General features: G+C 36.1%; 1 protein-coding gene and 1 pseudogene across 1 annotated transcript; one reads left to right on the top strand and one right to left on the bottom strand.

Annotated features, from left to right (window-relative positions):
* Window positions 1-2,374: 2,374 nt before the first annotated feature.
* Cwf19l2 (CWF19 like cell cycle control factor 2) lies at window positions 2,375-60,569 on the bottom strand. Its single transcript, XM_032908694.1, has 18 exons — window positions 60,438-60,569; window positions 55,570-55,680; window positions 53,952-54,074; window positions 50,213-50,326; window positions 49,478-49,597; window positions 48,221-48,311; window positions 43,478-43,593; window positions 41,439-42,085; window positions 32,207-32,297; window positions 30,443-30,535; window positions 23,359-23,475; window positions 21,374-21,511; window positions 16,109-16,321; window positions 13,169-13,285; window positions 10,897-11,052; window positions 9,884-9,964; window positions 6,629-6,730; window positions 2,375-4,412 (listed from the first exon to the last, which is right to left on the bottom strand). The coding sequence occupies exons 1-18, from the start codon at window positions 60,528-60,530 to the stop codon at window positions 4,269-4,271; spliced, it is 2,667 nt and encodes an 888-aa protein (XP_032764585.1). The 5' UTR covers window positions 60,531-60,569; the 3' UTR covers window positions 2,375-4,268.
* On the top strand, window positions 20,815-21,207 carry LOC116905725 (annotated as a pseudogene).
* Window positions 60,570-60,948: the final 379 nt, after the last annotated feature.

Raw genomic sequence — 60,948 nt, forward strand, 5'->3', positions numbered from 1 at the left:
AAAATGTTTACTGTGCTTCCCATAAATGCCATTCATGGCAATACTGTCTCTTCTCTCATAGCAATCTTCAAGGGAGCATGCTCAGTCTACTGTTTCCTACACTAGCATTACCTCTTTGGTTGATCTCATGCAGGCTGTCAGTTCAACAAGTTTGCTCTCAAGGCCAGGTACTTCCTCTGATTTCCAAATAGCTATTGGAATTATCTGCCTCAATATTTTAGGGATCTCAAAGTACAAAATACTTAAAACTATTTTTCCTCCTTATGTTCTTTCCATCCACCCAAAGTTATCATTAGTAATCATTTCATCGTTGTCGTCGTCGTCATCATCATCATCATTATTATTATTGCCAGGTTTGTTTTATTGTAGGTCTTTGGGCCATCCAGTCTGTGGTTTTGGGTCCTCCAGGCAGTAATGGCAGTAGGCTCCCTCACATGGCATGTATCTCAAGATGGACCAGTCATTGGTTGGCTACTCCCATAATTTCTGCGCAACTTTTACCTCAGCACATCATGCTGGCAGGACAAAATGTAGGTTGAAGGTTTTGCAGTTGAGTTATGTCATCTTCTTTATTGGCTTTTTCAACTATATTTTTCTCTCAATCTTAAGGTCTTCTCTACAAATTATATTTATGTATTTTAACTTACAAATGACTGTATTTAAATTACTAACACTTCAAAGAATAGAACATCAATCTAACAGTTCACACTTCTATTCCTTTAAGTATCTTCACTACTATTTGTGATTTTATTTTTGGATACTATAAATTCCTCATTGTTTTATAAACAGTACTGTACTTTTAAGAAAAAAAAAACAAACAAAATAGTTACCTGCCCAAGCAGTAGCCAGTTTGGTGCTTTGCATGGCTGTTTTTGATTGGACTTTAGAAATTTCAACATGTTCTATTGAAAATATTTTTTATTCTTAGATTTTTGAGCTTTGCTTTAGACTGCAGTTAAGTTCTTAGAAACAGTTTGATATCTTTGCCTATTTTGGATCTGTTTCTCAAAACTAGGTCACACTTGATCAAAACAAGATTACACCTGAAGGAATAAGCTACAGAGGCTATTCTACCCTATGCCCCGTCTCCCCATTCCCAGTCGATTATGAAATTTTACGTTCTAACAAATAAAAAATGTTAACTCTCTGAATTAGGATAATCTTTAGCCAAAGAAAGTCTCCACTTACATATGCTAAAAGATGGCTCCCTGTAGATCTCTGTTCAGCAAACTCTCCTTTAGAAACTGCCTTGTGGTTTAGATCTTTCTATTCACAAAACTAGTTTTCTTCAAATAATGCAATAGGTTTTTCCTGTATTCCCTACCTGGGAATATTCAAAGTGGTAGGACAGGACTTAAGAGTCATCATCACACCTGTTTGCTGTTTTTCGGGTATCACTTAACTTTGTTTTATGATCTGACTCTCCTGAAAATCAAGAAATATGTCACCTGGTGGGGGTTTTGAGGCAAGAGCACAATGTAGTCCCTCTATCTTGTCTTCAGGCATAATTCTTGTGCAAAAGGAAGCCTAAATTAAAAGTACCAAAAAGACAAGAAAGAGCTAGACTCTTCTCAAGAACAGACTGAGGCTCTACTACAGAAAACAGTAACATAAGACCAACTTAATTTTAGACTCACTAAACTGATACATTTCTTCTGACCATCTTCATTCCTCTTCAACGACTGTGCCTACTGAATTAAAATATGCTTCTCTCACTGCTGTAGGTTCAATGGTCTATCTACTGGGAAGAGAACAGATAATTTGTGTCTTAAGTATACAGGCCTTCAAATTGAACAAAAAAACACCTCAATGACTCTTTACCTTCATTTTGCTTTAGAAGAGACCCTGACCTATATATAAATCTAAGCCTAAAGCCTTACTACAATGGGGCTTTTTTTTTTGAGAATTTCAATATACTTCATATATATATATATATATATATATATATATATATATATATATATATATGAGAAGTGTAAATGTGTAAGCAGAGAATAAACTGCAACAATTCAAAAATGGCCACACATTTTTTCACATTTCTCCTATCGAAGGCAAGACTATGACTTTAGCTTTTGTTGTTGTTGTTTTGGGTTTCTGTTTTTGCTTTGTTTTGTTTTTTTAAGACTGGGTCTCTATGCAGTCCTGGCTATCCTGGAACTGACTATGTAGAGTAGACTGACCTTGAATTCAAGGAACATTGCCTTCTAATTGCTGGGATTAAAGGCTTCCACTACCATGTTTGGCCCTACAACTCTTCTTAAATTTAGGTAGGTTATAAGTCAAGTTTGACAAGCATAATATGGAAATGTCACGTTGCATCACCATCTCAGTTCTGCTGGCTCAACCCACTTCTTAGAGCTTTGATTTGGAATAGTTGCTCTGGGGAAGTTTTAAGGAAGAGAGGAAATCCGACTATTCTGAAGCTATCATATAAAGAGAAAATGATACCAGAAGATCCCCACCTGTTCCCCAGCCTAGACACTGGACATGTAAGTGACAAACCTACACAGAATATTCCAGAGTCAACATTTGCAGCATAAAGAACAGAAGTCCTCAACAAACAACTCCAATCATCTCTTGATATTTAAGCCACATTAGCCAAGGACCTAAATATCATAAAGTCAAATCAACAAAAGCCCCAGCCAATCCCTAAAGCTGGTCCCTGTATGTGGCATATACTTTTCTAGCTGGGCTGCTTTATCTGACCTCAGTGAGAAAAGAAGTACCTAGCCTCAAAGAGACTTGAAGTGTTGAGGGTTGGAGGGAGTATATCCAGGGGGAACATTATCTGCTCAGAGGAAAAAGGGACAGGAGGATAAGGGAAGGATTGTGGAAGGGAGCAGGATGTAAAGTGACTAAGTTAAAAAAAATTAATTTAATTAAAAAAAAAAAGGCCAGCCATAAAATACAAAATAATAGCTACTATTAAAAATCACAGAGATTTTGAGAAAATTGATTGCACATCAAGAAGTAACTGGAGCCAGGGCAAAAGCAGTTCAGGTAGGACACAAACGCTACAGATTCAGTAGACTCTGAGGCAGGAGTATTTATATTTTTTGAACTATCAACATAACATAGCACTCTATAATCAAATGTTTTAATTCGCTGATTATAAAAATGAATGTAAGACTTATGGCAAAGCCAATAGTTGAAAAGACTATAATAGCCATCATATCTGCTTAATATATATACATCCACATTTAGATGTAATTTTTAAGTATTGAAGGTTAAAACTATTAAGCTTCAACACATTTGTGAAACTTGAAAAGAAAAAAAGTTGCCTTTTTTACATACAAATAATATATGTGGAAACAGTGACAACCTGACATTAAACATGTAATGAGTTACTCTGAAGCACACTTTACACTGATACACTGATTCTAGGCATTCAGAGTTTGGTTTTTTAAAGGCATGCTAAAACATACTTACTACAATTCATATTTTATAAATCCAAGGCTTTCTCAAGATCAAATGTTAAGAACAATAAAACTTAAGTACCTTTAATCAAGTAGGAACAAGAGAGTATTCCCTGGACACTTATGTTATTATTATTTAGCACCTGAGATAACATTACAACCCTAATACAGTGATTTGTCAACAGACTTTAGAGTTACATGAACTACAAAGAACTGAAAATTGTGTTATTTAGAAAATTCCTTTTATGATTACCACAATTCAGACTATTTCAAGTCCAGAACAAATAAGCTTATATTTATGAATATTTTCACTATCATTTAATCCTTTAATCTTTTTCTTTAACTAAGACAATACACATAGTAATACTATATGCTACTAGAAAAAAAGAAACTCTTCCGTAAAACTAAGAAAATAAATTTCAATTAGTACTGAATACATCCAGTCTTGTTTAAAAAGCATAGAAGAAGCTAGGTGGCAGAATCTACCTGGAAGCAGACCCACTTTCCCCTGCAGCCTTAGTAGACCTCTGGAAACAGTCCCTTTCTAGAGAAAATGAGTAATTTGGAACGTGGAGAAGTAGACACAGAAAGAAATGTGAGCTGATAATCTTGATGCATTTCCTCTTACTCCACAGTCACCCAACCAAGTCTCCAGGAGCCATGAGGAAGAAAACAACTTGATCTAACATGGATGTCAGTGACTAGAGTAGCCTCCTGCTACTGTTGCTGCTGCTGCTGCTGCTGCTGTTGTTGTTGTTGCTGCTGCTGCTGCTTTCCCTAGAGCCCAAGGCACAGTTATTCATAGACATAAACTGAATGGGCTCAATATAGAAAAGGACACATAATGCCCACTTAAGTGCTTTTACTTTTAGTGACATCATATGGTTTCCACCACTGAGCAAACTGCAACACTTTCTTCCTCTGGTCCTCAAAGCTTTCTCGGATCCCCTTCCTCCACAGCCTGGGTTCTAGATCCAGCATACCACCAATGACTTCCTTTTAAAGAATAAGAAAGATATGAATACATACACATATATAAACAATGCAATAAAATGGACATACTCATTTATCATGCTATTAAATATAATATTAAGTAGTTCTTTGTGACAATGTAAAAATATTTCATATTAGTTTCAACAAAATAAACCTTATTTCCAATCTTAGCTGCAAACTCTATGAGTCTCCTGGGAAGCAATTTGTCAACTTGGCTGTTTACTACTATATCTATAAAATTAGTAGCAAAAGCAGGAGGAAAGTGAAATTTAATTTCTGTGATCATAGGGATAACTAATGTGTCAACAGCAAGCTCATAATAGAATGTAGTGAGAACCAGAGTAATTGTCATCTATACAGTGGGAAAAGGGAACTAGCAAAGCAGTTTATTAAGGCATTTAAAACCAACCAACCACATGATAAACAATAAACTACTAGATAGATTTATCCCAAAAGATAAATCAGAAAAGGGTACCACCTACTACTAAGAATGTATTCTGTAATTGTCCTCAGGAGAAACTGGACAAATGCAGATTTAGTGTAAGAGGTTCCTGGCATCAATCCATCTAAACAGTAGAGTCTGAGAAAGGGTAGTTCATGTGTTTATGTGAAAACATCTCTAAACCACTGCATGTGCAAGATGGGTTTTCACTGCTTATTTTGAAAGAGTCCATTTCTTAAATCTCCTCTTGTTGTCTAAGTCACTGACTGGGCAGCAGGTCAAAGAAAGATCCAAGTATTTCTTAAAAAGCATGCCCTGAGACACAGGGAAACCAATCATTCAATCTTAAAAATATATCATATAAACCACAATATATGAGTAATATTTGAAGAGGAGGTAATTCTCTCAATGAAAATTTAAAAACAAAACAATGGGTTAGTAATATCCTTTTCTCTGAAGCAGAAATTTAAAACTATAAATCCAAAGCTAAAGAACAGTTAGAAATCTCTAGTTAGTAACAGGATTTGTTCCAGAAGTGAAAAAAAAAAGTTTTTTGTTTTATTTTGTTTGCTACTCTAGAAAAAAAAACAAAAACAAGAACAACAAAAAGCGTTCTATAAACCTCTTAAATGAGGGCTGGGGACACAGCTTCATGGAGTGGTAAAGTGTGTGCCTGATGTGCATGAAGCTGTGGGTCTGACCTGCAAGGCTACATCAGAACAGGCCTGGTGGTGGACTCCTGAGACTCCGCACTCAGGATGTGAGAGCAGGTGATCGGGAGCTCCAAACATCTTCAGCTATGCAGTGAGTTCAAGAAAGACAAGGCAAACTGTATCATGTAAAGTAATAATACAAGATAAGTCAGGCGCCACTCATTTAAGATGTCGCACAGTTAAGTTCCTGGATCAAACCTTGAGTTGTGCTTCCCTCTCATCACATTCTATTCATTATGAAAGATGATTTCATGCACCAGATAATAGTAGAGGAAAGCGGATGGAGAGTTGTGAACCTCATAAAAGTTTATCAGCCCTCTCTAGAGGCACAGGCACAAAGCGGTAGTATGAGAGAGGGCCTGAATGAACTAGGCCCAGATTCATTTTGCCAATTTCAAATGGTAAGTTAATTTCATTCTAGTATCTGACATGAATTTACAGATAGGTAGTCAGAAGTTCTCTAATTTAAGGAATATAGTCTTAGGAGGGCAACTTTTTTGTTTTTCCTCCTTGAAAAAAAAATAATGGCAATCAAATGACTTGGACTTTCATATATATCCGGGACCTGACTGTGTGAAATTAGTCATTTTTTTTAAGATTGTAGTTTAACTATAAACAAAGAGCTGAAACTATTTTCTGCACTAACCATAACTTGTGGTATCTGCTTCTCTCACTCAGCACATAACCCTAGGCAAGTTATACGACCTCTCTGTAGTTCAGATTTTTCCTGTATTTATGTCAAAACCTAGAAAATAGAGTTATTGTACTAGATGACTGCGTAGGACAGTAGACAGCCTTAATAATGTTAGCAATTGTCATTGTTTTTTCAGGACAAAGGAAAATATTACAGTTACTGAGCATACTGCCAAAAATGTTTGGTTACACAAAGATGTCTCTGACTCTATCATAAATATTCTGTATCCTAGTATATTTTTATTGTTACTTCCTCATTCACCCCCCCTAACTTATATAGAGAAGAACTTATCAATTTCTTATTATCAAACTTTTAATTTTCTTTGACTCCAACGTTAAACTCCAAGGTTTTATCAAATTTGTGAGTATACCTTTCCAAAGTAATGAGGAAATTTGTACTGATCTTCAATGATGTGGGCAAATCCTCCCTGAAGTCCAAAGTCTACAGCAAAGTAAGGCAAGCCTCTGGGTACCTAAGTAAACAAACAGATCAGACCTGAAATGGGAGAGCTATGCTTAACTTCCAGCTCTGATTCTCTACCATGAAATAATCACCTGTCAGAATAACATACATGACAAAATTCCAATGACCTAACCTTCCAAGGAAAAGAATTCATTCTGATAGCCTTTCATCTAGCCAGACCTTCATCAAGTCAATTACTTCAAAATTAAAGCAAATACTTTCCTGTTCTTGGAGATAATAGGAAAAAAGTATTCAAATATTTTATACAGCTAAGGGATAATTTTTCTATGATTATAGAATAAATATTTTTCCATATTTTACTTAGGAAGAGGATGCTTGATTATATATTTATGACTGTACTTACAAATACATAAAATCTTTATGATAGAACTTATCAAATACAAGTAAGTTTATCTAACTGGTAAAATAAATATAACAATATTTAGCTGTCTAAGCTAATTTTACAATCTAGTATCCTTGTCTCCTTCTCTTTCTACACACACACACACACACACACACACACACACACACACACACAAACACACAAGTAAATACTCACATGCTCAGATATACCCATGCTCAGACATAGAGAAACACAGGGAGTAGAGGAGAGTTTTAATCTCCATACTGATTGAAAAGAGTTATAAATTTCTACCTTATTATTAAATACACTTTGTATCTTTATAAGTTTTTCTTCTAAGTTCTCAGTTTTATCATTAGAAATTATTCAGGCTGGTCAATATACAGTTAGATTTTGCCTCTAACAACAACCACATGATCAGCATTGACTCATCTGGAAACTGAACCACATATTCCTGACTACACATACTTGATTTTGAGTACTTAGGAAGGCACAACTTTAGAGTGTGCAGTACTGTATGGGAAGAACAGAGAAGTCATCTTGAATTACTATAAATCTTATATAAAATTAGAGCCAATAAAAAGTATGAGCTAAAAAAATCAGTCTAAAGATAGTATAAACATAAAAATGTTTCTTTATGCATTTATATTTACTATTTTAAAGAGAATAGTTATGCATGACCTTAACAATCAAGAAAAAAAAAAAAAGTAAAAACAAAGAACAGACAGACAAGGCTCTAAATTTCTAATTTTCATGAGTACAAAAAGACAGACAATTTCTAACACGTGAGTCTCAGGAGAAACACAAAGCATTCGGAGGTTTGCTAGAAACATCCAAGAGAATGATATTTATGGAAGCCCCCAGCTCAAATTTTACCTTATAGGAGACTGTTCCTTTCACATATGTCTTCTGTATAAAAGTGCTCTGTGCAAAGTGGTACAATGACAAAAGGAAAGAAGGTTCCATTGGACGCCATACCAACAAATTTGGTAACAAGGCATGCCACATTAAATACTTTGAGAAAAAAACTTGAAGAAATGCATGGTTGCATGCAGCACTCATTCTTTTTCCTTATATAGGCCCTGAATATGTCAAAGACCTGAATATGCTATCTTCTATGGCAAAAGGTGTGAACAAGAATGCCCTTGGGAGGGAATAGGGAGGCAAAGTTTAGAACAGAGGCTGAAGGAATGCCCATTCAGAGCCTGCCCCACATGTAGGCCATACATATACAGCCACCAAACTAGATAAGATGGATGAAGCAAAGAAGTGCAGGCTGATAGGAACTGGATGTGGATCTCTCCTGAGAGACACAGCTAGAATACGGCAAATACATAGGAGAATGCCAGCAGCAAACCACTGAACTGAGAATGGGAACTACGTTGAAGGAATCAGAGAAAGGACTGAAAGAGCTTGAAGGGGCTTGAGACCTCATATGAACAACAATGCCAAGCAACCAGAGCTTCCAGGGACTAAGCCACTACCCAAAGACTATACCTGGACTGACCCTGGGCTCCAACTGCATAGGTAGCAATGAATAGCCTAATAAGGGCACCAGTGGAAGGGGAAGCCCTTGGTCCTGCAAAGGCTGGACACCCAGTGAACGTGATTGTTGGGGATGGGTGGCAATGGGGGGGAGGATGGGGATGGAAACACCCATAGAGAAGGGAAGGGGTAGGGGTTAGGGGGATGTTGGCCTGGGAACCGGGAAAGGGAACAACAATTGAAATGTAAATAAGAAATACCAATTTAATAAAGATGGAGGAAAAAAAAAGAAAAAGGATGATCAATGAATTAATTCATGAATGTTGTATATGTTCTACCGTGTGTTTGTTGTAGATGAGACCAGAATAAACAATGGGTGACCTCTGGTTCAAAAAAAAAAAAAAAAAAACCTAATAAAAAAAATTGAAAAGCAATCTATATGCCTATTAAGTTTCTATTCAATTTAAATTCTATTCCTACAAGAGAATGGTCACTGTAAGTATTTATTATATTGCATCAAAAGTAGAGCTGTAAGTCAAAACTATATATCCTCAGCAAATCTCCAAAGAAGTAGTAAATACATAATCTAATCCAACTATTATGTTCTAAGTATATAGTAGGGAACTTCTATGGAAAAAAACAAAAATGGAAATGGCTCCGTGGGTTCTTGCCACACAAGTGAAAAGAGCTGAGTTAGGATCCCCAGAACCCAGTTCAGCTTAATCTCAGAATTCCTATCTCAAGATCGAATGCAGAGACAAGAAAAAGAAATCCCTGGAGTCTTGTATTAGCTTACAAGACACCCTGTCACAAACACAGTTGAAGGTAAGGACATGGACGGACGGACGGACGGACGGACTGACAGACAGACAGACAGACACACACACAGACACACTTTTCACTTTTCTTCTTAAATAGAGGGGGAAGAAAAGGAGGGGGTAACAGAAAAATGAAGAGGTGTCCCACACTTGAGATAAATCCCACACAAAATTGTTTCATTATAATACCAATGACAAAAATGCCCTTCTCCTAAGATATTCTCCTGGCAGAAAAGAGGAGCCACCACATCTGATTTAGGGATTAAAAAGGAAAGGTCTGAGGACCAGAAGAAAGATTTATTAATACAAATAAACTGCCCCTACAAATAAATAAGCATTTTATAAGCCAGACAGAATAAAAATACTTTCTTCTCAATGTGTACCTTAGTTGTTTTACCTTTACTTAGCGAAAAAGCCTAATTCTAAACCAAGAGATGGACGTTCTTAAAACTTTCCAAGACTACAGTAATTTCATATATTAATAAAACTTAATACTCACAGACTTTCTAATATCTTTTGAAGACAAATCAATCAACTTCTTATTCATAGACCATTCTTCATCAGATTCCATTATGGCTTTCTAAGAAACAACCATTTGAAAAATGAAAAAAAAAATCAATAGAGTAGCAAATACAAAGAAACTGGCTTTTGTTTTTGTTTCTTAGGTGAATGTTGGGTAGAGTGCATAGGATAGACTATTGTTATGAAAAGCCTTAATTAGAAGAGCTAAAGCTAGAACTACTTAACTTTTAAAAGCATGACTTTTAATCAGAGAAAATATTCTTTTACTCATTCTTAACTCTACAGCAACCAGTTCCACTTCATGTGACAAAATGTGGTCCTTGAGAAGACTAAGCAATTTAAGATAGAGCATGCTCTATGAATACAACATTTCAATAATTTTCTAATGTCAGAAATTTACTCAAATAAATTCACTTAATTTTACTGTTATTCTTCTATACATCAAACTTCTTCAGAACCTTCAACAAGGGAGTAAACATGTAAAGAAAAATTACTCTTGAAACTAAAGACTACTTTTAAAGACAAAGATAAAAATACATAGAAATGGAACTTTAATATTTTCTAAGTTAACTAGATAGGTAGTAGTTATAAAATAATCTTATTTTCTTTTGGCTACCACTAATGAAACATATTTTAAGGTGAAATTAACATTCAACTAAATCCAATTTAAATATATCATATATTCCCTATTTACAAATGCATGAGTTTACTTTTATATAGTGCTTATATAGTAAAACAATAATTTGATTAAAAATAATTAAAAAGAAACTATAAGTCACTATTTGATAGCTTATATATACTTCTAAGCAAACCCCCTTAAACAAATAGTTCAAAATTCCTCATACAGAAATGCACTTGATTTTATGCCTTACCTCACTTTTTAATATAAAATTTGGTATTGATATATAAAAAATACATTACTACTAATATATTCCCCAAAAACAAATGTAGAAAAAAAAATGAATGTATGGAAGAACTGCTTATAATTACCTTAAAATAGATGGGAGCCATATCACCCACTTCCTTTGGGAGAGGGATACACTCATAAACCATGTGATACTGTTTCTTCAATCCCATACTTGTCTCCAAAAAGATACATTTCAATTCTTTATCTTCAAACATTTTTACTAATGATTTCCGAAACATCTAGAGGAAGAGGGAAAGGACAACAGGCACATATTCAAGAACTTCTTTACATTTGCAAATATTTTTATCCTCAAAACTTCTGGTTACATGGAATAATTTGAAATGATCGACTCTAGTAAAGGCCAAGTTTTCTTCAAACAACATAAAAAAAGAATATTACATAATTTGAATCTTTCTCATTTACAATTAGTTGTTGTTCAATTATGTTTTGATCAAACTATCTGGACATTTTCTACCAAACTTATAAGATCCAAGGTTAAATCCAATGTTATTAGTAAGACTATATAAAAAGAAAATAACTGAAAAAGAGCTCCTGCATTTTCAAACAATATTTTGTGTGAAGTCAAATCAGTTTGAACCACTGAACTGAGAACAGTGTCCCCATTGGAAGAGTTAGGGAAAGGATTGAAGGAGCTGAAGGTGTTTGCAACCCCATAAGAACAATAATATCAACCAACCAGAGCTCCCAGGGACTAAACCACTACCCAAAGAGTACACATGGACAGACCCATGGCTCCAGCAGAGGATGGTCTTGTTGGACACCAATGGGAGAAGTCTTTGGTTCTGCCAAGGCTGGAACCCCCAGTGCAAGGGAATGTCAGGGAAGGGAGGTGGGAAAGGGTGGGTAGATGAGTCGGGGAACACCCTCAGAGAAGAAGGGGGAGGAGGGATAGAATAGGGGGTTTATGGATGGGAAATCGGGAAAGGTAATAACATTTGAAATGTAAGTAAAGAAAATATCCAAAAAAAAATGAATAAACCAATGTATAAACAGAGAAGTAGTCATCAGAGTATAATTAACTGGGAGTGTCACATACATTTGGAAGTAAAATCAGAACACTGCTTCTTTAACCCATGTGTAGCTATCTCAGCACTCTACTCTTTAATCATGTGTAATATCTAGTGATCTTCCTTTCACAATAAGAACTTTAATGCCACTATTTGCATACAATAATTTGGTTTTTCCCCCCTTCCTCAGCTTTTCACAATATCTCTGGCTTCCTGAAGTCTGCAGACAACAATGAAGTCTGTTATAGAAAATATTATACCTTTGGATACAATTAGTGATCTGCATTTCTCATCTTATCTGAAATGTCACATTCATGTGCTCACTATCTAATGGATTGTATACATGTTTTATCCACCTTGAAGTAGTTCTCCATGTATCAAAATTTCCCAGAGAAATATATAATATACAGATAAGATTCTTGAAATTAAATGCTTTTCACACTATATTTTATTCTGTCAAATCAGTTTTTCAAAAAAAAATTTAAGTGCATCTCAAAAAAGTCCTGCAATAATCCTAAAGATGAAATTTCCATCCTTTTTACTTTGTATCAAGAAACATTTTTTCATATCAAAAATAATTCGTCTGTTGTTAGAGTTGTGACTAATAAATGCTGGGAGTGCGAACTTTACAAAGCACTGAGATAGAATGCATTTTGTAAGATTCAGGCAAATATGTTCTCTAGACATCTTTATCTACATTCTGCAATACAGTCATCTCTTTTCAGGTCTTGAAATTCCACATTTTCTAACCTGGGTCCTCTATAACCTTTACTCAGTTCAGTTGAGACCACTTAAGAAAATAAGAATGCGCTTTCCTTCTTAATCATTGTGAGGCCTTGAAATAATTCAGTCTCTCAAAGAATCAGCCATCAAACTGTATAACTGACTCATATAAGAGAGTTCAAAGCCAGGACACACTATGAAGGGAACAGAGAAGAAACAGAGCTGGAATAATAGCACAATCACAATAGCAGTGAGGGCCAAAGGGCAAACAGGAACTGCTGCCTGTAAAACTGACTTCAAAGCTTCTCATTCTCTGAAACTTTCTTCTTGGCTACAATTTAGTAAGGATGATTATCTCAAGCTGCAAAGCATCAATTAGAAACCCAATTGACTTTTTAAAATAATTACTTTCTAAGTTCAGTTGTCAAAAAAAGATCTCAAAATAAGAAGTATGTGAGAAAAAATAAAGCAATGAGAGATGGAAACATGACAATATATAGACACCTACAAATTGTCAAAAAAAAGATATCAAATCTGTCTGAATTTATCATAATAATTTGCAGATCCTTCTCAGGAGCCTTAAAATGAGCCCTGCAGTACTGACCTGAATCTCCTCCCAGATATCTTCATCTAATACAGTGGCTGCTTGATGATGTTGTAGAGGGACTATCAGGCAGTGTCCTTCAGTAAGAGACCGGGAATTGGGTAAACATAAATAAACCTAGGAGCAAATTCCAATGGTAATGTTTTATTTGGTTATTTGTAACAGATGAGAATACAGTAGTGAGATCATAGGACTTACCAGGGTAGTCTGGTTTGTAAGACTTATTTTATTTTTATCCTAATACTCTTAAAGATACTTTTTTATATTTAAAACATCATGGAAATGGCTTCTAAAAAACTAGAAATTCAGAATACAAATCTCAGTTTTCACTGAAAGACATCACAGACTAAGATTTCGCAAATAAAAATAAGAACAAGTGTCATTTGATCTTTTATCTGAGGGAAATATATATATATATATATGTATATATATATACACAAACACTAAAAACAATATAGGTCCAGATCCATGTTACCCTGAGGTAATCTTTAATCTCCTTAACAGCCAAGTATTGCCCTCCTCTGTGTGCAACACCCCTGTGACCAGTAGATAAATCTTTCAGGATATACAACAGAACACTAACTTCTACCAACCAAAATCTATGAATCCTCAGAATGATGAAGTTTCCTAGCTGTTCTATAACTTGCCTGCCTTTTTACTAATATATATAGGGTCTTGATGTGATTTTTTTTTCTTTTTCCTTATTCTGTTACAATAAAAATATTAGCAAATTGTTGTTGTAAAATATAAAAATAAAGAAGTAAGTTGTATTTTACCTCGCTAGGTCCGGCACCTCAGTGCCCCAAGGTATCTGCTAGATATCTTGGAGGAAACACATCCCAGCAGCACACTTTCCTACACTCAAACACTCACATAAAAGAACATACAACACAATAATCTTAGATCCAACTGATAAAATATAATTGCCCACTTAAACATACACAGCCCGGTACCATCCATCCCTTAGGAACATTGATAACAACCTGTAAATACACAGAGCAGACTCTTAACATCACCTGCCATGGCTGCTCTCTCTCTCCTCTCTCCTCTCTCTTCCTTTCTGTCCTAGTCTCCTCCTCTTCTTTCAAACTTCTCTTCCTTCTCCTCCAATGACAGGCCTCCTTCTATCCTGTACCTGCCCCTCACCTGTACTTTACAAATTCAATGGGGAGAAGGTTCTGGTGAAGTCACCTGATTCCTGAGTATGTGACTAGGGAGCTGTCCTTGAGGCAGTGGAATTAGCATCAAAATACAGATAACTCCAGGGCAAACCACAACAGAAAATTGTTACCACGTTGGAAAATGGAACTTGGATGAGCTAAATTGGTGTTCCTGGGCTGTGTTCATTCACAGTGGATCTAGAATAAAGCATCTGTTATTCCTTTTTAAGGATAGCTATTTTCTTTTATCGACAATATAAATTATGTGTTATCAGCCAGGCAATTTTTCTTATTATGGGACAAAAGTGAGTTAACCTAGCTAAGGGAAAGGAAACAAGTCCAAGATATCTTTACCAATCTGGCTAAAAAGTTTATTTACATATTTGATCACTTATAACCTGAAGCTATTTTTCTATTATACACAAGAAGGCATTCATAAGTATATGAATGGGGGGTTGGGGATTTAGCTCAGTGGCAGAGTGCTTGCCTAGCAAGCACAAGGCCCTGGGTTCGGTCCCCAGCTCTGAAAAAAAATAAAGAAAAAAAAAAAAGAAAAAGAAAAAAAAATAAGTATATGAATGTTGAGAAATATAAATGCTGGCATTCCTTCTAGGCTCTGCCCCACAGTTACCTAGCAACAGCAAGGTATGCTAGGCTCACTCTAAAAGGGGCTGTTTTCCCCCTCCTCAATCTCTTATCCTCTTACTCTCTGAACCTTCTTTCCCTGACACCTTTCTCCCTCTCTCTCCTTCCTGCCCATATCTTTATGTGTCCCTGGCCGGCCTCTTCGCTCTCTCTTCCCAATTCCCCTTCCCACATCCTAAATAAACTCTATTTCATATCACATCAGTCATATGGCTGGAACCCCACGGGGAAGGGATGCCACTCTAGCTTTCTTCTTTTTCTTCCATGCCAAGTCTTCTTATTCACTGGTACCTCATAGAAGACTTCTAGAAAACCTTTTTAAAATATGACCCCTCCATCATTTTATCCCTCATTTTATGACAATATGCTTCTAAATTGGAATGATGATTATCTGCTTAGTATATTTCGATAGAAGACAAACTTCAGAAGTATAACTGCCTACAGCACTTGCCTAGGTAGATGCCAAAATTCAAATTTCAGTAGTGCCCTCTAAAAAACCTTTAAATGAATTTTAAAATCGTCCTGCTTCTTTACTTTTCCATGACATTGAGAATTTGGCACCTACCCCATCTACAAACTAGTTTACACAAGGTGAGAAATAGTCACCAACACATATTTATTAAAATAAATGACTGATATTCTAAGATAAGATCCTTAGAATATCATGGTTAGCAAAGGTTATCTCTGCATTCATGAAGCTGAAAGTCTTGGGGAATGACCCAACTAACTAACAAGTCAAAGGAACTTCAATAAAGTGTTCAAACTGTGCCATAGTCTATGAGAAATCAAATGCATGTTATGAAGAATTAAGTAAAGAAAAGGAAGCTGGTTTGTATTAAGTTTCTAAGGGCAGATTTTAGTGCTGAAATCAATTCTATCATTAGGTCATAAAGTCTGACAACAGCAGAGCCAGAATTTGAGTCTTAACATAACAATATCACACACAACGTGGGCTGAGACATTGAAACACTGATACTTGGTATACCAAAATCCCTAAGAACCACGGTCACTTAGAGAAAAAAATATTTGAAAATTAAATAAGTAAAAATCTTTAAAATTTGTATAAAAATCGGAAGAAAGAATATATCTTGCTTGTACTAACTGACATTTACCTTGTCTGCATTTTATTTCTTACCTTCACACCGATTGCAACAATAAGATGCTTGGGGAACTGAGAGCTGTCAAGACAGTACAGACACTTTGCCATTTGTGCAGCAAGCACCTGGTGCTCAGCAATTGCTCTTCTCCTCTGGCTCTCTTCCTTCTTACCAGGATGTTCTTTCTCAGCTGCTTTAGAGACAAACATGTCATCCAGAGTATAATAGTCTCCATGTGATTTTCCCATAAACTGAAAAATCAAAATAATAATAGTAGGAGATAAAAGGTGATAGTTAATACTTTATAGAATAATGATATCCTAGAGTCTATCTATAAATACTATGATACAACCTACAATTTTTAAATGGTTAAAATTAATCTTGAGCTAAAAAAAAAAAAAAAAAATCAATCCATCTATCATTACTGAGGCCACCCTCAACTTCATCAACAGCAAAAGTCCCTGAATCTTTAATAAGTATAAATTTGTGACATCTAATTATTTTTCTAGTACTATAATATAGAAATTATTATTAAATAATTATTATTTAAGCTGAAAGGAAACCAAAATGCAGAGGTTAAGCTATTTGAAAACACAGCACATACAATATATAAAAAAAAGTAAATACTGTTCCATTTGATCTCTACAACTCTGACACTTTCCAACTTATGGATAAATACAAATTTTATGACCCTGATAAAAATCTGTCTCTCTATATTGTGTACAAGGCCAAATACAAACTCTGCTATACCCTAGAAAGAAAATGATAGAAGCAAATAGTTGGTATACAGGAAAGACTCATAATCAAAAGTGGCCACTCTCTTAATCTAGCATCAATGACTTGAGCATGTCTGGCCACACCTATACATTCTCTATGTTCTACAAAGCAAGTACTAACGTTTCTCAGGCACTGTCGCCTACCAGTTCCCACACAATCTCTGACCCATTCTTTACATGCTGCTATTCTTCTCATTCTTCAGCTGCAGCTTTAGTTGTCACTCTCAGGGAGAAATTTCCTCAATTACGCATGCCCCTCCAGAGTATTACCATCAGAAATGAAGACTACATTATGTTCAGTGTTCATGAGCTTGTTTCTCCTTTTTTACTACATTGTCTTCTCTTCAATCTTCTACCCTCAGATACTTAAAAAATCATCAAACACAAAGCAAATATAAGATACTTGTATCTTAGCAGACTTTTAAAACAATTTAAAGACAGAGTAGCTCTACTTAAATAAACAGATATTTCTTTTTTTCTTTTCTTTTTTTTAAAGATCCATAGATGGTAGTTTATTTACTATCTATTTTTCCACAGTTTTCTTTTTCACAGTGTGATATTTTTCATCCGACTTTTTCTCTTTTGCTTGCCATAGTTTGTTAGATACCGTTTCTTGTGGTTCTATGGTTTTACTTCTGTATTCTATTGATTTCTCTTTCATTATTATTTTTTATTAGATATATTTTTTTACTTACATTTCAAATGTTATTCCCTTTCCGGGTTTCCTGTCCATAAGCCCCCATCGTCCGTCTCCTCCCCCATATAGGTATTCCTCCCACTGCATCCCCCCTGCCCCCCCATATTCTCCTGCACGGGGGAATTCCCCAACCTTGGCAGGACCAAGGGCTTCCCCTTCCACTGGTGCCCCCAACAAGGCTATTCTCTGCTACATATGCAGCTGGAGCCCTGGGTCAGTCCATGTAAAGTCTTTGAGTAGTACTTTAGTCCCTGGAAGCTCTGGTTGGTTGGCATTGTTGTTCTTATGGGGTTGCAAGCTCCATCAGCTCTTTCAGTCCTTCCTCTAATTCCCCCCAAGGGGGTCCTGTTCTCAGTTCAGTGGTTTGCTGCTAGCACTGACCTCTGTGTCAGACATGCTCTGGATGTGTCTCCTCAGGAGAGATCTATATCAGGTCCCTTTCAGCATGTGTTTTTTAGCTTCATCCATCTTATCTAGTTTTGGTGTGGATATATATATATATATATATATATATATATATATATATATATACACACATACATACATACACACACACACATACACACACACACATTCATCTAAGTCACATGTGGGCAGGCTCTGAATAGCCATTCCTTCAGTCGCTGCTCTAAACTTTGCTTCCATATTCCCTCCTATGGATATTTTCCCCCCTTTTAGAAGGAGTGGAAGCATCTGCATTTTGTTCATCTAAAAGGATATTTCTAATCAAAGATTATGAAAGATAAAGAATGGTCATGATTTAATTCTGGCACATTGAAGGCAGAAACTAGTGGATCTATTTGAATTCAAGGTCATCATGGTCAAAATAGTGCGTTTCAAACTAGCAAGGGCTACATATTGAGGCCTTGTCTCTAAAAGAACTCTTTTTCAGGAAACTTAGTAAAAAAGCCCATAATTTAAATAGCTAGTATCCACACGGGGTAATAAACTATGGCTCACATGCCACATAGGCCCAGCCATGTCTTCTCTACCACCCCTTGTCCCAAATTACTGAAATTTAGCCACACATTTATTCATATGCAGCATATGGTTGCCTCTGTGGCATAACAAAAAGTTGAACATAAAACAGAAAGTCAAAAGATGTTTTCCGTCTGGTCCTTTATAGAAAAGTTTGGTAAATCCTGTCCTTTGCAGTCTCTTCATGAAAATACATAGCACCACCAGTAGTAGTAGTACAATAATAATATTAGGATAACAATATTTTAAAGAATATAGTAATTTAGCTATTTAGTTCACAAAATTTGAATAGTGTAAGATTATGAGTAATGTTTATAGAAATGGTTATAATATATCCCAACATTTTTTACTTTTATATACATTTATTATTATATCAAATTTTTACCAGATCTAATTTTAATTGTTAAAAGTACAAAACAAGTTATCAGTATGCTGAGGCTACTTATTAAGCAGAATGTACTGAAAGCCACCATGCCAAATCACCCATTTCATAGCAACCTGTCTCTATTAGTTCTTGTGCAACTGGAGCCATTGCTTTGCCTACTTAAGGAACACCTTTGTCTTTTTATGAGAAGTTGCCTACTTTTAATGTTCATCCAAATACACCCGTAAGTACAAACTGATTACAAGAAAAAGGGTTGGCAGTGTTTCCATCTTTATTAGCAAGTCCAACAAAACGTAATTATCTCCATCAAGGGACAAGAATCAAGAAACACTTAAGCCAAAATGATAACAGAACACTACTACAGATTCAAGTATATAACATAAATGAACCAATATGTGGAGAAAAAGTCCAGGTTGAATGTTTTATTTAGTTGCACAAAAAATTGCCTGGTGTGTAGTTTTAATAAATCCTATCAGAACTGGCTCGTTTCTGCTTAAAATTATTAGGAAATGCACAAATCGCATTAAGAAAAAGCTCAAAAAACTTGGGGGAGGAGACAAATAGAAACACTGTATATTCTAGGGAGCTTTCTCATAAATAAATATAATAACAATAACTGGTTAGGCTGACAACTTAACAACTAATACATTTCCAATCATTAAATTCTGGCACCAAGGCAAGTATGATGTACACACCCACATTCTCAGCCATTTGGGATACTACAGCAAGAAAGATCAGTGTCTTTCCCAGCCATCATCAAAGATGGGAACGAACAGAGGAACCCACAAATGGACAGTACAAGAGACCTTAGATCATTCAGTCCTAAATGGATGTCTTCACCAAATTCCTGTCCTCAACACTCTAGAAGCTATGAAGAAGACAGTGTGAGAAGAGACAGTAAGAACCAGTGGGGACAGAAGACATCTAGTATCTTACAAACACAAAAGACTTGACAAACATACAAATTCACACTCAGCCAGCTTTAACATGTCTAACAGATCCAAAGCATGTGGGATTCCACCACGGATAAGTGAAGTGGACATAAGTCCCCAACCTTAATCCAGAAGCTATCTTCAAGTGTTAACTGCTATCTTGGAAAAGTTAGTTTTCCCCAATAGAGTCTCAATGAGTATACAAATCACACTTAAAGGAGGCTCCATGGAGATGGCCACGATAAAAAAACCTCAATGGTATTTTTGGAGACTTTTTTAAAAAAAATCTCAATATTTTACTTAGGCACAATTTGTTTAGATTGCTCATAAATGCATTATTTAGCATTACTGGCCATTTGCTTGTATATTGTGGATTCTAATTTAGTACTTTTATGTGTGTTTCTTTTACTTTTTTTCTGTTGTTTTTTTTTTTAAACCTGTTTGTTTTTTAATTTGTATGTTTTCTAGAGAGAAAGAAAGAGAACATGGAATTGGATGGATGGCTAGGTGGGGAAATTTTGGGAGAAAATGAGGGAGAAGAATAACTATTATCAGAATATACTGTATGAAAGAATTGTTTTCACTTAAAATACTGAAAAAAAAATCACACAATATTTGTTCTAATATTTTTCATGTAATAATTTACCATGTAAAAAAAGATCAGAGTCACGTGTTAACCAAGGATGGAGCCCAAGCAACCCTAGCAAAGGTTGTGGTAAATTCGGACGCAGGAGGACCTGGGCAAGCACAGGTTGCTGGGGAGGCGGCCATAAGCTGCCGTCATTCTGCTGAGTGGTCCAAGATGAAAAGTCAAACCAAGTACTAACAAAGATGATTTAACATTTAACATCGTATCCAGAAAAATTAAAGAACTTCCAAAACCAGACAGGAATCTCCTTGAATATGGATCAGCATATACTGGACCTAATGCTGCTTTTGGGGGCCTAATAGCAAACAGTCTGTTTCGGCAAATTTTGAACGTGACACAAGCTTGAGTAGCTTCTTGCTTGCCAATGGCTGTGATCCCATTTTTGACAGCAAACCTGTCCTACCATAGTTTTGTAATTTGAACTGTGAAACCTGGACAACAACATGTGGTGCACTAGTTGGTTTTGTGTTGGTAGTCTGTACCCCATTCTTTGGGCTATCCCCGTGAATGGGGGACTTGATGCCAGGTATGATTCAAGTCCTCTACCACAAAGGGGAAACATCTTCAATTACTGGATTACTATTTCTAAGCTTGTCTTTAGAAAAATGTTATTTCCTACTTTACTTCAGACTGCTTTTGCTGCATATCTTGGGTCTAGACAATATAAACTCCTCATAAAGGCCCTTCAGTTACCTGAACCTGACTTAGAAATTCATTGATTTGAAGAAAATATGTACAACAAAAATAAAATGTTGAAAATAAAAAAAGTTCAATTTAAGGAAATAAACTAAGATTAGAGACTATCAGATCTCTTCAATATCTACATCACTGTCAAGACAGATGAATCAGTTTCTCAAAATGCAAAGGTTCGTTGGGACTCTCTTACCTTAGATGCCATTTTCATGAAAAGTCTGTTTTGATCAATATCTGTTCCCATTTTCTCATTCCTGACTAAATCATTGAGACTCAAATGATCATCATCAGGAACGTATCGGATCCTTTCTTTATCCTCATGAGTTGAAACCTAGCAAAGTGAACATAATGAGGTTTCTCCAGATGCTTTGAATAGATTGTTCATAAATCTGATAATAAAAATACAAAATTAATGTGAAAGAAGGTCCCCTTAAGTATAAAGAAGTACACTTCGTACTTCTTGTCCTTTCCTGTCTTCCTTCCCAGAAGTATCACATTAGGTGACTGCTGAGTTTCATGAAAGATTATAACTGTCCTTTCCCTTTTGTCTTCTGCTTTTCTTAATAGTTAAAACTCCTTCCCACTGTGGAAGGAAGACTGCCAGTATTCAAGCAGGAAATAAGCATAAAAAAAAAAAAAGAGGTGAAGGTTTGCATCCCTCCCTCATGGGACAGGAGTCAAGACTTTGGAGACGTAATCAAGTCATAAGGTGGAAGCACCAAGAATAAGATTAGTATCCTATTAAGACATGGCAGCCCCTGTTCTGTCTCTGCTCTTTATTGTATGGAAATAAAATGAGAAAGCATCACTGTAAACCAAGATGTTGACCCTACCAGTTCCTTCATTTAGACTGTTCAGTCTCCAGTAAGAATATTAGCCAGGCCATCAATCTGACCTGTTCTTCTGATAGCCAGACTGATAAAAATATTTACTTCTAACAACAAATTTGTTATCATTGTCTACTCTAACACTGCTCTTATTTCCTCACTAACCTGAATGTCATTTGGTATGATTTCCCTGGCTCAACATAATGAACATCTGCTCTACGCTAAAATGTAAATTCTATCCCTGACTGTGTCTCTAACTTTAGTCACTTATTTAGATTGCTCAATAGTATGCAACTCAAAATGGCATCTGACTGTTTATGGATTTCTAGTCAGATCTGTTGTTTTATATATTCAATCTTTAATTTTACTTCACATCTCTCCAGTTTCCCCAGTCCCCTCATTACATCAGCAGTATTGACCTGATTTTATTTATTGATTGAATTAATTACTGTCTATATAGCAGGATAGGCACTCAACAATCAATATTTGACATAAAATTCCCAACAGGTAATCATTTCTGTATTCAGTTGTCATCTACACGACCTTCATATGAAAACAAAAACCTAACTTAAGGGAAATGAATTAAATGTGTTGTTTTCGCCACCTTTCCAAATGTTCTGGGTAGTGCTAAAAACTAATTGCCAGAGCTGAAAGACAGAAAAGAAAATGAGGTGCTTAAAAGTTCAAGGTTGCCAAGCAACCAGAGCTTCCAGGGACTAAGCCACTACCTAAAGACTATACATGGACTGACCCTGGACTCTGACCTCATAGGTAGCAATGAATATCCTAGTAAGAGCACCAGTGGAAGGGAAGCCCTGGGTCACTGCTAAGACTGAACCCCCAGTGAACTAGGTTGTGGGGGGGAGGATGGGGAGGGGAACACCCATAGAGAGGGGGAGGGGGTTAGGGGGATGTTGGCCCGGAAACCGGAAAGGGAATAACATTCTTGAAATGTATATAAATATTCAAGTTAATAAAAAAATGGCAAAAAAAAAGGCATCTACATAATTAAGACATTACTGTATATGAAATGCCTATTTTCAAGCCTCGAATCCTAAAAGGATAACAGATCTAAGAGGTCACGATTTTATATGTACAATATGGTAAACATAAACTGAATACAAAATCACAGAAATGTACATCAAAATTAAAATTGTGATGAGCCTTCTGTGTGCAATCACTAGGACACAGTTGAATTGTCTGGCATTTTGTAAAAGGTAAAAGATACAACTAAGAATAAAAATCATTATTTCTTATTTTCTAATGCTTCCATTTCAAAAATGTCTAATCTATTACAATAGCAAAGAGAAGAAAATGTGAATCAGTAAATAAAAGCATATGCTAGACATACTCTCTGTCTCTTCCTTCTTTCTTCTTTCATATCCAGGGTTTCTCTAGGGCTGCTCACAGGCCACACTCTTCCAGACTCATCTGTTCGAGTAAGGATTACTTCTTGTTCATCTTCATGCTATGGAAAGCTTTAATTAATATTTGAAAAACGCAAACAATGGTAAAATTCTACACTTAACAACAAAGTACAAAAGATTCTCGTTTTCATACAGAACTAATGAGTCATTTTGAGTTTGTAGGATTTAAGACCTTTAAGTCTACTGGATTTTAATCACCCACTCTAAAGTAACCATAACAAAAGACAAGAAGGAAAGAGACAAAAAGTTTACTTTAGTATTTTTTTTTTTTATTAACTTCAGTATTTCTTATTTACATTTCGAGTGTTATTCCCTTTTCCGTTTCCGGGCAAACATCCCCTAATCCCTCCCCTCCCCTTCTTTTATGCGGTGTTCCCTCCCCATCCTCCCCATTGCCGCCTCCCCCCAACAATCTAGTTTATCAGTTAGTCTTACCAGAACCCAGGGCTTCTTCCACTGGTGATTTTACTAGAATATTCATTGTTACTTATGAGGTCAGAGTCCAGGGTCAGTCCATGTATAGTCTTTAGGTAGTGGCTTAGTCCCTGGAAGCTCTGGTTGATTGGCATTGTTGTTCATAAGGGGTCTCGAGCTCCTTCAAGCTCTTCCAGTTCTTTCTCTGATTCCTTCAACGGGGGTTCCGTTCTCAGTTCAGTGGTTTGCTGCTGGCATTCGCCTCTGTATTTGCTGTATTCTGGCTGTGTCTCTCAGGAGTGATCTACATCTGGCTCCTGTCTGCCTGCACTTCTTTGCTTCATCCATCTTGTCTAATTGGATGGCTGTATATGTATGGGCCACATGTGGGGCAGGTTCTGAATGGGTGTTCCTTCTGTGTCTGTTTTAATCTTTGCCTCTCTATTCCCTGCCAAGGGTATTCTTGTTCCCCTTTAAAGAAGGAGCGAAGCATTCACATTTTGATCATCCGCCTTTGAGTTTCATTTGTTCTAGGCATCTAGGGTAATTCAGCTAATTTGGGCTAATAGCCACTTATCAATGAGTGCATACCATGTGTGTTTTTCTGTGATTGGGTTCCTCACTCAGGATGATATTTTCCAGTTCCAACCATTTGCCTCTTTCTAATTTCATAAAAGTCACTGTTTTTGATAGCTGAGTAATATTCCATTGTGTAGATGTACCACATTTTCTGTATCCATTCCTCTGTTGAAGGTGCATTAGGTTCTTTCCAGCTTCTGGCTATTATAAATAAGGCCAAATGAACATAGTGGAGCACGTGTCTTTTTTTATTTGTTGGAGCATCTTTTGGATATATGCCCAAGAGAGGTATAGCTGGATCCTCAGGCAGTTCAATGTCCAATTTTCTGAGGAACCTCCAGACTGATTTCACAATGGTTGTACCAGTCTGCAATCCCACCAACAATGGAGGAGTGTTCCTCTTCTCTGAGATCCTCACCAGCATTTGCTGTCACCTAAAGTTTTTGATCTTAGCCATTCTCACTGGTGTGAGGTGAAATTCAGGGTTGTTTTGATTTGCATTTCCCTTATGACTAAAGATGTTGAACATTTCTTTAGGTGTTCTCAGCCATTCTGCATTCCTCAGCTGTGAATTCTTTGTTTGGCTCTGAACCCCATTTTTTAATAGGGTTATTTGTCTCCCCTGGTCCAACTTCTTTTTGAGTTTTTGTATATTTTGGATATAAGGCCTCTATGTGTTGTAGGATTGGTAAAGATCTTTTCCCAATCTGTTGGTTGCCGTTTTGTCCTAACCACAGTGTCCTTTGCCTTACAGAAGCTTTGCAGTTTTATGAGATCCCATTTGTCGATTCTTGATCTTAGAGCATAAGCCATTGGTGTTTTGTTCAGGAAATTTTTTCCAGTGCCCATGTGTTCCAAATGCTTCCCTAGTTTTTCTTCTATTTGTTTTGGTGTATCTGGTTTGATGTGGAGGTCCTTGATCCACTTGGACTTAAGCTTTGTACAGGGTGATATAGCATGGATCGATCTGCATTCTTCTACATGTTGACCTCCAGTTGAACCAGCACCATTTGCTGAAAATGCTATCTTTTTTCCATTGGATGGATTTGGCTCCTTTGTCAAAAATCAAGTGACCATAGGTGTGTGGGTTCATTTCTGGGTCTAGTATTTTAATGATTTAACTATGGAAACAACCTTGAAATACTTCTGCTACTTTATTTTATTGAGCATACTGGGTGTTGAACCTAAGGCCTCACATATAATAAATCCTAAGCAAATTATAGCCAACCCTCATATTTACATTTAATATAAGATTCTGAGATACAGTCTTACTAAATTGTCCATAGTGGCCTTGAATTCAGTGGCAGAAATGGGGAAAGAGACTCAATTTTCTTTAACAAACTTTTCACTCACTAGTCACTGAGATTTTGACCATGCTTAAATTGAGTATATGGACAACATTAATTAGAACTGGTGTACTTTTTTTCATTTTCTTTTTTCTTTTCTATTTTCCAGAGAGGGCACAAGGGGGTAACAGAGTGGACCTTAAAGGACTGGAAAGTGTGATCAGAAAGCATTCTGTGAGATTCCCAAATAATCAATAAAAACATTAATCTGGGGGAAAAAAGGATGACAAACTACTAATAGTGTATTAGACTTATGTGAGAATACCAATCTCTGATATAGTGGATAGCACATGTAATAGGTATTTTATAAACGTATAACTTTTAACAAGACAACCAACTGTCAAAGCATTTTTTTTTCCAAAGTAGGTATTACATTCATATTAATATTTCCTGGCCTTAACACTTTTCAAGTTATCTTTCATGTGTCTAGCTCATAATAAGCTATCATATTTCACATATTTTAAAGACATTATCTTGACAGTGTCCTTTGCATTACAGATGCTTTACAACTTTATGAGGTCCCATTTATCGATTCTTGATCCTGGAGCATAAGCCATTGGTGTTTTGTTCAGGAAATTTTCCCCTCTGCCTTTTTGTTCGAGGCACTTCCTCACTTTCTCTTCTTTTAATTTCAGTGTTTCAAGTTTTAGATAGAGGTCTCTGATTCACTTGGACTTCAGCTTTGTACAAGAGGTAAAAAAAGGTCAATATCCATTCTTCTATATTCTGAAACCCAGTTGAAGCAGCACTATTTGCTGAAAATGCTGTCTTATCTCCTTTGTCAAAAGATCAAGTGACTATAGGTTCATTTCTGGGTCTTCAATTCTATTCCATTGATCTACCTGCCTGTCTCTGTACCAATACCTTGCGGTTTTTATCATGATTGCTCTGTGATATAACTTGAAATCAGGGATCGTGATTCTCCCAAAAGTTCTTTTATTGTTGAGAATAGTTTTCATTATAATGGGTGTTTTGATTTTTCCAAATATATTTGCAAATTGCTCTTTCTAATTCTATGAAGAATTGAGTTGGAATTTTGGTGGGGATTTCATTGAATCTGAGGATTACTTTCAGCAAGATGGCCATTAATCCTGTCCATCCGTGAACATGGGAGATTGTTACGTCTTCTGAGACCTTCTTCGATTTCTTTGTTCAGAGACTTGTTAGTCACACCTAGGTATTGTATATGATTTGTGAATATAGTAAATGCTGTCATTTCCCTAATTTCTTCCTCAGCCTGTTCATCCTTTGAGTAGAGGAAGGGTACTGATTTGTTTGAGTTAATTTTATATCCAGTCACTTTGCTGAAGTTGTTTAAAATGTTTAGTGGTTCTCTGGTGAACTATTGGGGTCACTTAAGTATACTATTATATCATCTGCAAATAGTGATATTTTGACTTCTTCCTTTCCAATTTGTATCCCTTTGGCCTTTTTTTGTTGTTTAATTGCTCTGACTAGGACTTCAAGTACTATACTGAATAGGGACACAGTGATGTTAGAAGGATTGCTTCAAGTTTCTCTCCATTTAGTTTGATGTTAAGCTGCTGGTTTGCTATATATTGCTTTTACTGTTTACGTATGGGCCTTGAATTCCTGATCTTTCCAAGACTTTTATCATGAAGGGGTGTTGATTTTGTCAAATGCTTTTTCAGCATCTAATGATATAATCTGTGGTTTTTTACTTTGAATTCATTTACAGAGTAGATTACATAGATACATTTACATATATTGAACCATCTAAGCATTTCTGGGTTGAAGCCTACTTGATCATGATGAATGATCATTTTGATGTGTTCTTGGATTCTGTTTCTGAGAACTTTATTGAGTATTTTTGCATCGATATTCATAAGGGAAATTGGGTCTGAGGTTCTCTTTCTTTGTAGGGTCTTTGTGTGGTATAAGCGTAATTGTGGCTTTATAGCAGGAATTTGGTAGTGCTCTGTCTGTTTCTATTTTATGGAGTAGTTTGGAAAGTATTGGTATTAGGTTTTCTATGAAGGTCTGATAGAATTCTACACTAAACCCATCTGGTCATGGGCTTCTTTTTGGTTGGAAGAATTTTAATAACTGCTTCTATTTCTTAATGAGTTACTGGACTGTTTAAATGGTTTAGCTGATCCTGATTTAACTTTGGTACCTGGTATCTGTCTAGCAAATTGTCCATTTCATTCAGATTTTCCAGTTTTGTTGAATATAGGCTTTTGTAGTAGGATCTGATGATTTTTTTAATTTCCTAAGATTTTGTTGTTGTGTCTCCCTTTTCATTTCTGATTTTGTTAATTTGGGTATACACTCTCTGCCCTCTAAGGGTTTATCAAAGAACCAGCTCTTGGTTTTGGTGATTCTATGTATAGTTCTTTTTGTTTCTACTCGGTTGATTTCAGCCCAGAGTTTATTTCCTGCTGTCTACTCCTCATGGGAATATTTGCTGCTGCTGCTGCTTCTGCTGCTGCTTCTGCTGCTGCTGCTTCTTCTTTTTTTCTTCTTCTTCTTCTTCTTCTTCTTCTTCTTCTTCTTCTTCTTCTTCTTCTTCTTCTTCTTCTTCTTCTTCTTCCTTCTTCTCCTTCTTCTTCTCCTTCTCTTCTTCTTCTTCTTTTTCTTCTCCTCCTCCTCCTCTTCTTCTTCTTTCTTTTTCTCCTCCTCCTCCTCTTCTTCTTCTTCTTCTCCCTTCTTCCTTCTTCTTTCTGCTGCTGCTATTGGAGCTTTTAGGTGTGCTGTCAAACTGCTAATGTATGCTCTCCTCTGTTTCTTTTTGGAGGTACTCAGAGCTATGAGTTTTCCTCTTTGCACTGCTTTCATTGTGTCCCATAAGTATGGGTATATTGTGCCTTCATTGTCATTAAATTCTAAAGTCTTTGATACTTGTCCAAGTTATCACTGAGTAGAGCATTGTTGGACTACCATGTATATTTGGGCTGTCTGTTGTTTTTGATATTATTGAAGACCAGCCTTCATACATAGTGATCTGATAGGATGCATGAGATTATTTCAATCTTGTTATATCTACTGAGGCCTGTTTTGTGACCAGTGATATAGTACCAAGAGGTGCTGAGAAGAAGGTACATTCTTTTGTTTTAGGATGAAATGTTCTATAGAAGTCTGTTAAATCCATTTGGTTCATAACTTTTGTTAGTTTCACTGTGTCTCTGTTTAGTTTGCTTCCCTGATATGTCTATTGATAAAAGTGGTGTGTTGAATTCGATGTAATGTATGCTTTGAGCTTTAGTAACGATTCTTTTATGAATGTGGGTCCCCTTGCATTTTGAGCATAGATGTACAGAATTGAGAGTTCCTCTTGGTAGATTTTTCCTTTGATGAATATAAAGTGTCCTTCCTTGTCTTTTTTAATAACTTTTAATTGAAAGTCAATTTTATTTGATGTCTGAATTGCTACTACAGCTTGTTTCTTGGAAAAAATTTTCTCCAGACTATTACTCTTAGGTAGCATCTGACTGTCACTGAGGGGCATTTCCTATATGCAGCAAAATGCTGGGTCCTATTTATGTATCTAGTCTGTTGTCTATGTCTTTTTTTTTTTTTTTTTTTTTTTCGAGTTGGGGACCGACTCCAGGGCCTTGCGCTTCCCTAGCAAGTACTCTACCACTGAGCTAAATCCCCAACCCAGTCTATGTCTTTTTATTGGGAATTGATTCCACTGATGTTAAAGAGATATTAAGGAATAGTGATTGTTTCCTGTTATTTTTGTTAGAGGGGGAATTGTGTGTGTGTGTGCCTTTCTTCTTTTGGGTTTGTTGCAAGAAGTTTACTTTCTTGCTTTTTCTAGGGTTCAGTTTCACTCCTTGTGATGGGAGTTTCCCATTCATTATCTTTTATATGGCTGGATTTGTGGAAAGATATTGTGTAAATTAGTTTTGGCATGGAATTTCTTGGTTTCTCTATCAATGGTAACAGAGAGTTAAGCTGCATATACTACCCTGGGCTGGCATTTGTATTCTCTTAGGATCTGTATTGCATCTGCCCAGGATCTTCTAGCTTTTATAGTCTCTGTTGGGAAGTCTGGTATAATTCTGACTTTTCTATCTTACTACTTTCAATCTGGTGATATAGTCAGGATTGAACATTACCTACTGGTATGTAAAATAGCTGTAGGAAAGCAAAAACTACTCTCCCATAAATATATTATCAATATTATGGTAAGAAATATCAGTATTTGCCAGAAAAAAAAAAATGCACCTCCAAATCTAGTAGTTTGTTACCAGTCAACTAACAGATGACTTAAAACTCTCTCACTCTTTCTGGACTAGGATATATAACCTTCTGATATACATCATCATTTAGATTTTTATTGTCCTTTCATCCCTACTCAAATTAAAGTTCTAAGCATGTAACTGTTTTTGTTTGTTTCATGCAATACTAAGTAAATGAACAAACCATAGATTAAAATAATTTGCCTTGTATAAAATTAAAATCTAATTCAAGTTTCTTCATTTTCTATACAAAAGAATTTAAAGACACTGACAGAATCTAGAATAAAAGTAGATTTCATGGGCCCTAGGATGTGGCTTGCATGAAGGAATGCTCATGAAAGTTACACAAAGACATCCGGTGTTACAACAACAATAATATTAAACTAAGTTATAATACACAATAACATAATACATAATACATAATAACATAATACATAATAACATAAACTGTTATTACTTACCTCTACCCCTGATCTTTTTGCTGGTATCTGTGTAATGGTTTCTTTAAATTTATTTGCCTCTTTAAGTTGGGCTTTAAGTTGTTCAGCTAATTCCTTTAAAAGAAAAAATAAGCTGTAGTTTTAAATTTTTAATTACAGAATATTTCAAAGATATGAAACAGAAAACAGCTTAGCAAAAAGCCCTGCAGTCAACAGCTAACGTCAACCATCAATTCACACTAAATTTTAATGAACCTCAGATACGAATTGCTAGATGAGAGCATTTGTTTATGGTTTTGAGGTGAATAGTTTTAAGAAATGTACTTTGAGAGAACCACAAAAATGGAAGAAATGCACTAAAAATATATTAAGAATCACACTTTTGTAAGTTCTTAGGTATTACAAATTTCTACTACAGAAAACTTCAGTTATTTGTCATAGGAAGAAACCACAAGAAGAAAATTGTATTTTCATCATTTCTGATAAGAAATTTACATAAAAACTTTGAATGTATTTCACTATTCTAAGAACTTTGTACATTTATGTAAAACACCCAAGAAATGATAAATAGATTTATGTGACAAAAAAGAGCATGGTAATCTGCCATGCTTCCATGAAAACTGAAATACTGTTTTTTTTTTAATGTAAGTTAACCTATTATGTGACCACTTCACTATTTTCATTGATTCTTCTGTGCTTTCAAATATTAAACTTCAGGTTTTCCTGCTATAATTATTTGATAGTTAACTCATCTGTGTTAATAATTTTTAGGCTGAGCTGAATTTCACTGATTTGCAAAACTATGTTGCAAACTGTGTATAGAATACACAGTCTATAACAAAATAAGAAAAAGTAGATTTACTACACAGGAACATAGAAAGATTTCTAGCTTTGCTACTCTCACTTATCGAAGTTAACATAAATTAGTATAATGGGCATATCATCATGAATACATGGGTGAGTAGTACTTCCTACCAAATTACTCCTGCTTCTCTTTAATTTTAGACAAACAGGTCTTCTACTCAAAAATATAATTTAGGTTCTTTTAAAAACATTTTTAATTTATTGATGTGATGTATCAGAGCATGTTTGTAGAGAGGACAACTTGCAGTATTAAGTTCTTTTCCTTCCAGTATGTGGGTTACATAAACCTTAGGTCGTCAGCCTTGGTGCTAAATTCTTTTACCTACTTGAGCCGTCCCACTGGCCCCAAGATTATAGGTTAAGCTTCATTTTAAGAAAGTGATAAAAGCACTGTTGGGCTGGACAAAGCTCAGTGGTTAGGAGCATTTGCTGCTCTTACAGAGGACAAGAGTTCAATTCCCAGCAGATACTTCAGGTGGTTCACAACTTATACCTCCCCATATCTTGGGGATCTAATACATTTTTCTGGCCTCCATGGGCATCCCAATGAACATACACAGACATTAATAAAAATTTTTAAAGAATATTACATTTTTGCAAAAACAAAATGAGCATTCCTAATAAATTAAAATGGAAATAAAAAAGATACCTTTAACTCCTACAACTATGTCCAAATATAGAAAAGTGCTTAAAAATAAACAATTTTTTCATAAATTTCAGAAATCTAATAAAAAGGAAATAATTTCATAAATTTCAGAAATCTAATAAAAAGGAAAAGTAGAGGAACTGCAAGAGTAGCAGAAATTAAGAAATAGTAATTATTTTCAAAGCATGCTACAGCTAAATGACTGATGCGTCTAAACAAACTGTGAAAGCTGGACATTTCACTCTTCTCCAAGTGAAAGCACGCAGAGTTCTTACCATATTCCCCATCATTTCTGCCTTGATAATCTTGGCCCCCAGCTTGTTCTTTTCATCAGCATTCAAGGGATAGGTGGGCTCTGTCTTTGGGCTATAGATGAAACAAAAGAGGGAAAAAGCTTATGTCATAAAGCAACCTCATGCCTTAGCTTAACTCACTTCAACAAAACATATAGCACTAATACTAGGTCACAGTTCTAACACATAAAAATTAAGGTCAGCATTTTAGTATGAACTACACTTCAAGATTCTGTTCAGAAGTCAAAATGTTCAATATAATATAGTTACAATAATAACTGAAAAGAGTCCAATAACTGTAAAATAAATATACAAATTATCATATTAATATAGTTATCATATGTTAATGTTTGATATATTACTAATATTATATACTAGTATTTAAAAATGGTATTTTTAAATATTCAGCTGGTGTACTTGTGCACACCTGTAATCTTCACACTCAGGAGACCAAATTTGGAAGCTGTCATGAGATGGAGGCCAGCTTGAGCTGCATGGTGAACTTGAGGCCCATCTGGGCTATATCGAAAAACTCTGTTCAGAAATAAGTCACAGAATCTATACTCACTCTAAGAAATAAAGCAAAAACACTAATTTCAGACTATAATTTTCTATATCTTGAGAAATTCTGTATTCCATATAACAAATTATTGATCATCTTAGAACTATAATCTTGAGTATATTTAGTTGCATTCAATAAATAAAAGCAACAATTGTGTGCTCTTTTGTAAAACTGGCCCACGATTAGAGAGAAAATTAATTTAAAATTGAGACCCTGTGCCAATCTCAGAAAAGCCTCATGTAAGAGAAAATTTCAGCCAACATCAGATAATCCAGCTTAACTACCTTAAGAGTGGCTACAAAACACAGGAAGGATAACCTTGTAAGAGTCTACAGGAGTCCAAAGCAAAGGGCAGTAACAGTCCTACAAGTTCAAAGTTCCTGATATACAATGCCAAAGAAAAGAAAGCTATATGATGAGAGAGTCACTCAGGGTTGCCCTGCAATAGTCACCAAGGCAATACCTATAGTGAGAGAAATAACTTTACCAAGTGGTTAAAGACACGTTCTGAAGAATTCTGGTAATATTGTCTGGTCCCACTAGTCACAAAACATAACTGTATATGTAAGAAAATATTGGGTAAAATGCTTAGGAAATAATACGCCATACAGTAAAATGCTGCTCAGGACCCAAATCAAAAATGTTAAAAATTAAGCAAAATGGTTTCCCATTTACATCTCAAAAAAGCAAAAATAAATACATGACACATGCGAATGAAAATGTTCTTATCAAATTGATCAATTCATACAATGATGCATGTCAATAAACAATAGGGGAATATGCAGCATTCATCAAGGAAATACCGTATTATTTAGCCCCCATATATCAGATATGCAAGTAAAAAATTAAGAAAACTCATAATTAAGACAAAATTCTTATCAAAATCAAAAGCCATCAGAACTGTAAGTTATAAAAAAGTCATATTCAGTTATTAGTATTAATCTATCCCATTTATTCATAAAGAAACAATGAAGATATTAAAAAGCCATTTTAGCCAGGCTTAGTGGTTCACATCTGTAACAGGATAGGAGAAGAGAGCATTCAAAGCCAGTGTGTCCTCTGTCAATACAAAACCTTGTCTCAAAAGTACAATGAAGATGTAAATTGAACTCCTACTCAAGAAAACTGCAACCCAGAGATTAAAAAATCCACAGAGTAATATTTTTAAATTATCATATTACTAAAAAAACTGTATTAAAGGTAAGGTATTATTTATGGACATTATTGATTAACAAAGGAGTTCTATAAATGTAAATACATAAATGTGATACATGTAAAGGAATGAAAGATACGCTGTCTCAATATTAGTCAAAGGAAAGTTCATATATCTATGTTAATATGAGACAAATTACTGTATAACACAAAGATGTTGTACCCTGGACAAAGAGGGTTGGTTAATTTGTAAGAAAAATAGACTGAACTATCAAAATATACAGGAATCCCTACATCCATGTATCTAGCAAGGAAGCTTCAAAAAGCAAACTGATAGTATTTCAACAGACTACACCACAATGAAACTACGCATTTCAGTATTTCTAAACACTATAGAAAGTAAACAGAAAATTAGCAAGAATATGGAAGATGAATAACAACTAAGTGAGCTGATGATGATTTACAGAATGCACCACTCAATATCCACGAGACACACATTAGTTCCAGGAGAATAAAACTGTTCACCAAAATAGACCATACTCTGAGCCATGAAACTGTTTTTCATAGGAAGTCAAAGAAACCAGGTTGTCCAAAAATATTTTCTGACCAATGAAATTAGAGATCAATAACAAGCACTGCTGGACAGCTTTCAACTACCCGGACCCTCACCAACCAGCACCAAGAAAAGAGAGAAGGGAAACTGGAAGGCATTCTGAACTGAATAAAAATGTAAATGTAACATATCTCAATTTGTAAGGATCTTCTAGAGTTTGAACTTAGAGAAAGCAGAGAGTTCGTTACATATTTGGAAACAGCAGATATCTACTTTTAGCAGCAGAAAAGTAAAAAAAAAAATAGCAACTCAAAAGTAATAAGAATATAAGAAATAATTAAAAAGCAGAAATAAAAATCAAATCACAGTAAACTTCAATAAAACCAAAGTTGCTTTTTTAATGCAATCAATAAAGCAGGTGAAGAAAGCAAATACATGGACTATCAACAAGAAAATAAGAATGAAATCATTCCTAGATTTTCTAAGCATTAACCAAAAAGACACACAGAATGCAAACAAGCAACTTGAGATTCTCAGCATGTGAGCTGTAGTTAAGAGATATAGTGAAGCTGTGGGCTAAAGCTACTCACCAAGATAAAAAGCCTGCCCACTGCCAAGTGTCTCAACATAAATAGGGGAAATGATGGTTCCATATTCTATTGGTAGCAACATAAAATGGCATGCCAGTTCTAGGAAACAGTCTCACATTTACTTAATATTTAGAGTGGAAGAACTGTATGATCCAGTAATTCGTCTCTTAGGAATTACGTAATAGAAAAGAAAGCAAATGTACATGAGTATATATTAAAGTTTTGTTGGTAATGGTCACAATCAGGAAGCAATCTAAATGTCCACCTACGTGGAATGAAGAAGCAGACTGTGGTTTACAATCCAATGATATCTTAACCATCAATCAAAAGGAATGAACAATTAATATGCATAACAACCTGAATGAAGCTAAAAATAATTATCCTCAGTGAAAGAAGCCAGCCTCCCAGCAAAAGTACACAATGAATTTCTCACTTACATAAAATGTATGTGGTGAAAGAAAGCAGAAGGGTCTGGAAATGGACATGGAGTTAGGGATATGGAGGGTGGGAGCAGTAGGGGAACATTATAAACTCGCAGAGATTGTGTTTCACAAGATACACATAAGCATATTCCAAAATTTAAAAGTTGTATACAACCGTTTATCATGACAATTAATTTCATAAGGCTTTTAAAATTTCAAAATAAAAGGAGCAATTAAAAAAAAGGTAAGGCAAAATATATCTTCTCTCAAAAAACAGAAACACAAAAACAAAACAAAACAAAAACAAAAAATCCTAAACTCAGACATTAACACAAACTTCCTCTATTCTCTCTCCTCCCTCGCCCAATCTCTAGTCAGTCCCTTTTTTCCCCACTTTAAGATAGGGTTTCTCTCTGTAGCCCTGTCTGTCCAGGAACTCACTCTGCAGATAAGACTGGCCTTGAACTCACAGAGATCTGCCTGTCTCTGCTTCCTGAGTTCTGGGATTAAAGGCATGAGCCACTACTGCTGGTTCATGTCCTCATTTTTTAAATGGTGCATCAGGAAGCCTTGAAGCCATGCCCACTCACACGTTCCATTGCCAGGTAATTCAACAAAGTGTGAGTTTGGTGCTTAGCTCACCTTAGAATGGAAGGCTGGCCACTGGCACCCATGATAGACCCAAGACAAAAGGAAGGGACGTGCAAGTAGCAAGAGTGGTTAAGTTCCGATACCTGCAATATAAGAAGAAAACTAAGGTTTCTGTATCATCCAAAGGAGGCAAGTCACTTAAGGGAAGGACAGCACACTGCCAAGGAGCAAAGAAGGCAACCAAATGATAGGGACAAGAGACCTGCAGACCACCATGCTAGAAGTGTATGGCATGGCTCCACTCAACTTAGACATGTCTGCCATCAACAACAAAAGCATGTTCAGTAAGGCTCCCCTCTTAGGTAGGACAATGTCAAAGAAAGCTGAGTCCAGATTCTTTATCACTCCTTAAAAGGGGGGGGGGGCGCTTTTACAAGAAGAGACAGAAAACATGACCATAGAGTCACAGATTCTGATGCTGACTCTGCTGTCTGTGAAGATGGAAAACAACCTGGCTCTGCTAGAGAAGGCTGATGACGACTTGGGGCCATACGCAATGAAAAAACGAAGGCTATAGAGGCAAGGGCTGAGACCTATGATGACAGCTGCTGCTCTGGCAGAAACATCAGTAGGGGGCCATCATCCTCAATGCCCAAATGGAGGTGGTGGGCCCTTTTCAGGCCATGGCAGAGAGCTTCAAGGTGCAACATGAGACAATGGACACAGCCTTGGACACTATTTGACATGAGCTGCTTGTTCAGGTCATCCACATTAGCAAAAATAGGAAGGAACTCCTAGATGATCTGCAGCAAGCCTTGAGGACTGACTACCCTGCAGCTCTTAGGTGAGCTGGGCATCTGCCCTCCTGGATGCCAGTGCACAGATGCCTTTCCTGCTGGAAGAGCTCAGGGACTTAATCACCAAGCAGGATCTAGAGTTTCACAGAATGGTCATCCAGGAGCTAGAACTTTCCTCCCAGGCCAGTAATAAAGCAGCCTCGATAAATCAGGAAGTCATGGAAGTTCAGGGCATTCTACCTGCACCCAGTGATACTTCAGTCAAGACACCCTTATGAACCACAATCACCCCCTAGAATGTAATGAATGACAGCACAGGCCTGGTCCTTGAGCACCTTGCTTTAGGTAGCCTTCTTGTCATTTTGTGTGCCATTTCTGTCCATTTACATACCCTCATGCCTTGTTCACAGGGACTGAAGGAAGTTCAGGTGATGCAATGTTCTGAAACTTTTGTGTTGCAGGAAAACTAAAAAAGAGGGGCACCATGCCACACTACGCTGGGCACCTGTCGGCACATAGAGCAGACTCTCTGGCCCAGAGATCCCGAAAACTTTCCACCCAATTTGCTAAGTTTCCATGGTGGATTGCTACCATGCCAGCCCCACGGATCCAAATTCCACAGCTGGCTGGGGTGCCCTGTACCTTGCTCTGGAACTCAGTTCAGCCACAGAATGAAGGAAAACACCATACAAACTTAGTTTAGAATCAACAGGTAACTCAATCGTTGGGTACAACTACTAACATCCTAATTAGTAAGCCATACTAAATTAAATCCTCCTGTGGTGGATCTGCCATCTAACCAAGGGCCACTAATTCCTTATATCTTGTACCCCAAAATCTGCCTGCCCCCAAAAATCCACAAGTCCCTTTTCTCCTACTCTCTTCCCCCTTTTGACATGGAAGTACCGCCTATTCCTCGCCCAGTAACTGATCCTTTTCAATCTTGCCACACTTTTGTGCATTCTTTTTCTACACTTCCCACTTGGGACATCCTCAGCATTTCTGGTTTGTGATTTTGGTTTTGGAGACAGGGTCTTTTGGCAGAGTCCTAGCTGTCATGGAACTGCCCTTGCTGCTTTAAAGCAGCCTTAATAAATTCTGATTGATGTGTGTTTAAAAAAACAAAACTCAAATTTTCAGTTAATAAAAGTGGACTTTTCAGTAACTTTAGTTTGTGAGATAATTATTAACTAACTGGTCAGTTCTAGGGATCCCCTATACCCATTTTCCTAGATCTGGGATTGCACACATACATAAAACTGCTGGGTACTAAGTCAAGTTCTGGTCCTCATGCTTTCTCAGCAAGCAGACCAAACAAACATATAGCCCTCTTCTTACGGTGGTATTTCTGTTTTTATCTCCTGCATATCTCTTCTGTCTCTGACACTGTATATGGAACCATATTTTAGACTACATACGGTAGCACACAGCTACTCTCTGTTACAACAAAAATATCCTGAATAAAGTTGCAGAAGGCCTCTGCTAATGCTCATCTGGGATGTCTTAGTTCTTTACTTCACCATACCACTATATCGAGAAACGTCCCTCTTCCCTCATGTCTCAGACCTAAGCTGAAAAATTCATTCAAGAGAAGGTACAAAGGAAACACTAAAGGCAACCTGAAGCCTAGAGTTTCCAACATAATTGTAAAACACTCTCTTTCTGCAGCTTCTCTAATCATCTATAACAGTGAGCAGACATTTTGAGAGAAACACATATCTCCTACTGTCCTATTATAGAAGAAAGTATAATCATGTTTGATTTTCCTATATTACAGGCATATTTCTGCAGTCTCCATTATAATTAGTTTCTAAAAAGAAAACCCACAATTTCCCATCAAAATGTGTTCTACATACACATACACACACGCACTTAACTTCTCAGAAGGAAATAATTAGAGTCCTGTCCATTAACATTGTAGTATATATTTCAATTTTTCTTTTACTATGGGCAGTGTTCACTGATCTCTGTAATTATTCTTTGCTCACCACATACTCTCCCATTTTCACTTGTGCCTAAGGATCTTACTCATACAGTTAAGACCTGGCATCTTCTCCATGCCTTTCTGAGCTCAAAATAGCAAGATGACACTCAGAGGTTATTAACAGTATATTACCTTAGTTTTTTATTAAATTCATAAACTCTAAGTACACAATATGTAGAGGAATTTTAATCCAGCAACATGGTTACTCTGGCTGGAATACAGTCATGCCTTTAGTATGTATCTTTACATACAGGTAAATGCGGGTAAGGTTAGTTTACAGGAGGAAGCACCCATGTTTGAAAGTGATATCTAACTGAGGGGCAGACAAAGTAACAAATCAGAGAAAGGTTTGACAGAATGAGTCAGAGATAGGATGTGTCCCACTCGCAGGAGAACAGCATAGGGGGAAAAAGCTACATAAGAGTAGTGTAGAGGGAAGGAGTCAGTGAGTTCTGTTGAGTCAGTTGAGTCCAATGCAGTAAAGCTGAGTTGGTTCATGAGTTCATGGAGTTCAGTGCACATCAGCAGAGGCAGTTGAAGCTAGAGAATAAGAAGGAGCCAGAAGATTAGGACAAATTGCCAGAGTTATTTTGAGGCCAAGCAGAGCAACTTGGTGAGAAGCTGAGACAAACCAGATTGAATCAGTAGCTTGGAGAGGAGGTTAAGCCAGAACAGCTAAGTTGAACCAGCCAGAATTCAGAAAGAATTAGAAAGAGTGAGCTTATTCAGCAGTAAGCCTTCGAGATGAAAATTAAATCAGGTGAATAAAAGATACTTTTACAATAATATTCTGTACTCATTTTAAATCAGCTCTAGCTTTCAAGCTCCTAAAAGTTCTTAGCTAATATATTTTTTCTAACAAAAGAAAACTATACATATATAAACTTTATCTCTCAAAATAATAAGCTTAAAGCTCTAACTCATATGAGTCACTATTAGATGATGTTTTCCTGTAAGATAATCACAGGCCAAATAAGAATGAAGTAGAAATGATGCAAATGATCAGATGAAAGTGAAACAATGGATGGAAAAGGAAAGCCTACCAATGATGCAAGTAAAGAGAAAGAAAAAGCAATTACACAAAAGTACTATTGACTAGACTTACCTCAAAGAAACAAATTCCATGGAAAAGTTGCTTTTTAAAAATGCATGTATCTGGTAAAGATTCAACAGGCTATAGACTTGCCAGATAAAATACTTATTAGATCTAGTTAAATTTCCTGTTACCAACAGGGTTTTTGGTAAATTTGTTTGTTTAAATCATAAATATGTCCAATTGCTTCAAAGAAATTACAGTATTTTAATTTACTAAATCAAACAACCCTAGTGATACAATGAGAATTACAACCTCAATTCCCTCCATTTTCATACTGATCTCTTGTAGTTCTAAAATCAGATTGATAACTTTTTATAGTTCTAAAGTCCATTGATTTTCAAATTTCCAAGAATCCTGGCATTTAACAATCCAACATATCTTACAAACAATAATGTTCACACAAATGTAAAGCAGTCCTTGACTTACTCTTTGCTCTCTTACCACTACTTGATTACTCAGAAATATTTTTCTTCCAAATATATGGAGATAATTCCTAAATTTTTCTTTGTCCTTTCAGACAATCAGGGAATTCATAAAAAGCTTCATAATTCTAACATTTTATGTAATCTGGAGAAAAAATAATCGCAGGGTCTCCAGTATTCCTGTACCAAAATATAACTACCCAAACCCTACAATTTCAGAAGCATTAACAGAAATGAACCAATTCAACAGCCAGACAGCATACTAACAATGTAGGGAAGGCATTGCACACAAGGTGCATGTACATTCACAGAAAACAGCATCAGCGCATTGTGCTGAAATGCTAAGGCAATATTAATGATATCAGTAATTAATGATATCTTTCCATTGGCAACTGGGGACTAGAAATGATCTACCACCTAAGGCACACAAAGCCCAGGTAGTTTTACTTCTAATCCCTATCATGGTTTTTCAATCAATTATTAATAGAATTTCCCTTTCAATTTCTTATGACAAGCGGTCAGAGGACAACCTTCAGTGGTCTGCCTTTCAGGTTGTTTTAAACAGGATCTCTCATTTTTGCTACTATATACAATGACATTTTCTAATCCCTGCCATGGTTATTCAGTCACCATAACAAAATTTGCACTTAAGTTTCTGGAGTCTACCTGGCCAATGAGTTTCTGAGGGAATTTTCCTTTTTCTATCTTCCATCTTTCTACTGGAGCACTGGGGTTACAAATGCACACTATCCAAGCTGTCTCTCCAGATCTTTAACCTATTTTAATGATCATTTCAGTAGATGTTTGTCCTTACTTTTTAGTCACACTTTTTCTACCTCCAACATGGCCACCCCTAATGACAAAAATCAAGGTTTGATTCCCCACTCAAGAATGTATGTGAGGGTTGGGGATTTAGCTCAGTGGTAGAGCACTTGCCTAGCAAGCACAAGGCCTTGGGTTCAGTCCCAGCCCCGGGAAAAAAAAAAAAAAAAAAAGGAATGTATGTGAAAACACACACACACACACACACACACACACACATTACCCAGCAACTGTCAACATTATGTCCTGCAGCTGTCCTCCTCCTGGTGGATCATGCCTCTCTCTCTCAGCCTGTAACTGTTCTCTTCTATCTCTTATAGAGTGCTCATTGGTACTGCATTTCCAGGTTTCCAATGGCTTTTGATCTGAAGGTTTCCTGTCTTCTCGCCCATCAGATCGACTCCAGGATGTTGAACTTTCTTCACTGTAGTCTGTGGGTTTTCGAAAATCACAATGCAAAGAAGCCTGAGCCACTAATGGAGAATGTGAAGTAGATGACTGAAAATTTCTTCTCTTGTGAAATGACAGTTCATCTTCATCAGAGGGTCTTAAGAATTTAGATCTCAAATTTTCAGAAGATTCTTGGCTTTTTCTTATTGCAGATTCTCTTCTACAGGTTCCTAAAGTCCCAGGTCCCTTCCCTGAGTCAGGACCACTAAACTTACAGTTGCTGCTGCTTGTAGGCTCCATTTCCATGTGTCTGTCCTCAGAGATATTTTTACATTTCACTAAATCTGAAGTGCCACTTGCTTGACTACGCTGTGCTTTTTCTGAATATGCAGACTTCCTCCACCGTTCCCGTCCATAGTCTTCTCTTTTGTATGTAATTTTTTCAACTTCTTTTAATTTTGACTGAAATATTTCCATTGACTATAAGGGAGAATAATAATATATCTACGATTAAGGAAAGTTCAATGTCTTGTCTTCCACATGCCACAGTGTCATGATACACTGTTAAATGGTACAATAAAAATCCCACACCAAAATACAGAACCATGAAAATCACAATACATTACTTTCCAACACAAAACTTTAAAAAGTATAAGTAGATAAAGAAAAATAATTAAGTCAAGTAAACAGATTTCAAAGAGGGACTAAGAACAAATGCCCTGTATAAAAATGTCACAGAGATACAATAAATACAACCTTTAAAAGTCATAATTAATTCAAGAGGATATACTACGCTGCTACGAGTAGAGCTACTTGTCAATAGAAAAAAAACTATTTAAAACTAAGAAAAACTGATAGAGGTGGGGGGAGTTCAGGTATAATGAATGAAATAAATTATTAAAAATCAAATTGACCAAGAAATTATCTACAGTTTAGTAAATAGATACATGTTTTTGACTTTAAAAAAAAATACATGGCATTTGATTCTAGAAAACCTCATAACTACGTGTTAGTGCTTCTAGATATAAAGATGGGAGAAAAATATGAAAAGAAAAAAAGGATTCCACCCAACTGATTTTCTTGAACAGAAAGGTTCACTTAATAGCCTTTAAGGTAGGGACAGAAAAAGACTTGCAGATTAAGATAGCTAATTAGACTCAAAATAAAAACCTTAGCAAAATCTGGACAGGGAAAGAAGTGTATTTATAGATAGGATATGCAAATATAACATTACCTGAAATGAAAGAACATTAAAATGGCTTAAAAATATATACCGAAGCACAGTCACACTGCCAAAATGCTACAATATATGAAACTCTCCAGAATACCATGATATGAACAATACTTAGCCCTAAATGCATACTACAGAAACTCCTCTGTATTATTTAAATTTTGTTCCAATGAGAAAAATGCTACTTTTACACTAAACATATGCATATTTTACATTTACACACTTGGGTTTTACATTCATTATGTTAACCTTAAGATACTATAGCCAAGATAGGCAAGATAGCTAATTGGCTAACCACACTTGCCACCAAGCCTGATGAGTTTAATTCCTGGGATGCACATGTATTCTAACACAACATGAGGGAAGGACAAAACTGACTCCCATGAATTCCATATAGGCCCTTTTGCATGTGAACATTCCTCCATACACACACACACAAAATAAATAAATAAATAAATAAATAAATAAATAAATAAATAAATAAATAAATGTAAAAACATTTCTAAGCAATATCCTTACATAATCACAAGAGGAAGTTATTTAAAAGAATATCAGTTCAAAATGTTTCATGAATCCAAAAAAGACAGTTTTTCAAGTAACTATGAAAGCAATATATATCTCCTTAAAACACAAATACCTACCCCATATTTTTCAGTTACAATATCTTCAAAATTTCTGTTTTCTTTTTGAGCTTGTTCCTTCATTCTTTGACAAGACTTTCTTAGCCAGCTTAATCCGCCATCCTCTACTCCTCCAGCTAAATTCCAATATAAGCATTAGTTATATTTATTAAGTGGTTATTGTACAATTAATATTTACTGTTTTTAATCATTTTTAAAGTATAAAGTTACTTTCCTTGAATATTTGAAAGTTATAACCACAATCAAAATTCACCATATATTTACATACCTACTCTTGCAAGCTACAAAGGCTTTTCATGATGAAAAGAGAAACAAAACTATAAGTAAATACCATTTAAAAGAACAAAAATAAAATTACACAATATAAGAAAGCTATGGAGAAATCAAAGAAGTAAAAGATTATTTATTTATTTATTTATTTATTTATTTATTTATTTATTGAGATAGGATCTTACTATGCAACTTCACACTTTGTATTTATTATATGTACCAGGTTGGCCTTGAACTCAGAGGTATACCTGCCTCTGCCTCCTAAACACTAGGATTAAATGGATATGCCACCTCGTTCAGCTTAAGTATTATTTTTAACTGGAAGGGCATGGAAAATTCCATAAAATGAGCTCAAGGCAATGAGTCAGATTTATTTTAAAATATATAGTGGGATTGGCACTTCCAGAAATATGGAATAAATGTGCAGAGAGGACAAAGATATCTGAGAAGCAACACAAAGTATAAACAAAGAAGTTTTAGAAGGTAATGTCATTAAGATAAACCTTAGTTGTGATTAGCAACTATGAACATTTGAATGTCTTTAATAAACACACACTCTCTCACATGTCTGCCTCATATTTTTAATCTATACAAAGAAATTTAATTGATTATTTAATTAATATGTCGTTCCTGGTTCTCTTACACCAATGAAAACTGCTTTCAGATCCCTCCAGCTCTAAAGCCAAGAAACACATACAAGTTCCCAATGGCATGCATAAAAATCTTCATAACATAACAGCCTATATAATACATCAAACATGGAAATGGCCATGACCAGAGAGGGATCATGATCTGTTCTTAATTGGATTAATTTACAGTAAAGAGAATAGGCTTCAGCTTTTCACAACACTATGGAGGGATTTGAAATGCAGACAAAAGAAATAAAGAGGCAAAGAGTACCACTTTGGTAATGAAAACTAGGACTTATTACCCTATAGTGATACAGTTACTAGAGGGGACAAGAACATTTCCAGGGTATTGAAACTGTTGTTTCTTCAAGATGTGCCGATTTCTAATGACACTCTATGACAATCTTCACTGTGCTCTTACTTTTCAGTGCATGTCAGACTTTAATTAGGGGCTGAAGGAGGGCTGGAGATATGGCTCAGGGTCAAGAGCTTGTGCTCCTCTAACAGATGAACCAAGAGTTCAGTTCCCACACCCACATCATTTGGCTCATTAATGTCTATAACACTAGCTCCAGATCTGATAGATCTGGCCCGCATAGGCACCTGAAAGTCACATTTCCATACATCCCAACTCCACATATTCACGTAAATAAAAATAATTTTTAAAAACCTTTTTAAAGTTTAAACACAATACTAATAGCAAAACAGACTTTAAATTATATTCAAATTAACTGTATTGTTTTATTCAAATTTCAACATTTACCAAGCAATTCTAATATAATATGGCCTTTCTTTACATATATAAAACACTTTGTGATTCAAGTTCAAATCTCTAGTGATACCAGCTGTGATATCTCACAGTAATTAATGTCTTTATTAATGTACCAGCTACATTAATGAGCCCATAGAAGCATGGATGAGATTAATAAAATAACAACTGAGCCTCATGAAAATGCCCTCAACTGCCACTAAGGTATTAGCAGTCCCGAAAGAAATAGGGGAGAACAAAAGTAATCTGTTTGCCCTATAGTGTGTGTGTGTGTGTGTGTGTGTGTGTGTGTGTGTGTGTGTGTGCATGAAGGAAATAAACAGGAATAAAATCCAACCAATTCAATATCAAATTAAATTCTAACTTTAGAAATCAAATTTAATATTATAAAGCAAACAGAACAATTTGCAGTAGCATCCTCAGATTCAATTAACATGTTTTAATGAATATTTACTACTTATAAAAATTGTTAAACACAGCATGATCAAAATTCATGAACATGGCTCTAGCCCTTTGTGCTGAAAAAAGTTATCATTTTTACAATGAAGTCAGTGGTATAACACACTTAATATATAACTAAGTATAATATATAATGTATCCCAAACCTATTTTTTAAATAAGTCTAAAATTGTGTTTTAATTTCATGGTTCTAAGAAGTTACATTGTAATAAACAAAACACAACCAAAGGAACCCCAGAAATTTCTACTATTTCTTTCAGAAGACAAATTAGTACAGAAATACTAAAGAGGGGTGGGGAATGAGCATCAGAAATCCTAGACTGCAGTCTCCTGCTACTACTAAATAGTTTTAACATCAAAAAGCAAGTCATTCATTTCTTTGAACTTTGATGTCTTAGTGTTAAATAAAGCAGCTAATTAATTAAAGGTTCTTTAAATTCAAAGACTCTAACAAAAAATCCAAGAAAGAGAGGAGGAAGAAGAATCAACAAGTAACAAGTGTTCACTGAAAAAGCCCCATAAACCAGTGTCAACTAAGAACATAAAAAAAAAAAAAAAAAAAAAAGAAAAGAAAAGAAAAGAAAAAAACAATGAAGTAGGCCTGCAATCATGAACACTTCCCTGGTAAGACCAGGTTTCAAATAAAATCTAAAATAACTTTGTATAGCCTACAAAACAGCTCTATTGCTTCTGCTCTCAGTATTCTGAGAAGAAAGCTAAGATTAATAAAGAATTACTAAAGATATGGCATACTAATTGTTAAAAAAAACTGTCAATATAACCTTTTCAATATATTTCACCACAGAGTAAGTACTGGACATTATCAATATGGAGGGATTGCTAGATACCAAACACAGTCCTGGAAGCTTTCTTCAATTTTCACAATAACTTGTAAAATAGACACTGTCAGTAGTCCCTATCACATCTCAATAGATTGGTCTCTGAAAGGTCAAAACACTTTCACCATGTCATAAAACAAATAAATGGAAATGCCAAAATTCAAATTCCAAGAAGTCTTTACTCCAAAATCTAAGTCTTTCACACCATTGTACTCTCGCTGGTACTTAATGCTAACATGCCCTTAAAACACTCAAGTCCCTAATAGTTCTATCCATAACATGTTCTAACCAAAGAAATGTACAGTATATTTTATAAACTTAATGTTAACTCTGGAATCTGAGCCTCTAACATACAGGTTTTTGTCATTTTCTTTCTAATTAAATGCATGGGAAATGTAGGGAATGCATGAAATGGAAAAGTGTTCCCTCCTAGATGCTTCAATTTATTCTACTCCTGCTAATACAGTAGTTAAGGCAGAACTCCATGCCTTTTATACTCAGTGTCCTTCAAAACCTGCTAAATACCAAATCCACAGGTTAAGTGTCAACTCTAGGTTCTCCTGAAACATGACCTCACTTGACTCTCTGACACTGGAGTGACACTTAGGGGTATCAGACTCATAAGGTCAGGCTGTGTTAACTCATTGTTCCCTACTTGTTAACTTTCTAGAAAACTGTATTTCAAAGAGAGCTGTATATGACTAACATTATTGGTATTGACTTAATCCAGTAAAGACATTTTTGCCCATACTACAAGCAAAATTGGAACCTGCAGTTTCTAATAACTTCGAAAAATTACTAAGAATCCTAAAGATGTCTATCAGGTGGATTCATCTCATAGGTGAGTTTGATTCTCCGATACAATAAAGAATCTTAAGAAGCAGTCAAATAGAAATGAATTATAAGTAAAAATCAAGAAAAGATCTTACTGATAAAAAATCATGACAGAAAGATAGCATCATTGTTTATATTTTATTCTGGTCCAACTGTATTTAAACTTATTACTAAATTGGCAATACAACATGCTGAGCACTATGTACATTTTTTAATTGTAAAGCACACCTATTTTGTCTTCGTCTACTGGAAAACAATAGCACTCTCCAGAGAGCAAGACAAATTTAATGAATGCTGACAAATGATAAATTTCTAAAAGTAGTAAAATTGTATCATTAATGTTTATACATTATTTTCATAAATTTTAAGCTAAATATATTTTTATATTTTTACTATAGAATTCATCAAATCAAATGCAAAAGTTTCACATAATTATGTCTGTCTTAGCCTGTTTAAAATAGAAATTTGCAAATGATGGCAATATGTACTTAATCATCTTGTTCCCAAATCCATAAACTTTCCAAACACTAAGAATTCAAAAGACTGGGGGCTGGAGAGATGGCTCAGAGGTTACGAGCACTGACTGCTCTTCCAGAAGTCCTGAGTTCAATTCCCAGCAACCACATGATGACGCACAACCATCTATGTGAGCCTCAAGACAACGACAGTGTAGTCATAAACATAAAATAGATAAATCTTAAAAAAAAATACAAAACACTGCATGTTTTATAAATATCATGTTAAATATAAATCCAAGTCATCCTACTAGAAACTCTGAAATACAATAATTTGTATGGATTTTATTAGTGCATATTAACTGTCCAAATTAATGGGTTTTATTATGACATTTTCAGACATGTATATAACATATTTTAATCTTTTTATTCCTCTCATTACTGGAAACTCAGAAATGCCTACGCGTCTACAAAAAATATAGAGATACCTTTAGTAACTGGCAGTATACAGTTTTCCGGTGGGAGACCTGTGCCCCCGTCCTTCCAGTATGGATTCAATTCTCTCTCTAGCAGTTTGGACTATAACAAAATATTTTAAAAGGTTAGAGTGTAAAAGTCAACCCAGCATAAAAATGATTAGTAAATCTGAAGTGGCTAACTCTCAGATATACAAGCCTAGACAAACCATTACAATTCTTAAGACATGTTATGTAACTTGCAGGCAACAATGTCTAACTCATGTCCATGTGTTTTTATTGAACACCTCCCATGTCTCATGACCTCCAAGTCTCACTCAGGAGATGGTTTTATAAAAGTCAGACAAGATATTCTAAAACCCATGTCCTCTGATATTCATATGACCAAGATAATTACCATGGTTACATTTAATTAGAACTCCTATGGAGTTCTATGTGTCTTGAAAGCATTCTTATGATAACTAATTTATAAACATACAGAAGGCTCAGTTGATTGTTTAACTGTAGTTCATAACAGCCATAACACACAATTGCTCAACTACATTCGCCTAAATTTACACATCTAGCATTATGTCTTATGAGAAGTATTTTATGTGACTGTGTCCAGGTGTGAACATGTGAATATGTGTGTAGGTGCCTGCCCAGGCCAGAAGTATTGGCTCTCCTAAAGCTGAGTTACAGGTAGCCATAAGCCACACCCACTGTGGGTTCTGAATTGAATCTGGGTCTTCTGAAAGAGCAGTGATGCTCCTAACCACTGAGTCATCTCTACAGCCAGAATATAGTATATACTTTTATACAAATTACATAGTTATTTTTGTTTTGTGAAATATTTTATATGTATGATCTGCCTGCATGCATGTCTGAGAGGCACATGTGTGTAGTTCCGACAGAGGCCAAAGTAAGACATTGAAACCCTTGGAACTAGAGTCACAGATGGCTGCCAGTTGCCATGTGCTGAAAGCCCAATCTGGGTCCTCTGGGATGAGCAGCCAGTATTCTTGACTGCTGAACCATCTCTTAACACCTAGTATACTATCAAACGGTTTCCTATAAGAAATTTACTTTAAAAAATTTGTTTCACAGTTCTTAGTTCTGATTGTTGTTAAACACCACTAAAAAACCTTTTTTACAAATAAATTGGCAATTTACATAAATTGGCATTTATATAAATAAAATACATGAAACAATAAAATAAAATACATAAAACAACGTATTAGTTTATTTAAGGTCAATTGAAAAATTGAAACATTGAACCCATTTTCTCACCTGCTCTAACGCTTGAGTTTTCTCCCGCTCTATTTGTCTTAGAGTTTCCTTTTCAGCTTTGAGTGATGATGAAGACACAGTTTTAATGGACATAAAATCAACAGTCATCCACTCATCGTGCTGTTTAAAAGAAAGAAGCCATTTCAATCATCACTTAAGAGCTTCATAAGATTACAGACTGCAGGTACCAGCCTGGAGCAAACACAGCATGGCTAGCCACTCAGGGGTTTCTCATTTTTGCTGCACCTTAGTCTCTCCCTTATAAAAGTGTGAAAACGTACTCACCTTTCAAGTGTGTTTTAAGGAGTAAACAAAATAACAAGTATACAAACAGCCAACATAGATTCTAGTGTACACAATCAAACATTCACCTTTCTTCCTTCATCTGTGGCTAAGTGGGTAAATTACATTCTTTCTTAAGTATTTGAACCAGAACTCAAAATGTATTTACTACTCAATTACAAGCACTGATAAGCGGAAGAGAAAGAAAAGACCTGAACAAGACACACACACAGGAGGTTCAGACAGGAGAACAGTGTTGGGTAAATCCCTCAAAAGAGGAAAAGGCTAACAACCATAGCTGGGAACCTCTGAATGGCTGTAGCACAGATGAGATCCATCTTCTGTAGTAGAAGGCCAGTCTGAACATCAGCAATTAGCATTTCTGTAAAAAGGGTTCATAAACTACTGCTAAAGTCTAACTCCATTTGTCTCTGAAATCATGTGGGTGCTCACCTGAATAGATTGGCTGTCACATTCTTTTTCTGTCTTTTTGTCTTTCACCTTCCAGGTCTTTTCTTTGCCAGGTATCTGGGAAGGAGCAGCCTCAACCCACTCGTCTTCAGAGCTCTAAGAACATTTAGCAAATAGGTGACATTCACAAATCTGCATACTTATATAAAAAAAGACCTACAAAATATCTTCTAGTGAACAGTTGGGAAACTCGGATGTTAATGGGATCATATGAGCAAACACCAAAGCAAACCCAGTGAGAAAAGAAAATTGCATGTGTATGTGCATGTTATGTGTGTGGCACTTGTGAGTGGTCAATGTGTATGTGTGTGAGAATGCACATGCCCATAAACATGTATTTAGAGGCCAGAAGAGGACTTTAGGTCACCCTCCTCTACTATTCCTCACTTTATTCCCTTGTAAGAGTCTCTAATTGAACTTGGGCTTAGCAGCCAGCAAGCTCCAGAAAGCCTCTGCTTTTACACAGTTCTTGAATTATAGGTTGATGCAGCCATACACAGCTTTTTATGTGGATGCAAGTGGCTGAGACTCAGGCTCTCATGCTTGCTGTATGACACTCTTACCAACCGAGGCAAGTACCTGTAATGAAACTTGATGTTCTACTATTCAGTGAATTTCCTCAATTTTTTCTAAAATTTTTTAAGATTTGTGTGTGTACGTGTGTGCGTGCGTGTGTGTGTGTGTATGTGTTTGTATGGAACACAGTGTTTAGATGTCCTGGAGCTGGAGATATGGCTGGCTGCTGTAAGCAATCCAATTTGGAAGCGAAGAACAACTGGGCCTCCATCTTCTGAAAGAGCAGCAAATTCTCCTAACTACTGAGCTATTTCTTTAGCCCTTTAAGATATAAGTATGAATAAAAAAATATACAAGGATGCGTGTCAAGTAATACAATCAACATGTAAAACATATTTATGCTCTGCCACAACAACTGCCAACTGTTTCCCGAGGCAAAGTAGGTTATACTGTTTCATTCATACATGCCTTAATTTGGATTTAAATGCCAGAACTTATTTATATTCATACACACTTTTTTTTTTTTACAAATAATCATTATAAACATATTTCTAGCTTAACTCAAGTTTATATTGTCAAAGCAATTTAGTGCTTCCATCAAAATTCTTGAAGTCATGCATTAAAATGGGAATTTATAGTCCCATTTTAAAATGGGACAGTCTATTAGTACTTTCTTCAGAGGACTACCAATTTGCTAAAATAAAGTAAAATAATAAAGAAGTTTGAATTCTAGGGAGTCTTGTCACAGGAGTTCTACAGGGTGAGGGTTTTTTTCTGTCTTACCATATGCTGACCAACCGCTCAGTACCTCATCACCAACATTCCAAATCAGACAAAAGCAATAACCACCTGAAACTTCATGACACTAATGAAACCAGAATTCACCTTCTGATCCTTAGTTGGTTTAGGTAGTAAGTTCTATTACCACAGAAGCCACATCCCTTTTGTCTACTTTGTACCTGTTTTAGTTAGGGTTTACTGTGGTGAACAGACATCATAACCAAGGCAACTGTTATAAGGACTACATTTATTTGGGGCTGGCTTACAGCTTCAGAGGTTCAGTCCAGAATCATCAAGGCGTGAACATGGCAACATCCAGGCAAGCATAATACAGGAGGAGCTGAGAGTTCTACATCTTTATCTGAAGGCTACTAGCAGAATACTCACTTCTAGGCAGCTTAGGATAAGGGTCTTAAAACCCACACCTACTGTGACACACTTATTCTAACAGGGGCACACCTTCTAATAGCACCGCTCCTTGGGCTGAGCACATACAAACTATAACAGTACTTCTGTTATCTCTCTTTGCACCCTCCTGGAGTTTTCTACCAATTAACATTTCCCATACTTTAAACAAGTTCTCTGTTAGTAAAAATAAACCACTTTGGCTTCCTACCTATTCCCCTCAACTTCCTGGTAAATTTACTTACAGTTGTGCTTGGTCTAACCTATCAACTCCTCCTGCTGCAAGCATCTGGCCTCACTCCTGTCACCTCACTCTCCTTCTGATTTACTTCAATGGGCACTGGAGGCCTAGAGATTCATATGCTGAAGCATTTCATACCCAAACGTTTTTATTTATTTATTTATTTATTTATTTTTTGGGGGGGGAGGATTTCCTGGCCTATGTATCCCTGTAGCAGCAATTCATCTTCCTACTCCTTTTTCTAAGACAATATTACTAAAAATGTAAGTGCCAAAACATTTCTCTAAACTCTTAATTATCATACACACTAATCTAGAAACAACTCTTCAAAATTCGTCAAGCTCAGCAAAGTATTCCAATTTTTATCTCTAGAACCTCACTTCTGTTGATGACCCATGTTCAAGATTTTCAAAATATTCTCCAGTCTAATCCGCAATCTTTATTCTGCATTTCCTTTGTGTACTCTCCCCTCTTTGCTCCATTTTAAAACACTCATGCTGGTTTCCTCTTGTCATTATTGCATGTTTTATTCTCTACACACTCCTTTGGGACCATTATAATATTTACCTTTATGGTTTTGAGTACCTTTTTTTCCCTGGTCCAACTAAAGCGTCAGTGACTTAATCACCACCTTGAATATTCTACTAAATTCAAGAACACATAATCCCATCATCTTCCACAAAACCTGTTTCTTCTGCTGGATTTCTAAACTGAGTTACCTGGCATCATCAAACCAAAAATCGGAGGATCATCTTACCCAGTCAGACAAGCTGATATTTAATTCCCAAACACTAGTCAAATATGCCATGTAGCAAGCACCACATCAATGCCCTGGGAGCCCACCTGAATCCCAACTCCCCAGCTCTAATCCAATCTCCTCCTCCTCTTCCTCTTCTTCCTCCTCTTCCCCCTCTTCTTCTTCTTCCTCCTCCTCTTCCTCCTCCTCCTCTTCCAAAAGTCTTAAAACAGATCTCATTGTCACCTTCACAAATCAATAGTCAAATAAATAAAGTTCCAGGAGCTCCATCTTTCCTGCTCTTCTGCCTTTCCCAATCTCTATCCACCACTCATTTGGAGTACTACAGGGAAACCTGACAACAGTACCTATCTTGCTTGGCTTCCTATCATTAAGACTTCAGAATCTCACTTCCTTCCTGCTGTCAGAACCCAGTTTTGTTTGGGGAAGTAATCAACCCTAAACATTTCTAGGCCATCACTGTCTACACATAACCCCTTCTTCTTGAAAATAGTATAAAAGATATGGCCTGCTTTCATTTAGTCTGAGTCCCCAGAGATTAGAACTGGTACCCAACACTCTTTTCTCTTTTGACCCAAAAGATGAACAAATTCTACTTTGAAGACTTAATTTCTATGATGAAAACAGAAGTACAAAAGAAAAAGACCCCAGTATTTTAAAACTCTTTTCCCTTACTTTTATAATACAGTTTCTTGCTGCTTTGCCTTATAATTTTTCAGACACTCAATTAAAATGGTTTCCTCTCCTTCTCATGGAGCTCTTTAATGCGGGCATTCACCTTTCTATTTCCCTGAGCATTTTATAATCATCACATCTCCACCAACAATGATGACTAAATGATATCCCATCTTCTGGAACCACTATCTACATAGCCAGGGGAATTCTTAAGCGTGTGTCTTGTAGACAAGACATCTTTCTATAAGTAGTAATACTTTAAGGTCTCTTGCACCATCAATTCCTACACACTTGTCACTGAAGTCATACTCCCCCAGCCTCAGATCCTAGTCCTGGTGTGTACTTACTGAGGAGTTGTCAGTTGACTCACTCTGTATCTGACATTTCTGTTTCTTCCTCTTCTTTTTCTTCTCTTTCTTCACTTTTTTTGAATGCTTGTTTTTTTTCTTCTTTTTCTTCTCAGAATGTTCCTAATAATTTGAACAAGTATAAAGGGAATTTAATCTTACCTAATTTTAACAGAAAGACACTTTGAACAGAAAGAAAAATCCATGTTCCAAGAGACTTTACATCTTTCATGAGAAGAAATGAAAATTATGACTCCATACATACTTAGAGAAATATAAAATTCTCCAAGAAATCTAAATGTACTTTCTATAAGATAAGCACGACTAGTCAATGAACTAGCTTCAAGAAAAATATATGAACAAAGTTTTGGTTACATATTTGTATATGACCCATATTATCAAATAAATACAGATATATACTGAGATGGTTTACATATGCTTGGCCCAAGGAGTGGCACTATTAAAAGATGTGGCCTTGTTGGAGGAAGTGTGTCACTGTGGGGGTAGCTTGGAGACTCTCCTCCTAGCTGCCTGAGGGATGCTTAGTCTGTTCCTGACATCCTTTGGATGAAGATGTAGAACTCTCAGCTCCTCCTGTACCATGCCTGTCTGGATGCTGCCACACTCCCGCCTTTGTGATAATGGACTGAACCTCTGAACCTGTAAGCCAGTCCCAATTAAACGTCCTTTATAAAACTTGCATTGATCATGGTGTCTGGTCACAGCAATAAAACCCTAACTAAGACATATACATACAACCAGTTATTAATACATATTAAGCATTTAGAAATTCCCAAGAAACAGATATTTTAATATTTTCAATTTAATATCCACAAAAATTATGAGTGAATGATGGGCACATAACCTCAACTAACTCTTCCTATAAAGTGTACACAGATCAAATTATCAGTGTACTCTGTAAATATAAATTAACATTTGTTAATTAAAAAAAAAAAAACAAACCCTGTACCAGTGTGGGGCACGTGTCAGGAGGAAAGCTGCAGAAAATTTGTAAAAATAGAAAAGAAGGCTTGATGGGGAAAAAAACCCATAAACTGTAAAACACTGTCTTTTCAGATCTAGAAGCTTCCTAAAAATAGACCACAGATTTATAACTAAATCTACCAGCCAACACAAATAACAAAAGCTTTTCATATCACGGTGAATCTCTCTCATCAAGACAGACATTTTGTTGACAGAAGAAATAAACTTCAATAATACCAACTATTCAATAATACCAACCATAGTAAAGATGTTACTGACAACTTGAGTTCAATCCCTAGAATGCACAAGGTAGGAGAGAACTCAGGTAAGTTGTCCTCTGACCTTAACATATTTACCACCACACATATAGACACATAAACAAACAGACACACAGAAGAAATGTAAAGAAAAAATTGTTTCTAATATTAACTTGAATAGTATTTTGTTTTTTGTTTTTAAGACATAAGCCATGCCTTTAATCCCAGCACTTGGAAGATAGACTTCTTTGCGTTTGCAGCCTGCCTCACCTACATAACAAGTTCCAGACCAGCCAGGGCTACATAGCTTCCTTAAAGTACCAAAAATAACAAAATATATCATAGCATTACATTCAGGCACATCTGTTAATATTCACCTGTGCGAACTGTTCAATTCGCTCATTCACATCAGGTAGCATCCATGTGTCCTCACCTCGAAGTTGCTTAAGTTCTTTATCCCTTTGTTCTTTTTCAAAATTATGTTTGGCCTACAACAAAAGAATACAAAAGGCAAATTGACAATTGATATTACTGCTTTTCAAGTACAAAAACAAAAACTGGTAGCACTTTCATATAAAGATTCCTAAGTTAGTGAAAGGTCTATTGTAACCAAAAAAGTTGCTTCTATACTGTAGGAACAAGTTGAAAAAAAAAAATGAATATCAATGCAAAAATACTCAATTAAATTCTTGCAAACAAAATCCAAGAACACATCAAAATGATCATACACCACAATCAAGTAGACTTCCTCCCAGGGATGAAGGGATGATTCAATATAAGTCTATCAACATCATCCACAATACAAGCAAATTCAAAGGAAAAAAAAAAAAAACCACATGCTTTCTCATTCGATGCTTAAAAAACATTTGACAAATTACAACACTCTTTCATATAAAGTCATTGAACAAACAGGAATTTAAGAAGCATACCTAAGCATAATAAAAGCAATATACAACAAACCAACAGTGAACATCAAATTAAATGGACAGAAACTTGAAGCAATCCCACTAAAATCAGGGACAAGACAAAGATGCCCATTCTTTCCCTATTTATTCAATATAGTACTTGAAGTTCTAGCTAGAGCAATTAGACAACAAAAGGAGATGGAAGGGATACAAACTGGAAAGAAAGAAATCAAACTTTCACTATTTGCAGATAATATGATAATATACATAAGCAACCCCAAAAATTCTGCCAGAGAACTCCTATACCTGATTGACAACTTCAGCAACGTTGCTGGATATAAAATTAACTCAAACAAATCAGTAGCCTTTCTGTACAAAAGACTAAATGGGCTGAGAAAGAAACTAAGGAAACAACACCCTTCGCAATATTCACAAATAATATAAAGTATCTTTGAGTAACTGTAATCAACCAAGTGATCTGTATGACAAGAACTTCAAATGTCTGAAAAAAGAAACCAAAGATCTCAGAAGATGGAAAGATAGAGCATGCCCATGGATCGATAGGATTAACTTAGTAAAAATGGCCATCTCACTGAAAGCAATCTACAGATTCAATGCATTCCCTATCAACATTCCAACACAATTCTTCAAAGGCATGGAAAGAGCAATTCTCAATTTCATATAGGAAAATAAAAAACCCAGGATAGCAAAAACTATTCTCAACAATAAAAGAACTTCAAAGGCAATCACCAGCCCTGAACTCAAACTGTACTACAGAGCAATAGTGCTAAAAACTGCATAGTATTGGTACAGGGACAGGCAGGTAGGTCAATGGAATAGAATCGAAGACCCAGAAATAAACCCATACACTAAGGTCACTTGACCTTTGACAAAGGAGCTAAAAGCATGCAGTGGAAAAAAGATAGCATTTTCAACAAATGGTGCCGGTTCAATTGGAGGCCACCATGTAGAAGAATGTAAACTGATGCTTTCTTACCAACCTGTACAAAGCTCAAGTAGATCAAGGGCCACCACATAAAATCTGATATGCTGAATCTAATTGAAGAGAACGTGAGAAAGAGCCTTGAACACATCAGCATACGGGAAATTTTCCTAAACAAAATACCAATGGCACAGGCTCTAAGATCAACAATTGACAAATGAAACCTCATGAAACTGAAGAACTTCAGCATATCTACAGATTGGGAAAAGATCTGTAGCAATCCTATATCTGATAAGGGGCTTATAACCAAAATATACAAAGAACTCAAGAAGTTAGACTTCAGAAAACCAGATAACTCAATTAAAAAATGGGGTAAAAAGCTAAACACAGAATTTTCAACTGAGGAATCTCCAATGATGAGAAGCCCTTAAAAGAATGTTCAACTTCCTTAGTCATCAGGGAAATGCACATCAAAATGACCCTAATATTCCACCTCACACCAATCAGCATGGCTAAGATCAAAAACATAGGTGACAGCAGATGCTTGTGAGGATATGAAAAAAGAGGGACACTCCTCCATTGCTGGTGGGATTGCAAGCTGGTACAACAACTTTGGAAATTAATCTGGTTGTTCCTCAGAAAATTGTAAATAGCTCTACCTAAAGACCCCGCTATACCACTCCTGGGAATATATCCAAAAGATGCTCCAACATATCACAAGGACACATGTTCCACTATGTTCATAGCAGCCATATTAATAATAGCTAGAAACTGAAAACAACCAAGATGTCCCTCAACAGAGGATGGATACAGAAAATTGGGTACCCTACACAATGGAATACTCAGCTATTAAATACAATGACTTCATGAAATTCTTAAATAAAAGGATGGAACTAGAAAATATCATCCCGTGTGAAGAACACAGAACCAAAAGGACATACATGGTATGTACCCACTGATAAGTGGATACTACCCCAAAAGCTCAGAATACCCACGATACAACTCACAGATCATAAGCAGCTTAACAAGAAGGAAGGCCATAGTGTGGACATGTCAAACTCACTTAGAAAGGGGAACAAACTATAGGAGTCGAGGGAGGGAGGGTCCTGGGTGGGAAAGGGAGGGGGAGGAAAGAAGGAAGGGACAGAGGCAGGATCAGGTATGGGAAGAGACAGGAGAGAAGTCCACAGGTCTAGGACAAGAAATAGAAAGAAGCAGCAGTGGAGGTGCTTGGAGAACCCCTGTAAAGTCCCTGACACCAGGAATTCGGGAGGTTCCCAGCACCCATTGGGGATGACATTAGCCAAAATACCCAACAGCAGGGAGATAGAACTTGAAGAGACCACCTTCAGTAGATAAACATGGCCCCCATTGGAGGGATGGTGCCGCCACCCCCACCCCCAATCTAACAATTTTTAACCCAGAATCGTCCCTATCTAAAGAAAATGAAGGGACAAAAAAAAAAAGAGGCTAAAGGAAAGGTCATCCAGAGATCTCCCCATCGCAGACATCAAACCCTATGACACTATTGCTGATGTGATGCCAAAGATGTCTTGTAGACAGGAACCTGGTATGGCTCTCCTCTAGAGGCTCTGCCAGCACCTGACTACGACAGATGCAGATACTCACAGCTAACCATTGGAGAGAGCCCTGGGGTCCCAGTGGAAGAGTTAGGGGTTAAGGAGCTGAAAGGAATTATAGGAAGTACAACAGTATCAATTAACCAGACCCCTCAGAGCTACCATGGATTAAACCACCAACTAAAGAGTATACATTGGCCAGTCCACAGCTCCCATTACATATGTAGCAGAGGACTGCCTGATATAGCATCAGTGGGAGGGGAGTCGCTTGGTCCTGTGAAGGTCTGATGCCCCAAAGAAGGGGGATGCTAGAGGGGTGAGGCAGGGGTGAATGGGTGGGAAAAACTCTTAGAGGCAAATAGGAGGGGAAGGAGTGGAAGGGTTCATGGAAGGGAGACTGAGAAGAGAGATAACATTTGAAGTGTAAACAAAATGTTTTTTAAAAAGCTATCAATAGCTTTTCTTTGAGACTATCAATCTTCAGTAAATTCGGGTACAAATCACATACATTATCCAGTCTAAGACTAGCATATGTCCTTTCTCCCTGCCTCAAATACAACTTGGAGTCACTTTAACCTTCATAGTCCCTGAGGCTAGTTCTTCAGACTTTTGCAAAAGTTCTAAAGCTGACTTTTTCCCATGCCTTCAAAATAGACGATATGTGTACCCCAATACAACTAAGAAAAACATTATCCTCTTAAAAAGAAAAAAATTTATAGCTAAATTCTAGTCAGCAGTCAACAACAGTAATACAGTGCAAGAAGTTTCTTTTGCTTTCTCATCCATCTCTCAAATTCCAAAGCTGACTTTGGTCTTTATCAAACTACATGTAGATTTGTATAAAATTCTTCTCAGCTTACAAAAAGTTTCCTCCAAAAACTGCTTGAAATATCAGTCATGATGAGCATTCATTATAACTATTTTGAAATCAGCCAATAATCACGATGTTTGATCTGACCAAGACTAACTGCTCACCTATACCCTTAAAATGTGATTGAAGCCATTACTCATTCTTCCTATTTTCTACTCTTTATATGCATTTAAACGTATTTAAAATTCTTTTATCATAAAACAAACAAACAAAAAAAAAACCATAGTCAAGGAACATTCTGCTGTTCAACTACAAATTCTTTTTCATTGTCACAATCAGGAATAACTTGTCAGATAATTCAATAATTTGCTTCTTCCGTTTTTATAAATTCCATACATTTCAATGTTAATGAGAATTGTTCCCAAACTGGGGGGAGGGGAGGGGCGGCACATATTGAGTCTCTTATGCTAAACAGCGTTTCAATCAGTAAAAGCTGGCCTAAGCCTAAGAGTTGAAAGGAAATGTTTTGGGGAATCACCAATGTATTCAAATATTTCCTACTTCCAATAAGCCGGAGCAATGACTCACACTTCGACTTAATTGGTAAGAGTCCTCAGATGTGACATCGGACACAGAAACTGAGCAATCCAGACGGCAGAAATGTCAAGAATAAGTGGCTTAACAGCTAAGGAAACTAATATCAACCTCTCTGCAGAGAGAAACAACAAATGTAGGCGGTTAGAGCATTTAGGAGACAACTGCATTGGGAAAGAGAGACCAAAATCAGACAAGGTGAAATATCGAAGTGACGAGAGGAGTGGGGAAATAACTTCCAGGATTCTCAAGTACTACAACTTTAAATAACATTCCAAGACCCTAAGATTTAAAAAACGAAAGCATTTCAAGAACTAATATATTCTGGGAAAGCGCCTACCTAGCATTCAGATGCCCTCCTTATAACCCCCAGTTTCAAAAAGAAAGAGAAAATTCTCCAAAGCAGGGGTACCTGCCGTAACACCTCGGCCTTGGCAATACGGGTCTGTTCTTTTCTTTCTTCAATACTGCTAGCACTTTCAAATCTTAAACCGAACGCCGCCATAGTTATCGCTGATGTAAAGCAAGGAAGCCGTCAGGAAAACTGGGTTTACGACTGTCGTATTTAGGAGGAAAAAAAAAAAAAATCCGGATTTTACGACTGTCGTAATTTAGAAACGTTTGCGACTGTCGTAATTTAGGAACCGTTTACGACTGTCGTAATTTAGAAAACAAATACGGATTTCAAAATAGTAGTAAAAGGTGCGCTACTATGCCAACAGAGCAGGCGCAGATCTGAATGTTTCTCCTGTAAAAGGTTTAGCTGAAACTTGATAGCCAGCTGGAGAGTTGACCTTTCAGCTGTACTGGATTCGCTAAGCCCTGAGTTAATATCAACATGCGTTATTATGCACCCTGCGCTATACTAACTCATTTCTCACTAGGACTCTTAAAAACACCACAGTAAACTAGAAGTTATACCT

Source organism: Rattus rattus, chromosome 7 (genome assembly GCF_011064425.1).
Source record: "Rattus rattus isolate New Zealand chromosome 7, Rrattus_CSIRO_v1, whole genome shotgun sequence".
Classification (NCBI taxonomy): Eukaryota; Metazoa; Chordata; class Mammalia; order Rodentia; family Muridae; genus Rattus; species Rattus rattus.

What these genes read in the sequence shown, in the direction of transcription:
- Cwf19l2 (XM_032908694.1), bottom strand. Translation starts at nt 60,530, where the DNA reads ATGGCGGCGTTCGGTTTAAGATTTGAAAGTGCTAGCAGTATTGAAGAA. An exon ending in TTGTTGCAATCGGTGTGAAG is followed by an intron (nt 13,286 to 16,108) that starts GTAAGAAATAAA and finishes ATTTGCTCCTAG; the next exon opens with GTTTATTTATGTTTACCCAA. An exon ending in TTCCTCATTACTTTGGAAAG is followed by an intron (nt 4,413 to 6,628) that starts GTATACTCACAA and finishes ATTCTTTAAAAG; the next exon opens with GAAGTCATTGGTGGTATGCT.